The sequence below is a fragment of the Ostrinia nubilalis genome, chromosome 22, assembly GCF_963855985.1.
Source record: "Ostrinia nubilalis chromosome 22, ilOstNubi1.1, whole genome shotgun sequence".
Classification (NCBI taxonomy): Eukaryota; Metazoa; Arthropoda; class Insecta; order Lepidoptera; family Crambidae; genus Ostrinia; species Ostrinia nubilalis.
Genome location: NC_087109.1, coordinates 8,973,765 through 9,045,853, shown reverse-complemented (window position 1 = coordinate 9,045,853; position 72,089 = coordinate 8,973,765). Strand labels below are relative to the sequence as shown.

Sequence of the window (72,089 nt, the reverse complement as noted above, 5' to 3'; positions counted from 1 at the left end):
ATCAGCAAATAAAAGATACTTCATTACATGACATAATCTGCATGAAACTTAACATTGAAATTGACTATATTAAATATGACGAGGAATTTATTAAAAACTTGACTAGAACGCGAAAACGTTACTGTCAAATGGGACAAAATAATAACGCTACGATAAAGCAAACTGATACTAATACAGGAAAGGTCCGTAGGTACAGAATAACAGACTTTTTTCCTAAAAAAAAACAAATTAAAGTCTTAAATACAAGTCCAACTGTAGAAATAAACACTAGTCTTTCGAAAACCAATATGATTTCACCTCTCCAATCAAATAATAAGCAGTTTTTTCGGTCATAAAAATGATAAATTAATCCTACTACATCAAAACATAGCTGGAATACTAGGCAAACGTGATCTCTTTCTAGTGACTTTAGAAGAATTAGAAAAAAGTTATAATAAAGTTGATATTATATGCCTCTCTGAAACTTTCATGAGACTGGGTCATGAAAGTAACTTACATTTGCCAAACTATGAACTCGCTGAAACATATTGTAGGAAAAATCAAAAGCGTGGTGGAGTTTGCATTCTCTGTAGAAATGGATTAGAATATAAAAAACTATCTTATGTGAAAGACATGTCTGAAGAAAAACATTTTGAATGTTGTGGAATAGAAATCCCAATACACAAATGCATAGTCATTTGTTTGTATAGAGTTCCTGATAACACTAAGGCGATCTTGGATGAATTTCTTTACAATCTGAATAGACTTCTTAGCAAACTCAAAACAAAAGTTAAAAAAAAAGTTATACTAACAGGGGATTTCAATATTAACATGATAAAGGACAGCCAAATCTGTAGGGATTTCATGAGTCTGCTGCAAAACTATGGCTATATATCACACGTAACTGAACCAACTAGGCAACTTTCTTGTATAGATTTGATAATTAGCAACATACCTGATGCTTACTGTAAAATACACCATCTTGGGTTATCAGATCATAACACAGCCCAATCGTTAGAGGTTCCAATAAATGGCAAATTCAATCAAATTAGTCATTACTTTATCTATAAACGAGACCTCAGTCCTGAAAATATCACTAAACTTAATGAATGCCTACAAAGTCTATCCTGGTCCGAGATCTATACAGAAATGGATATAAATAAGGCATTTGATAGTTTCCATGACCTCCTTACTTTGTTTTATAATTTATGCATTCCAATTAGAAGGATAAGAGTAAACTTAGGGCAGAGAAAGAGTCGCTGGATAACTAAAGGTATACGTTTATCGTGTAAAACGAAGCGACTACTTAGATTCTCCTACTATAAAAAGCGAACTATTAACCTCAAATTTCGATACCAAAATTATGCGTCCGTTTTGAAAAAATGCATAAATAGGGCACAGAAAAATAATAACACTAAACATATTAGAAACAGTACCAACACTTGTAAAGCATCTTGGGCCTTAATAAAAAATACGAAGAACTCAAAATTGAACCACATAAAACAGGTAAAACACGACGGCAAAATGATCTCTAACCCAAAAGACATAGCAAACTGTTTCAATGATTACTTTGTGAAATTGGGTGAAAATATTAATAATATGACAAAGGTGTTAAGGAAGACTAACGACTATATCCAGCATGTAAATGACACTTTTTTTCTATATCCAACTGACACTGACGAAATAAAGACTATAATTGGCAAACTAAAAAATAGAAATTCGGTAGGATTTGATGAAATCCCTACAAACATAATTAAAGATACCAAAACCACTATCTCGCCTGTGTTAAGTTATCTAATTAACTTATCCTTCTCACAGGGAATTTTTCCGGAAAAATTAAAAACAACAATTATTAAACCTATCCATAAAACTGACGAAACTGATATCATAGACAACTATAGACCGATTGCCTTAGTTTCTGTCTTATCTAAAATAATAGAAAAAGCCATGTCTTCTAGATTGACTAACTTTATCCATAAACAAAAAATTCTGAGTACAAATCAAAACGGCTTTCAAAAAGGTAAGTCTACAGTGCTGGCTACTTTCAATCTTTTAACCACAATTATGGATCATGTGGATAAATCTAAGGAAGTAACGACAATCTTTTTCGATATGAGTAAAGCATTCGATTATGTATCTCATGAGCTACTTCTATCAAAATGTGAGGAATATGGTTTTAGAGGAAACATGCACAATTGGCTAAAAACATACCTGAGTGCAAGATTGCAATATGTAGAAATTAAAAAACTCGACAAATACCTCAACGAAACGACGTATAGGTCAAATTTACAAGCAAGGAACTCCGGAGTCCCACAAGGTAGTATATTGGGACCGCTGTTGTTTATTTTGTATATAAACGACCTCCCAAAAGCTACTCGACACTTCTGCACATTGTATGCGGACGATGTATCAGTGGTGGTGCCAAATGCATATGACTCTTTGACTGAATACAATAATGAAATCAATAAAACAATTGACGATATTATCCACTTTCTAAATGACAATAATCTAAAGGTCAATGTAAAAAAGACAAAATATATTCAATTTCACAATCAAAGAAATAGTAGAAGTTGTAATTTGTCAGTTCAGCATGAAGGTCATACTATAAATGAAAGTAATGAAATTATCTTTTTAGGCATAACCTTAGATAGCATATGTACATGGAAGCCACACATACAAAGTGTATGTAACAAAGTTAATAAATTCTCATACGCATTATGGCGACTAGTAAATATCTCAGATGAAAAAACGGCCCTATTAGCTTACCATGGATATGTGGCTTCCATCCTAAGGTACGGGATCATACTGTGGGGCAATGCAGTAGACATGGACAGAGCTTTCATAGCCCAAAAACAATGCATACGCGCTATTTGTAAAATAGATATAAGAACAAGTTGTAAACCATACTTTGAAAGGCTACGGTTATTGACATTACCATGTATATATATCTACGAGATGTGCAACTTTGTGAGAGATCACTCTTACCTTTTTAAAAGTAACAGTGATGTAGTTACAAACTACCGTGGTCGTTATCCTAGGAGGTTAGTACTGCCAAGTATGTCTACAACTCTGCAAAGTAAAAGCTGTTATCCCATGGCAGTCCGAATTTTTAATAAGCTGCCAAATGACATCAAGAACCTCCCAATTAATATATTTAAGAACCGTGTATTAAATCTTTTACTTTGCAAATGCTACTACACCGTACAGGAATATTTGACGGACAAAACTTTATAACCGAATTGACATTTTATCTTGCTGAATTTTGTATGGCCTGACTTATTATGTGAATTTATTCTCTTAGACATGGTAAATAATTGTAATTTAATTTCTCTTTGACATATACTAACTATAATTTTATATGACATCTAATACTTAATATTTAATTGATTCTTGTTAACTCTCAATTCTATGAAATTTGTTTCTGAATTGTATTTAAATTTGCATGTCTGAAAGGACTAAAAGTGCGATTATAATATTGTTCATGTTTTCATCCTTTGTTACCACTTTTTAAGCAAATAAATTATTTCTATTCTATTCTATTCTATTCTACGGATGTAAAGAAAAATATAATTTTCTTTAACTATTTCAAGTTTCTTGCGGGCAAACATCTTTAAGCCAGACCGTGACATTTAAAAAATGAATTTGTAATCTATGGTAGGAAAAGTCTATGGCCATAACCTAAAAGCGTCTCGTACCTCTGAAAAAACAATATTTAATTTTATAGAATTGAAATACCAATTACCATTGGATATTCTAATTGTGGTTTTGGAACCGACATTGTAATTGATAACATTAAATGTAGTTTCTTTCTTACAGGTACGTAAGAATTAAAATTCTGTTACTAAAGATATTATTATCCATTTCATGTGTAATTTGTAAACTAAAGAATCAATTCTTTCTTACAGAGAAACTCAATTGTGTTATTTTGACTGTGTCGTCCAAATCACAAAGTATATTGGAAATCATCTTATAAAACGACATTTATTGTCAAAAATATGGAAAAGTTGAAATTTACATTCGAAGTGAAACCATCAACAGACGGAAAATCCAACTATATTGCTGTAACCTCAATTACGACACAAGATGACAAAGTCTTCCTTATTCCTGAAGAGTATCAAACAGTATCACTACACAAACACATCCAAACTTCGAAAACCTTCACTACAGTGAAAAATACGTTGAAAAAAAGATATCAATCCAGAGGTGTTTGGATAAAAATGACAGAGGGTATATTACAAACCTACATGGATGAGGATGATAACATGATTTTTCAAGACCAGCTTCTAGAGGAAACTACCCAAGAACAATTGGCTATTGCTAGTAAAAAGTGTTCAGAAGATCCTATTGTGAAAATTCTGGAAAAATTAGTGGAAGGTCAACAAAACAGAGAAAAGCAAAGTATAAAAAAGTTAGCAGACAGGTTTGTAATAGAAAAGTTTGACGGGAAAAACTCAAGTGCATATCAGTGGATGTCCGTATTTGAAAAAGAATGTGAAAGATTCAATATTACACAAGATGAAGAAAAAATTGAAATCTTCAGATTATTTCTAGAGAAATCATGCAATGATTGGTATTCTTCTATGATGATCAAGCTTGGTTTACAGTCCGAATGGTCAGAATGGAAATCGAGTTTTTTGCAAACCTACGCCATTAAAGGTTGGACTACTAGCAAGTATGCTTTATCTTTCAAGTATCAATCAGGATCTTTATTAGAATATGCAGTAAAAAAAGAGAAACTTTTACTAGAGGTAAGAAAGACAATAGATGAAGGGACCCTTATCGATATAATTGCTGCCGGCTTACCAGATTTTATCACAGATAGAATTAACAAAGAAGAAATTGAACACACAAAACACTTGTTTAATGCACTGGGCAGATTGGAACATTTGGTTACAAGGAAAAAAATTATTAAAAAAAGAGAAGATACGAAACCGATTAAAGAAAAATGTGGTATTTGTGAAAAATTAAAGAAAGGCATACGCTATCTTTCAGAAGATTCCTGCTGGTTTAAAACCAAAATGAATACTGAAAAGGATAAAAAGCAAATAAAGCTCATTATTCCCGAAGAAATTTTCTATAGGGTCTTGGTTAAAGTGCCGCGTCAACATACAGTCAAAACTATATTTTTTTAATAAAATATTCCATACGACTCCAAAGCCCTCAATAGTTTTGACAAAGTTATTGGTACTTGGTACTGTGGTTTCTACTAATCGAACTTTATCACCAGTTTTTTTCTTTGCTATGAATTTAACTGATTTAAGAAGCTGTTTAGCTTTAATCCAGAGCCGATGATGGGGTGATGATTTTCTTACGCATCCTTTATACATTTTACCATTGGGTATATGAAATGTGTTACTATTTAATGAATCAAATAGTTTATCTATTGTTAAAACAAAATTAATCAAATTGCGACACTCTTCGTTTATTATACCTCTAGCTGTCAAATGTTCCGCCACAACCGCAACACTATGGCTGAATATTTGAGCTGCTGTCTTAACACGCATTTTTTTAATTTTGTCAATATTTATATGTTCCTCGGTTATTTTATTCAATAAACGAAGTTCCCCAAATGTTTTGTCGGCTTCGTAAATTTCTTGAAAATATTTCCATTTAACAATTTTTTCTTTATTCCCATCGTCCATATCAAAATAAATCATGTCTTTAGTTAATAAATTATTTCTAAGCCCTTTCAACAAGTGGGGAACATAAAATATAAAGGTACGATCTTTTTACAATTTATTTCATAGAAATCGTGTCGCCATTCTTTTCCTTTCTTTAACATCTTATTTTTTGTTTCTTGTATAAGTAGTGAAATAGCTCCTAAATTAATAGTACTTTGATCGCATACTGAGCATAAAATAATTAAACCAGTGGCTTGTACTTATTTATTACTTATTTTGACCTAGAGTTATTACAATTTAGCTGGGCTTCCTCAAACCAAAGGCTCTTGTCGAAATGGACACATTATTTTGACAGGTGGGATTATCTCCGGTCCTCGTCAATTGTTGTCACATTAAATAGTGCACTTATATTTACGCGCATGTTCGAGCACTCTTATTTTAACCTACGCAGTAGGCTAATTGTTAAGATTGGCCGCTGGGTTTTAAATTTTTATCTGACAACATGGACCTTTAATAGGTCCATGTCTGACAATGCTACTCTCAAATTAGAAATAGTAACCTGTATAAACAAAGATAATAGTAAAAGTTAAAGTAAAACCTGTAAATTTTAATGCAAAGATAACTTACCACTTGAGCATCCTAAATAGCAGCCGGGAGGCATTTTAAAACACGTAAAACTAAAAAGCGTCCAAATCGCAACAACCAACATCACAATCAAAAGAGTCCTGTCTCTGATTTGAGATTACGGAGGAACTCGAGTTCAACTCAAAGTAACTCGTCGCACTTTTCACAATGAAGAATGTTCACTAATTTTGTTTTTTAGCTTTCTGTATTCTCTGTTAAAAATAAAAAATACACGTGAAAGAATTATTTCGATACGTCAATTAGTTTCCAAGATATTGAATTTTAAAAGTGCGGGCGGCGGCCAGCCCGCCATTTTATGCGCGTGACGTCATATTACAGTGACTGGCTCATATTTGTATGGGTGGAATCTTGCAAGCTGAATTAAGACCCACTTCCAGGCAACCGATTAAGCTGAAATTTCGCAAACACATGTGATTTGGATGACCATGCAATATTATGATGACATGGAGCTGATCTGATGATGGAGCTGGAAGGTGGCCATAGGAACTCTATAATAAAACGACTTAAATCCATCGAGTTTGGGCTCGTTCGTTTTGTATTGATGAGTACTTTAATTCTATTCGCTGGGTGCGAAGTACTAGGTGGGGGGGACATAATCTATCGCAGCGCTCATGGTGGTCAAAAGTAGAAATAATGTAAGCTCTGTCATCAGATGTATCTGTCAATGACAAAGCGATTCTACATAATACATTTTAATATCATTAATTAATCGCATGAAAAGGGTCCTACTGGGAACTTAAATAAAAGAGTGGACTGTATTTCGATAGGGCTGTTTTAATAGCCGTTTACAATTTGGAAATAACTAAACTATACAACGTGGTAGTACAAAAATGAGTCACAGTAGTTGTTGTGCACAGATGTTTGCCTTATGATGAGAGCGTGAATTATTGAACTCTGCCCTTGTTTTGTTCTTAATTCTTCTACATCTCGGACTTGTCCAGCCAATACCAACAACTTTCCTTTAAATACGGTTTGTGGTTGGAATTTGATATTGTAACTCTCACAAACCCGGTCTTCAAAACGATACTCATTTCGATCTGAAAACGATATTTAATTTATTACTAGCGATACAGAAACATTAAAATATATTTACTGTTATATAATGAAACCGTTAAAGTAGCTTTTTCTTTTTGTTTTACTGTAAAACTACAACTATAAAAGAAGTAAACAAACCCTGACACAATCAAAATTAAACACACTTTTTGGACTTACCTCATTTGATTTGAATGACCAAAATGATTTCAAAACCTTTTTTCCACCCAAATCGTGGTATCACAACAATTTATTAGTTGAAAATATTTGTTATTTTTTCATTTCGATATTTTTTCACAAATATACGACCTAAATGTCAATGTGACAGAACCCACAAAGTTGTGGACGCTAGTTGGCGCTGTAATCGTGCACGGAGCCAATATAGTAATCAGGGTCTAATGATGGAGCTGGAAGGTAATTCGCAATAAAACGACACAATCGCAACAAGTTTGGGTTTGGTTCAATTTTAATTTCTGTGATGTGTCTGGGTGTTAATATGTATAATAAGTTTGTATTTACAAAAAAAATGTATTTAAGTATGTTTATATCCGTTTTCTAGTGAGCGGACACTGTGAATGTACGTCACGCGGGGTCACGTGACCGTCGGCGGGACTCAATATTTAAGCGAACTTTGAATGCCTATAAAATCATAACTACTGGGTATTTTTGAATGAAATAAAAACTAATGTATTTTTAAATGTAAAAGCTTCACTGTAACATAGGTTTCAAGTGATTTTGCATACCTAGTAACATTCTCAATTGTAGATTACAGATGTAAATCACAAATGGAAAGCAAGATAAACAGAACGAAGGAACGCAAGCGCACACGCTACGAATCCAATAATCCGCCATTTTCATTTTCAAATCAAATCGTACATTTGTGACATTTGCGTTTCGTTTTCGATAATGACACAACATAAAATTATTAATTTATAACAATTATTCATCGAAATCACTTGTTTATGAAGTAGTTTAATTCATTATATATTTTTTTTTGTAATAATCGTTACCATGTAAACTTTATATGTATGTATTTTTTAGTAATTAGTAGAAAGTCATAAATAATTTTAGAACTGCTATTTTGTGCCATCTAGTGAGAGTTATTGACACTTTTGAAACAACTTACTTTTTTGTACATAATAATAGGTGGCGCTACGTGCGCTCAAAAGTACCCATAATCTAAGCGTAATCCCCCTGAGAAATTCATAATTATACGTTATTAAAACATAGTTAAATATTTATTATAATGATTTAAGTAAACTCAAATCAATCTTTATTCAATGAGACAATTTACACAACATTTTGATTCATCAAATAGAAGGTAAGTACAATATCAAACTAAAATACAATAATTTTAATGATTGGGGGCTATTTAATTCTATGATAAATAGAGAAAATCTGTTACTACAGAATAATGCATTTTTGGCGGCAATTTTTATTGATCCCAGACGGAAGATGATTTTATCAGAACAAGAAATAGAGATTGCAAGAAACTAGATTAAGGATGTCCATAGACCAGTCTTTCCCAAAGTGGGCGATAACGCCCCCTTGTGGGCGCTGCAGGCTTAAAGGGGGGCGGTAAGAGACCCAGAAAAAAAATCGGGACGTTGTGTAGAGGCTTGGGAGGCGTCATCTACTAGGAGGACTCTTAGACATCGACTGAGCTCGACTCTTCGACTACAAAAATGGGGGGCGCTAAAAATAATTTATTCTCAAAGTGGGCAGTAGACTAAATAAGTTTGGGAACCACTGCCATAGACAGATGTGTCTCATACATCAAGAGCGGGAAAAAATAGCCCAGAAATCCAAGAGAGTTCTAGTATTTGTCTAAATCAAGCAAGTACTTCTCGGGATCTCATAAGCGGACAAAATTCAGTACCCGGTAATAATTTTCAAACTGACCTCTTTGGAATCAATTTTATATGAAACACAATGAGTGACGTCATTCAGCCGACTCCGTAAGATTGAATTTTGACTATTACTGGCTGAATATGCGACAACTCCAAGACTTGCCATTACGGAAGACGTGATGTTTTGGTTTGGTTCAAGTTCATTCAACTCTTCATTTTCATCTGCGTAGTTTCATTCACCTCATTCAAATGCAGACGTAGAGCGTGTATTTAGTCAAGTCAATTTGGTAAAAACTAAACTAAGGAACAGTTTAGTAACTTCAACCTTAAATGCTTTTTCTATTTATTTATATTAACCGGCAGACAGTAATTACATACGTCAAGCAAGCCAATTATGCTTATGCAGAATTTCATCATTTCGGCTGCTTAGCGATGACCTCAAATCACGCGCCTGCACACGCCACCGAGTCAGCATATTTCGCCCTACGTGACGTCAAGCCGCCAGCGCCGTTTCCTTGAGCTGCCCTTTCATTCACTTGCGTTCACACTTCGAACCTAGGCACTACTTCTAGTTTTAGTACTTTATATTGTGTCTACTCACGGACATTGCCCGCGGGCGGCGTGACCGGAGGGAGCGGCGAGCGTTCGGCGAACGAACGAGCAATGTTCGGTTCGCGAGCGAACATCGAAGAAGACGATCCTGACGCACTCTCTTCAACGACTTTGCACAAAACGGTCTCGATAATCTTGTAAATCTATACCGAATAGACAATTATTTTAATACAGTCCACTCTTTTCATTTATAACTTCCACTACACTCACTATCGAAGTAACATATTGTAATTTTTATTTTATTAATTAAATTAGTTTGAAATTAAAATAGTTTTTTTTAGATCCTACGGCTGTAGCTTACGTAATTGGCGCAGTCGGTATGATACTCGCGGCCGATTCGCGGGAAGGTTTCTAAAATCGAAATTCGGTATCGCGGGTCGCCCGGGCGGCTATCAAGCTCCACGTCGAGTATCCTGAATCTACGAGCGCTGCAGCCACGGGAACACCAGTATCCGGCCATCGGTACGACCACTACTAACCAGAGACATGAGATTGTAAGTACACAGAATCTTTCTACTGTTGCTTTCCTTGTGTCCCTTTATCTTTAGTACTTCCTTTTATCTTTAATCATTTTCCGTCCCAGCACCTCGGGTCCCAGCGAGTTTGCGCTATTGCAGTCTCGTCGGCAACTTAATATAGATCGTACTAGAAATATTAATTTGTTAGATTCTTTTAGTGACCTAGATATAGATAACCTATTTAGTAACACGATGCCGTACGATCCTGACACCATTTACAAGGCCTTACGCCCGGTGCCCGATTTCGATGGCAATCCAAATGTATTGACCAGATTTATTAGCATCTGCGATCAAATAGTAGCAACTAAAGGGCTTATTACACTACGCGGTATTCAGACAGTCTTACTAAGATTTAGCATAATGTAATAAGAGTTAGCAAGTTAGCCTGTCTAATTAGACCGACCGAATGGGTTCGACCATGCTTACTTGCTTGCTTGCTGAATACCGCGTAGTGTAATAAGACTTAGCACGCTTAGACCGTTCAGTCAGCGCGCGGCAGCCGCTGAGCAAAGTCGCTCGTATGCAGTGGCGGCCCTAGGGCGGTGCGAGCGGTGCGACTGCACCGGGCGCCGGTTATGGGGGGCGCCGAAATCAATCGAAACGCGCCCGCTTTCGCCACACGTCACCGAAACGATTATTAAAAAAAATCGTTATTGACCGACGATCCATCTGGAGCGCAAACGGGCGGCGGCAGCGTGCAGGGCGGCTTTCTTTGATAACAGAAGCAGGCAGGCGACGTGCGAGGGAGAGAGGTGAAATTTCTTTCGTCCGTCGGTCGTCCGTCTCGTCACTTCAGTTGTGTGCGCCGCAGTGTTGTTCTTGATACGGCAATTGCCGTAATATACGGCATTCAGGCATCTTAGGCACCATAAATACGGTATACGGCAGCACTTTGATTACCGTATCAAAATATACGGCAATTGAGTAAAGTAGAGTTTTATGAGTTTTTCATGAGTTTTTAGTAAACAAAAAATAAATATTTCGTCTAATGGAACGAAAAAACTTGTAAACCATAGATGAAGTAGAAGCGCCACGAAAAGAAACGCCAAAAATGCAACCTTATCTCTGAGATTTTAATGTCTAAAATCGTTATTTTCTCATTTTGGTAGATTCTTCACTTTTGTTCGGGTAGGTTCTTGGACTAAATTATTCAAAACCTTAAAAAGTGAAGAATAAAAAAAGTAAGTTTAAAAGTAGTATACGCATAGTACATAATACATCACTTGTATTTTTTTTTAAATTTAAACTTTCCAAATAAAGATTTTATACAATACGGCAATTTTCTTAGTTTTCCTTAAAAATCCGGCAATTTTAGAATTAGAATACGGCAACCCTAAATTTGTCAGGAACAACACTGGTGCGCCGCGCCAGTGTCAGTCAACTGTTAGTTGCTGATGCTTCGCCAGCCTGTTGTCATTGTTTATTCTCGCGCAAGTGTATTTATTGTGTATTTAGCGCAAAGTTACTTGTATTATTGCTATTCTATAGATTAAACTCAAGGTAAGTACTGTTGCAGCAGGTCGTGTTCGTGTTCATGTAAGTATAATGAATGTATAGTCTTTTTCACGTAAGATGATCCGTATGACACTTCAAGGTTATCCATATTACGCATACTACATATGCAGAATATTTTTGAAAAAATATTTGTATTTTATTAGCAATATAATAAAAAAAAATTAACTACTTGTCTTGAAATATATAGTAAAATCTGAGTCTATTGATTATATTTTAATTAAATACGATGTAAAAATATTTTTTATTTAATGTACGCAATGTGTGAAACGGAATAGATTTAGTGCTGGGGTATTTCTTGTATAATAAAATCGATTATTTCCGCGGTTCATTAATCGATTGCAGTGAATACTTAGTTATTAAAAACATCACAAAAATCAACTATATTTTTCGATTGTTGACTTTAATAAACGCATTGAAAATAAATCAATAGTTTTTAATTTAAAGAAACAGAATCAGTACTTTTTAGGAATCGTTTTTTTGAACACGAACCATGAAATTTGAATATTATCAATAAAAAATTGTTACAATAATATTTGTAATTAAAAATACATGTTTTTTGTTAAATAACACCTATACAAAATATTTCTCTAAAAGTAGGTTTTACTAACTCTTCGAAAAAAATCGATAGATAAATCGCTATGGTTTAGTTATGTGACATCTCTAAATCTGTCAAACTCGAAACGTCATACGGATCATCTTAGGTGAAAAAGACTATAGGTACATAAGTCTACGTCATTTAGCGATATTAGATCTTGGATGTATGTAGGTACTTAATTATTTGTTTTTATATATTACCCGACTGCGATGAACCCTAAAGGAGTGTTATGTTTTCAGCTCGTATCTTAAGGGTATTGCAATTTGCAATGCATTCTAACAGTAGTAAGCGATTGTTAGGGCAGGGTGGCATACGACCACGGCTTTCCTCTGAACATCATTACATATATATCTGTGTATAAAAATAAAAATTGTATGTAAGTTGTCTACTTAATAGATGATAAATATTAAATAGTTTGTTGAGAAGAATGTCTGTCAAGAATATTTTCTTTTTCTATACTTTTTAGAGCGCGACGCGAGCTTTCCATAGTCGGGGTGTTTTTTTTTTGTTTTAGTTATTAATATTTTTTTCTTTTTGTAAAGCGAACCTAACTCTGTGATTTGTTACCGTGGAAGAAATGGACTTTATGTAATCGCAGCATATAATAGGTGTATTGTATTACATTTAATAAATTTATCTTTTACAGAAAAAAATCATGTCACTGCCTCCAAAAAAATTATCTGGTGCTCAAAACTTAAAAAGAAAACGGAAAAAGCAAGAAGAATCTGAGAAGGCAGCTAAATTATTATCGAAATTTTTGAGACCTGAGAAATCATCTGAATCGTTATCATCAGAACTAGTTCAACTCCACCACGCAACGGAAGAAGACCTACTTAATAAAAGTTCTTCAGGCGAAGCTCATGAAGATGAAAAACAACACATTCAAGAAGATTTACCTGGTTCTCTATATTTTCGTTGTTGCTAAATTTTCATTCACTTTCCAAAAAAATACCTATTGGTGTTATTAGACTAGCAGCTTCAAGCGTAATTTCATTTTCCAACTAGTTCAGTGGCCAAAATCATAAACATGCTTAATTTAATTTGGCGTATATTCATTTGTCACTGCTAGATATAGGTCTCCCCCAAAGCATCCGACAACGTCCCGTCTTGCGCTACCGCGACCTTCACCAGGTCATCGGTTGACCCTGAGGAGAACCTGCCCGCGCTGCGTCTTCCGGTAGGGACATGGGCCGCCCATGGATGGCCGAGAATGGAATTGGAATTCTTGAGTGGCGCCCATGATGGGCGCCACTCAAGAATTCCAATTCCATTCTATCCTATCCTGAAGCTTAAAGACGTCCTCCAATTCGGTCTACAAACGCCAAGCACAGTAGCAAGTGAACTATGTAGTTGGAATATGAAATTACGCTTGAAGCTTTTAATACAAATTATTCCCTCACCTCGTTCGTTTCAGTTAGCGAAATGTTCATAATTCATAATTTTTTCGTCTGGACTTACTTTTTCTGTATTTATTTAGGTATTCCAGGAACCTCTTCTGGATTTCAAAATATTTCGGAAGAAATTATATCCGATGTACAATCATCATCATCTCCTTTTAGAAAAAAAAAATATGATGATATTTCAGAATGGCCATTCATTGACTCTGCGACAAGAGATGAAATAATTACTGAAGGCCCTGTAAGTAATCAAATGAGTAACGAAAACTACCCAAGGAAACTTGACGGTCGTCATTTTTCAAATATGCATTTTGAAAGAGTAATGCCAAATGGGGAAACTTTCAAAAGAAGATGGCTCGTGTACTCTAAATCTGCAGATAAAGTACATTGTTTTTGCTGCCGTTTATTTAATACAAATCCCCAGTCTAGATTGGGAAAAGAAGGATTTGACGACTGGAGGCACTTATCAACGCGTCTCAAAATTCACGAAACATCCTCAGATCATCGACGTGCTGTGAACAATTGGATAGAAGCGTCAATTAGATTAAAGAACTTCAGTGGAATAGACAAGCACTTGCAAAAGCAGATTGAGAGTGAGAAAACACGATGGGTTGCTATCCTCGAACGAATGATGTCAATAGTATTTTTCTTAGCAAGCAATAATTTATCGTTTAGAGGGAGTTCTGGAGCGGAAACTTTATACACTCCTAATAATGGTAATTTCCTGGGTTTAGTGCAGTTACTGGGAAAATTTGATATTGTAATGATGGAGCACCTTCGTCGTGTTGTAAATAAGGAGACTAATGTCCATTATTTTGGCAAACGTATTCAAAACGAGTTAATTGGCTTACTTGCAAGTGAAGTCCGAAATAATATTTTGTCTATGGTAAAATCAGCTAAATACTTCTCTATCATACTGGACTGTACTCCTGATGTAAGCCACGTTGAACAATTATCAGTAACATTCCGTTTTGTCGATACTAATGAAGAAGTCGAAGTACGTGAGTGTTTTGTTGCTTACAAGCCGGTAAGTGACTCTTCGGGAGCAGGACTTACTGGAATCTTTCTAGATACAATTGTGCAAGAGTTTGACTTGGACATGAACGATTGTCGCGGCCAAGGGTATGATAATGGAGCGAATATGGTAGGAATAAATAAAGGTGTCCAAACCAGAATTTTGAATCAATATCCTCGAGCATTTTTCAATCCATGTGGTTGTCACAGTTTGAATTTAGTGATAGCTGATGCAGCGAAAACTTCCGTTAAATCAGTTTCTTTATTTGGATTTCTCCAAAGACTGTTTGTTTTATTTTCCGGATCAACAAAGCGATGGGAAGTGGTATCCAAGCACATTGAAGGGTTATCCCTGAAAAAAGTTTGCGAAACTCGCTGGGAGAGTAGAATTTCTAGCCTTGCTGCTGTTCGCTATCACTACTCTTCAGTTCGTGATGCCCTTCTGAATCTTCATGAAGAAACAAATGACTCAGTCGCTGCATCAGAGGCCTTGTCTCTAATTCAATACATGGAGCAATTTGAGTTCATAGTTACAATGGTGGCTTGGTATGATATATTGTTTCAAGTAAACATTGTAAGTAAGGCTATGCAGTCTGAATCTATGGATTTACCAAATGCGTCGCAATTGCTGAAAAACTGCTCAGAATTTGTGAAACAGTACCGAGACTCTTCATCTGCTCTAATAACAGCTAAGGAAATAGCATCTCAGGCTGAGATAGACCCAATTTTTAAGGCTGCCCGATCCCGAAGAAAGAAACGATTATTTGAGTATGAAGCCGTAGATGAGACACCATCTGATCCTGAAGAATTGTTTAAAATGAACGTTTTCTACCCTATGATTGATACAATTGAGAATGCCTTAGTCACTCGATTTAAACAACTATCAATATTCAATGATACATGGTCATTTTTATACAACATGAAAATAATTCCTGAAAGATCCATATTGGAAAAAGCCTGTAGTGATTTGCAAATCAGTTTAACAGATGGGGAAAAATGTGACGTGTCTGGTTGTGAATTGGTTGAGGAACTTATGAGCTTGAACCCATTAATAAAAGATCTTCAATCAGCAGAGCCACTTAAAGTTCTCCAACTTATTAAAAAGAATGATTGGCAGGATATTTTCCCAAATGTGTGGACAGCACTTCGCATCTTGCTGACTATACCTGTAACTGTCGCTAAAGGGGAACGAAGCTTCAGTAAATTGAAACTTATAAAAACTTACCTACGTTCTACTATGTGTCAGGAAAGACTGTCAGATCTTGGAATCTTGTCCATAGAAAATGCTATTGCTCAGAAGCTAAATTATTCCGAATTAATAAAAAAATTTGCAAGCGCAAAAGCCAGAAAGGTAGCCATTTAAGTTTTTCATTAAAGTGGTTGTTGGAAGTTTTTTTTTTTAAGACTGTATGTAGCCTATCAGTTTGAATAAAAGTTGTGAAACAAAATTATTACTTAACTGTTTTTATTTCTCATCTGTACAATTTGCCTCAGCAGAGCATGAGGGTAATACAAGCGGGATTGACGTCATTTTTTTTATTGCGAATGAGCAGAACAACTGCTATGACAAGCACGATAGTCATCATTGTACTTGCCTCATATATCTATAGTAATTTGGCAGATCTAATACTAGTAGGTAATCACGGATAAAGTAACTACATAGTATAGGAACAACTCGGGGCGCCATTTTGAGATTTTGCACCACCTAAAACTTTTGCTAGGGCCGCCACTGCTCGTATGTTTGTTTGCTGTGGCCGCGTGCACCATGGCTTGTTCGAAAGAGAAAGAAGTGCTTTTTAATGTACTCGATTTGTACCGAGACATGCCATATTTATGGCAGAAAAGTCATAAAGATTATTCTAATCAACCACTACGTACTGAAGGATTCCGGGTGTTGTTGGAAATTTATAAAAACTTTGATGAAAAAGCTACAGTCAAAACAATAAAAAAGAAGTTGATGAATATGCGCACCAATTACAATAAAGAATTGGCTAAGGTATGTACCTACTTAATTCCTTTGTTATGTCTTTTGTTCGTCCCAATAAATACGTAGGTACCTCCATATACCTACGACAAAGCGCACCTGCGGGGCTATTACACTATTTTGCCGAAATGAAATTTGACCGTTATTTCAAAAACTTTGACGTACATTGCCTAATTCGATTTTCTTTGTATGGCGTCATCTGTCAAACGATTTCGATTCACGCAATGTACATCGACTGTGTGTCCTGTCAAAATAGTGTAATAACCCCCTTTATAACTTTTGATTTGAATTGAACTGGGCCTAAATCGTTTCAAGCTTCGAAATGCGGTGTTTTTACAGGTAAATGCTTCCAAACAAACTGGTGCAGGGACAGATGACGCGTATGTACCAACTTTATGGTATTACGACGCCTTAAACTTTCTTGGGTCAAGGAGTAAACCGTGTCGCATAACACCAGAGAGTATCGAAGATGAGGAGGTAAATTGTATTCAATTCATTATACCAACTTCGAAATCACGAATAAAAAACAGGTTTCATAGAAATATTCAAAATTCAAGACCAATCACCCGATATGTATGGAACAGCTGTTTTTTTTCGTGATTTCGAAGTTGGATGGTAAAAGTTGTTCGTAGGTACATAAGTGCAGTACATTGACCCCTTTCATTTTTTAGGATATTATGAAACAACCTGTATTTTATTTTTTACTAAGCATTATTTAATCAGATAAAATGGTAGGTACAACAAATATTATGGTGGTACAACATCAATCATTCGGTCTTGGAAACTAACACGTCCAACAGAATTGAAATAGTCCATGAATTTATTGCGAACAATGTTGCCATCTTCATTACGCTGCCTATTTGATGAACGCTGTAATGAAACTAAGGGTGCAGAGGTTTGTCTCCAATCTCCTTCGCGAAACGTACCCAGTCTTATATTTTCTGAGTCAATATTAGAATGAGATATATAAGTTGGTACTCGTTTCCTCAGAAAGTTATGCAGAGCGCAACATGCCAACACTACAGCATCCACATTGTCCAGATCTAGATCAAGTGGTCTACGCAGTATTCTGAAACGGGAACTTAATATGCCAAAGGCATTTTCAACCACTCTTCTGGCTCGCGATAATCGATAATTAAAAATCCTTTGTGAACGATTAATATTTTTAAAAGGAAACGGTTTCATTAAATTTTTATTTAATGCGAATGCACTATCCCCCAGAAACACGTATGGTACAATTTCGTTTGTGCCTGGTAGTGGAGATGGAGATGGCAAATTTAAAGAATTGTTCATCATTTTCTTATAAAATTTTGTACATTTTAAAATTGCTCCATCTGCAACGGATCCATTGGTGCCTGTGTGTATATACATGAATTCGTAGTTAGCGTTTACAACAGCAAACAGCACTATACTGAAGAATCCCTTATAATTATAGAACAAAGAGCCACTTCCGGGGGGTTTTTCGATGGCGATATGCTTCCCATCACATGATCCAATACAGTGACTGAAATTCCATTTTGTTTCGAATTCCTCAGCAATTTCTGTCCATTCTGTCTCATTTTCAGGTATCTGGAACAAAAAAATTAATTTGATTGTATTTTTAGGGCTCAAACTCATCTGACGAAGACATTTCAAGCCAGCAAATTCAAGGATCAATTCCTTCAACGTCTAGAGGACATAGCGTTAAAAAAAAGAAAGAAACACTTCTACAAAAACAAGAAAAAATTATCAAATCTGCTGAAGTAATGTTATCAAATAAAGAAGAAGAAGACTGGGAAGTATTTGGAAAGTCTGTAGGCTTGCAGTTAAAGGATATAAATGGAACACAACTGATATTTACTCAAAAAATTATATCCGATGTAATTTTTAATGCTAAACTTGGACGACTTTCTGAAGATTCTTGTCTACTCGTCACGCCATCGGAAATAAGACATACATTGAACAGATACAACTATCAGATACCCTTCATCCAATCACCAGCATCAAGTTATTCATCCCCGTCACCATACAACCGACAGTCCCCTAAGTTGCCTCACAAACGTCCATCATCACGCAATTATTTATCACCCACACCGAGTCCTCCATCGTCATCTACTACACAGTATCATCCGCCTCATCCAATTCAGTTTCCACAACAAGCATTCCAGTCGTCACAACAAGCAATCCAATCGCCACAACAGACAATTCAGTTACCAAAACACACAATCCAGTCGTCACAACACATAATTCAATCACCACAACCAGCAATCCAGTCACCACAACATTCATTTCCCTCGAGAATCACTGTCAACAATCCTGACGATTTTTCAGAATACATTGGAAATGAATCAGTGTCTACTATTTCCCCTAAGTTGCCACACAAACGTCCATCATCACGCAATTATTCATCACCCACACCGAGTCCTCCATCATCATCTACTACACAGTATCATCCGCCTCATCCAATTCAGTTTCCACAACCATTCCAGTCTTCACAGCAAGCAATCCAATCGCCACAACAAACAATTCAGTTACCACAACACACAATCCAGTCGTCACAACACACAATCCAGTCGTCACAACACATAATTCAATCACCACAACCAGCAATCCAGTCACCACAACATTCATTTCCCTCGAGAATCACTGTCAACAATCCTGAAGATTTTTTAGAATACATTGAAAATGAATCAGGGTCAACTGTTTCCCCGTCTATAGTAGAAGGGAGTGCCAATGTAATGAAAGATTTTTTGATTTTCAAGCCGAAAAAAGAATAATTTTCTGTTTAATTTACTGATTGTTTTTGTTATTGATTTGATTTGAAAAATAAATGTTAAATTGAACTTTGAATTTTGATTTGAAAAATAAATGTTAAATTGAAAAATAATATACAGTGGTTTTACTCACCTTGATCAAATGTTTTAAGCATTTGTAGATAGCCCGGCATGTTTCTGGTATAATTGACGATAAAAGAGGTTGCGATATCAAAGAGCTGAACCTTAGGTCTTGATAGGAGTTGCCCGTTGCCAGGAATCTTAAAGTAACTACCAATCTTTGTTTAGCACTGACACTTTGTCTAAGAATCGTATCTTCTTTTTGAATATACGGAGTAACTAATTTCAAAAGACATTCAAACTCGGCAACTCCTACTCTAAGGTAGTTTCTTAAGTCACATGGTTCCAGAACACTCAGTATTTGCATATTTGATAATTTTTCTCGTAAAAGTAAATACTCTTTCACCCATATTTTTCTTTTCTTTTTTGTATTTAAATTAATAGATGCGGCAAGAGCTATGGCGATTTTCTGGTGCTTTGAAAGTTTTCCCATCGCGCGACAACCGTCACCGACTACGTACGCCTTGCAAATGAGTTAGCATGCGATATTCAGCACAGTGTAATAGCGAGCTTGTCTAGTTAGATTTTAAGACAGTCTTAGTAAGACTGTCTGAATACCGCGTAGTGTAATAAGCACTTTATGTGAGCGCAGAGCCAGGCAGCGAACTACCTAACTTATGCCTGCTTAATGGAATATTAAATAAAATCACAGGTTCAGCCGCAACTATAATAAACTCAAATGGCATACCTGATAATTGGCTATCAATGACTGAATTAATTTTACTTTTTAAAGTAAGTAAATACAACATTAACACTTTAGCTAAAAACCTTTAACTTGCGCCCAGATCAATTATATTGCGTTATACTTATACTGGCAATGATACGGTGGCAAGCGGATGACAGTATGTCCCTGTTCTTTAGCCATCTCATCTATAACATAAATAGGGAAGATGTACTATTTTTATTTTTGTGTTTATTTTAAAGAACTCCATGTAGAATAGACCAGAAGTATATTAAAAAATGAAAAGACTGTAATTTACTGCAAAAAATGCGGTTTAAAATTGTCAATTTAAATTTTCGCGCCAAAAGGGTCCTATAAATAGTTCGTATGACGTCACTCCTATCTGTCACCAAGTAATCTGTGCTGTCACCTGTCACTGACCCACATCAGTGGGTCAGTGAAAGGCAGACAGACAGTGCAGACAGTCACAATCAAATAAACAGCAATCATGCTGTTTATTTGATTGCCTTGAAATAAAAATTGAAATTCCCAGTAATGCAGTGCACCAATCTCTGACCTGTTCCTCTTACAAGAAATGCAACACTCTAAAATATTTGATATCTTCAACACCTGACGGAGTTATAAATTTTGTCTCAGAAGGTTTTGGTGGCCGAACTTCGGACTTAAAAATTTTTGAAGAATCTGGATTTATGGACATTTTACCATCTGGAGCTTGTATCATGGCAGATAGATTCTCTTCAAGCACATCGAAGGAGTGTTGGCAAAAAAACAGTTTCAGTTGATTAGACCACCTAGCGTTAGCAACACCAAGAAAAGTTCAAGGGATGATGTACTAAGTTCAAAGAAAATTGCAAGCCTTCGAATTCATATTGAAAGAGTGATCAGAAGACTACGCGAATTTGCTTTTCTGAAGCCACATGCCGGTGTTGCTCACTTTCTAATTCCCAATTTAGACTATAGCATAATCATTTGCTGTGCGCTTGTCAATTTATTGCTTGCTAATCACCTTTAATTAAAATTGAATAAAAAACTGTATTTACAAAACATAGTTTTATTTACTAAAAGTTTTACAAAAAAATGTGCTTAAAAGTTATAATTATATCTTTTTTAATTTTGGAAATACAGCATCTATCCAGAATTTCTTTGCATCATTCATAACAGATAAAATTTTTCATCAAACGGCACATTATAAATATTTACTTTTTTAGATTTTTCGAAATCTGGATGTGCTATACAGAAAAGTGCCATTTTTCTATTGCTGAAAAACATTTGAAGTTGTACTTGTGCCCAAAATTTAGGTGTTGTTTTATTTTCTTTCACAGGAAGGTATGGTAACTTCTGTAAAAGGGCATTTCACCTCAGCCCGTCAGGTGTTGCACCAAAAATAGGATACTCAGCATTAAGAAGAACTCCAGCTTCTTCAATTTTAATCTGAAATGCAGAAACAATGATTATAAATTACTACACAAGTCTTGAACGTAACATTATAAATTCATGAAGAGTTGAACCAGTGTGATCCTTCCGTACCTACAAAAATGAAAACATTACAGTAAAATATGCCATTCAAGTGCTATATGTATATGAAAGTGAGTTTGATTGTCCAATATTTTACTGTGTTTCTGTAAATGATTCTGAAGATTTATGAAATTTTGTAATAAAATACATAAGTAAACTAAACTAGAAGTCTGACTACTTACCTCAACTCAAACCACAATGGTGAATCACTTTGTTGTTTGGTGGTGGAAAAAATCATGTTAATTTTATCAGGGGTCATTTGCTTTGATATAATATTTCAAGAAATTATTGTGGAGAGTCCAATTTTCCAATCAAGCTTGAACACAATTTATGAATGCTACCATGTCAACACTAACTTTTGGTAGATTCCTGGAGTCAGCTTTGACAATCCCAACTTCCATTTTTATTCGAAACGCAATTAATTTTCCTTTAAAATGTTAACTTCTACAACTACACTCGACATCAAATAAATCGCACCTCCCGCGACAAGCACTTTCAAACGTATGCATGCCCCACTTCCCACCAATATTGGCACCATTTAAAAGCCTGGTTCTACACTTGATTTCATTAGAGGAAAGGTTTTTACCCCAAAAATGTGTCTTTAGAAGGATACAGAGTCACTTCTTCAAAAAATAGGTAGTTACGCTTGAGCCAACTTTTATGGCTATAAAACTGTTAAGTTGGGATTAATCGCTATCCATCTGTTAAAGAGGATACGTGAGATCATTATTTGGTTTTATAACCATAAAAATTGGTCTAATTGATCCCAGAGGTGAGCCCAAAGTGAGGTCTTTTTTCAAGTCACATTTATGGTATACGTTAATCCATTATTAAGAAATTAAATGTGTTTTTCTTAAAGGATATTTATTGGACTTTCAAATAACACCAATATTGTTAGGGCACCATGATTGTGTCAGAAAAAAAACTTTAAAGTTCGCGTCGCGGAAGGTGCGGTTTATTTGATGTTGAGTATATAACCTCAGTTATAACCACTGTCATAACAGGACTGACGTCACTAAACGCTGATTGGTGTTTCAAATCCGTTACTTTAAATTGGTAATTATTGTTAAAAACAACATTATATTAAATATAAACCTTGCAGTGACCCTTCTTTTTTATATTTTTTTAACATTTTAATAACAAAATTTTCATAAATATAGTATTTGCATGTTCCCTATTGGAGTTCGGGGTTTGTGCAATGACCCTAATCGCAACAGTTCTCTTTTTAACATGGACTCGTCGGCTTGTACGCCAATGGAATGCAACCAAGTAATTATCTCGTCCTTTCGGTTATTCGTTGTTGGAGGTTTATTTACTTGAGTGATATGGCGCATTGTCCATCAGTATTACATGGGATTCATTTAAGTTACTTAGAAGAGTTATAAACAATTCCATGAATTTATCGAAATTCATCTCCTCGTGGTTATTCTGTGGTTTTCACAGATTTAAATGCTAGGAGAAAATTTGGCACAAAGCCAGATTCATTTAAGTTACTTAGAAGAGTTATAAACAATTCCATGAATTTATCGAAATTCATCTCCTCGTGGTTATTCTGTGGTTTTCACAGATTTAAATGCTAGGAGAAAATTTGGCACAAAGCCAGACGAGGTACCTGCATGGCAAATTATTAATCTCTGACCTTTTCCTTCGGGTACCTTAGTAGATGATTCGGGTTTGTCATAGTTATGTCCATCTTTTAGAAACGGTGTGGTTGGCATTGAGCCATGTTTCGTCGAGAAACACCACTTTTTCCCAGTCATCAATGTCTCACTTTTCGTAAAAAATCGATACGGGCCAGAGCAATGTCAGTACGTTCCATTATAATTTTTCTCTTATTACATTTTTTATAACAGAACCCAATATTTTTTAAAATAGTTGGCAAAGATGATCCGCCTCCATTGTACAGGATTGCGTCTTTCAACGAAACTGCTAATTTTGATAAAGTTGGCAGCTCGTTTCGTGTGTAGTATGCGTAAACATGATTGCGAATTGCTGCCGCGTGAAAATCGTCTATGTCCGTCACAGTGCAACAACTGCTTCCTCCTCTTTTTATTTGGAGTAGATAACTTTTTATCTTCCATTAATATCTCTCCATATTTTTTTTGCTGATTCTAGTTACAGTAGCTCTTCCAACACCTAGAGCGTCAGCAACTCTGTCACATATTTCCGACACTGGCAACAGTGGTCCGCCATTTTGGTATTCGCGTTCGAAATATTTACGTAAACGAACCACGAACTCACGGGATTCACTATTCAAAACAGTGTTTCTGGCCCTTTTTGGCATTATTGTAACAAAAGTTCAATAATAACATAAATACTAACAAAATATCAATAACAAAACAACGAAAAAACAATAATAAAGCTTATAACTTATAACTGGCCGCGTGAAAGTTTTTGCGTCGTCTAACTGCAGCCTTAAACAAAAACGAGGATATAAGGGTAAGAAACAAACTACCATTCATAATACTCTGTATTTATTGATCACCAGAAGTTCCCCATCTGGCAAAAATTTTTCCTATCAATTTTTGGATTATCAAAGCACAGGGTGTCTTATGTATTGTATAGATTGTGTAGATATCTCTGAAATATGCAGATAAAAGAAATTTCATACATAGCTTCATACAAAAGTTGAATTGCGTAGAATCGCAGTATTGCAAAAAGACAAAATCCGCTGAAAGAAAATATCTACCCTCAGAACTGAACATAAAAAAGCTATACGATATGTATGTAAAAAGTGAATATTTTTATCCTGGCACAAAACAATCCCAACTAATATTATAAATGCGAAAGTAACTCTGTCTGTCTGTCTGTCTGTCTGTCTGTCTGTCTGTCTGTCTGTCTGTCTGTCTGTTACGCTTTCCCGCTTAAACCTCGCAACCGATTTTGATGAAATTTGGCATAGAGATAGTTTGAGTCCCGGGAAAGAACATAGGATAGTTTTTATCCCGGTTTTTGAAACAGGGACGCGCGCGATAAAGTTTTTCTGTGACAGACAAAATTCCACGCGGGCGAAGCCGCGGGCGGAAAGCTAGTCTTTAATAACTGTTACAATATTGGATTCGACACTCCAAAAACTAGATTAAAGCTGAAACAGACACAGGAAAAAAGAATCAACTTATGACCGAAAAGAGAGTCCATTGCTTAAGAGAAAAAGCATTTTTAGAAAAACTTCGTGAAGAATGTGAGGGTCTTATAACAATCTCGTTTGACTGTCAAAAAAAATTTGCCGCTCCCTAAACTACCGAATCAAATCAGTTATTACAGTCGTCAGTTATACGTGGTTATACTTCATTAACCTCACAATGGTTGTGGGATAGTCAATTACTTCACTGGAGGCGAAAATTTTGAATGTCTTACATTTGATTTAGAAAAGACACTGCCACAGCCTCGTATCTCCACCAGCATAGTTTTTATAAACGCCAACTCTGGCTTTATAATTGTGGCATACATGCGGGTTCAGACGATAGTGCACACTGTTATGTATGGATTGAGGGTGAAGCAGGCCGAGGGGCACAAGAAGTTGGGTCGTGCTTGATAAAATATATAAAAAATAAACTTAATAAGGTGAATCGTCTGCCAAACAAATATTGGTGATGTTTAGTCACCCTGAAAAGAATCGCTAGAACTTCTTTGTCCAGTTGGCTGTAATTACGTTCAGATGCGTTGAGGGTACGCGATGAACACCTTACGGGGCGCTCGCTTCCATCCTCATACCGGTGTGCGAGCACAGCCCCTAGACCGTACGAATTGCTGTCAACTGATAAAATCAACTCACGTCCCTCTTCGTAGTGCGCCAGTACTCGATCGCTCATCAACGTGCTCAAGTTAGGTATGAAACGCCCATAATAATTAAGCATTCCTAGAAAGCTTTTGAGTTAAGATGCATCACGTGGTTTAAGTAAATTAGCTATTACGTCTAATTTAGTTTGGTCCGGTCGCACCCCGTCTTCATTGATTACAAACCCCAAGTATGAGACACTCTCCTGCAAGAATTTACACTTTCTGACTTTGATAGTAAGCCCCATTTTACGCAGCCTTCCCAGCACTGCTCTCAAGTTACTCACGTGAGTGGGCGTGTTAACCCCTGTGACGCAAATATCGTCGCAAAACACTACACAGCCCGGCACACCCCGCAGATAGGAATGTGAAGCAATAATCGATTATGGAAATAATCGATTAAAAATCGATAGTTATAAAGTAGAAATCGATTTTAAAATGTATTTTTTTTTTTATTTATAATCGATTTTTTATAATCATGCAATAAACGCACCCCGATATTACGTTTGGTCTTCTGGCTCGGAGCCCGGAACGCGAACTGCCAAAGAATACTATCATAGCTCTCTACTTGGCGTGTAAGCATCTATTGGCTTCTTCGGCTCCAGCAGAGAGATTGTTCTCGAAAGCTGGCGCCATATTAACAAAGACCAGGAGGCGAATATTATCCAAACGCTTACCTAAGCAGTTCTTTCTGAACTCGTTGCCTACGGATTTCTAGTTTTTTTTATTTGAATAATTTGATTTTGTTGATTTATTTTAATTTGATTATTCTAAATTTTTAATTTGTATTGATTTTATAAGAAGAGAGTGAGTTGCAAAAGATTACAACAAATTCATGGGCGGAGTAGATTTAAAGGATCAAAAACTTTCAATGTACCTCTTAGAAAGAAAGCGCGGTATGAAGTGGTACATTAAAGTATTTAAAAGATTATTAAATGTATCGATACTAAACTCTTATACATATAATATATTGCGCCAACATTGGCCAACGGAACAAAATGACTCACCGGCAGTTTAGACTCGCACTGGCATCAGGACTTGTAGAAAAAAATAATTTACCCGACATCCAACCACGCACACACAATATGAAATAGTACTACCAGTCAACGATTAGACAGATCTCTTGACCATTCCCCGGAGCAAACGACCTGTGAAGGTGATAGGACAAATAATAAACAAAATATTGAAGAACAATTGAAGAAATGCAAAAGTATAAAGTAGATCTGGCTCGAAAATACGAGCGAGATTTAAGCGCCGTTGAATTATGCTAGGAATTTTACGTTTACGCTGCTTTACGTTTTTAAAGAGCAAGCTCCGCTTTTATTTGGTGATGTAAAAAAGGCTAACGCTTTCTATATCATGCAACAGATCTATGCGCATGATTTGCAATATTAGTGAAATGGCTCTTACTGTAAGTGAATATCCTGTACGAAAACCATTAAGCAGCCAAGTGAAAGAAATTCTATGCAAATTGAATACTTATTTTAAAGGTATGAACGAAAAGGATGTGTCAAGTGTCGTTACATCGGCCCAATTGGTAGCAACATCGACGGGAATTCCGCTGTCAACTGAACACAGAGTTCTAGCAGAAGGTAAACGTGTTTTGGAACATGGAAGAAAATTTAAATCTTCGAAAAAAACAACATGTAGACAAAATACAGCAGCAGTAAGCAGTAATACGGAGAACAATCCACAACTTTCACGTCACTTAAAAACAGGTTCCCACCATGAAAATATTGCACGAAAAGTAAAAAACAGAAATTAATTATCCGGGTGGAATTATGACGCTGAGAAAAGAAGTGGCTCTGTTGGGATTTAAATGGAAAATGACAGAAGACAATTGCAGAATCCTTATGGAGAAGCACCAAATAAGATATCTGCGAATATTGTTCGTGATTAAAATAGCTGAATATCGTGCCCAGGGCCGTCCAATCGTGTATAATGACGAAACTTATATCGACACGTGTCACACTTCGTCGAAGTCTTATTCAGATGGAAGCACCTCTGGCTTAAAGAAACCAATTTCCAAGGGAAATTGGTTAATAATAGTTCATGCCGGCGGAAAGGACGGTTATATATCTAATGCCCTACTCATGTTCAAGGCAAACCAAAAAACTGGCGACTATCATCATAACATGAACACCGAGAATTACACCAAATGTTTGCAAACGCAGCTGATTCCAAATTTAGAACCGAATAGTGTTGTGGTGGTTAACAACGCTGCATAACATAATCCCGCCCCCAATTCAAACCATCGTAAACAAATTATGATTGATTGGCTAAAATATAGAAATATCGACCACTCTGCAGAGATGCTCAAACTGCAACTTTATCAGTTGATTCTACAAAACAAAGCAGATATAACATATAAAACAAATTGTCATGTGCTGAATCTTCTTCATCAATCATCATCCTCTGTTAACGAAATATGCCAGTTTTCTATATCGACTTTTTCATGATACCACCGGGGATATTTTAAATCTGTTTGTAGTTTTGGCCTGTTTGATCCGTCTTTGTTTTCTATTCCCCTCAAGCGATCTCCGGCGGCAGCCGCCGTACTACGTCACGAAGTTCTAAACTTTAGAATCACTTAAGAATCTAAAGTGCCGCAGAACACTTTAGAATCTGAAGTGATCTGCGCCGCCGATCGTCTTTTTAGTTTTGGTATACATTTTAATACCATTCAGAGAAATATAGTGTTTTTAACATCAGGAAACTTCTCCATTGAAATGCTGCAAGAGCAATTTATTTACAATAAAGATAAAGATAAAGATATTTTTATTTATCAGACCATGTGTGAGACAATACAGAAATATATTTTTGGTGTTAGTAGATTTTGTTAGTATCAACATGTCTTACCGATATTCGGCGTGTAAAAATTATAATTACTTAGTCTGTTTTTATCATTATAAGTCAATACATCGAAGTCAAATACAAATTAATTTAAAAATATATAATGTCAAAATTTATCATTAAGAAAGTCATTTATACAATAATAGCATTTTTCAATTAATAGTTTCTTAAATTTATTCTTGAAGAGATTATTATTAAGCGATTTATAGGCCTGGGGAATCTTATTATAAATTTTGGGAGCCATGCATACTACACTATTCAGCATCAGAGTTGTCTTTGCATTATGCAAGCATAATTTGCTACCATCGCGACGATTGCGGACAACTTTGTCAGCAAGCCGCGGAAACAGGTGACAGTTTGCTCTTACAAATAGTGCTATTTCCAATAAATATAATGACGGAAGTGTAAGAATTTTATGCTTTCTAAAGTATGGAATACAACTATCGGCTGTCTGAAGGCCAAACATAGTTCGGATACATCGTTTTTGACTTTTAAATGCTATTTCTTTATCCGTTGAGTTTCCCCAAAAAATGATACCATATCTAAGGACTGATTCCACCAGTCCATAATAAGCTGTGAGCAGAGCATCAGTACTTAATATAATTTAATACTCTTTAGAACAAGAAATGCGAGTGGAGTTCTTAGAATCGTTTTCTAGTTCTGAATGAAGTGATAAGTTAAAAATACGATGCATAATAAAATTAGTTACCTACTTAAAGTAATATACGATTTATTTATTTTTCAATACATTTTCCGATGTATAACAACATTCTTCATACACATACCTACCTAAAATGTACCTATATTCGTACTTCATGTTCATTAATATTAAAGTCATAAAAGTAAAAAATTAAACAGTATCAAGATCGTTTATTCGAATTTCCCCAGTATTGCTCTGGGAAGTTTATTTTCCCTATTTGCCATGAGATTCTGGTACACCTATAATTGGTATGCAAGGCATACTTAAAATAAATACTCGTAATAAAACTTCTTCACATTTAAATGATCGAAATATTGATTGTCCGTAAATATTTCTCTCTGCTGTCTAGTTAGTCTGTTTCGTCTAGTTTTAAATCCTCTTGCAAAATTGAATGCCTATCACAGTCAAGATCTTGGTCTCGGATTGATGAGGTCTGGTCTTCTTGGGTTGAATCCGTAACTTTTATAAATTGTTTTAATTTATTTTTCGCAGTCTCGCATCGTGATTCAGGGGAATCATATTTATTAAGACACAATATTATCATATCTCCAATTATGTCTTTAGTTTTCTCGTAATCAGTACAAGATTTTATTTGGAGTAAGCATGGGCAAAAAAAAAGTTTTATTCGAGTGTCAGAATTTTTAAAACAAGTTATATAGAATTTTGATGTAGTGGCTGGTGTCAATTCTAATGTAACATTCATCTGGTGTGTGATCTGCCTTTCTTCTAACTTTTTAAAGGATTCCTTCACATAATCATTTGTGTTATCAAACGCCGTAAATGCTCTCACAGATGCATTGATAATTGCAGCTGAATCATCGACTATAATTTCATTGGAAATTTGTTTTTTTTTTTGTATCCAAGCACATAGCCTTTGTATACTGTGTTTGTTGAATGGCTCTCGGAGAGCATTTGACAAGTTGGGACTAGTGACGTACAGGACTCGAGGCGTCGAGTCCTATTTTTGAAGCCTCGAGGCGGAATGGCAAGGCTCAGTGAGCTCGGTAGGCTCGGTGCCCCGAGCTTAGCCGAGCTGCGAGCTCTCTGAGCCATGCCTCGAGGCTTTAAAAGAGCTCTCTGAGCCATGCCTCGAGACTTTAAAAAAAACATCACCTACATTGATTTTTATTATAAGATTTTTAAAATGTATCGTATATTTTATTATGAAAAGTTATAATTCTCATTGTATGTAGTCATTATTTGATTTGTTTCCTTTGGTGAAAAACGTTTTTCAAATATGTATTTTATTGTAGGTATCAGAATTCCTGCAGTTTTATTTAATAGACCGATCTTAACACAAAAGTTAACTGGGCTTTCAAAAAGGCGCGAGCTCTGCGAAAGACTCCAAGCTTCATACAAACGAGGCCAGCCCCGAAAAGGCTCAAACTCTAAAAAAGACTTACGAGTCGTTGAGCTTCATACAAACGAGGTGAGCCCTGACTCTGAGCTCTCGGCAAAAGGACTCGGAAGCCTCGAGCCTTGTACATCACTAGTTGGACGCTACTTTCACTTGTCTCGGTTCATCGGTTGCTATAACACATTGATATAGGAATATATATTTTGTATAACTAACTCCAGGAGTCGGTCCGATACCCTTGACGATTGCTCGGGACTGCTATGACATCTTCTACATGTATCAGAAATATTTGGTTTCTTAAGATTGTATTTTTGATAGTTCTTAGTGTCAATCACTTGATCCTGAATGGCGATCATGAAAGCCTCTGTTTCAGGGAACAACTGTCCACTCTGCAACCATGCGTTCGACGCTGCCTTGTCGACATGAAGTTGGACATTATTATTATTAAAACGATATGACAACAGATACACCAATTAAAAAAGAAATTGAAGAAAAAGCACGATTAAAAGAAGAGAAAAAACTTATGAAGAAGGAGAAAGAAATTAAGAAAATAATTAAAAAAAAAGAAAAGAAAACTAAGCAAGAGAAACCAGAATCAAGTATGAAAGTAAAAAAAGTTACTAAAATACTTTTTTCGGATTCTAGCGATTCTGATGCATCTCTGTCTTCTGCTAATTTAGATGACATTCCGTTAACCTCCTATAATATAGCAAAGAAAAACGACTTTGTCATACCTAGTTCGGTTTCCGGGAAAACAACTAAAGCATTTTATTTGTTAACAGACTTAGACTGTGAAAGTAATGAATATGACATTAGTTACCTGAGAAAGAGTGTTAAATCGGAAGGATTTTGCTTTCCATTAGATCCAGATATGGCTGTGGTTTCCAAAGATGATATAGAAATTGTGGTGAAACCTTTGGACAAAAAATTGAATACAAAACGCCAGTCAGGTATCCATGAAGATATCCATCTTCAATCTTGAAGTGTTGTGCCTGATGGACATTTTAGGTTTATTAGTTTCCTTCTCAAGTGCAGTTTATTTATAACACTTTTTCTCTCTAGTAGATTTTGTAATGCTGTTAACATTTCCAAAGCGGTTTCACAGTTCTTAACAGTTTCTAAATAGTTGTTGCTTAGACATTGCACGACAATGGCGCATTTCGCCCTCGTGTCCTTCTGTGCGAAATCTTTAATCATCTTCCTTTCGGTATTTCACACTTATGGTGTTATGTATGTATCTTTCTTTGAGGATCATTTCCAGTCTGAATCTCCAATTTGAGAACGATTCTCCTTTCCACAGGATAGGTATTAGGTACATTATGCAGTTTCTCTATGTGGCGTCACTTGTAGAAACGTGTTGTTGGGATTTATACTTGCGAAGGACGAGTATTTTACTTAGTGTTTTGAACGTTTTCAGGAGCACAATGAAACAATACTTTTGACCGCAGCCATCTTCTTTATTAATGTTCATAGACAACAGAGTAACACCAAAATCTACACTTTGGCCATAGACAAAAACGTTCAGAAATAATTATACTTTAAATATTCAACAGACGAAATAAAATAAAATAGGTTAAAATATTTAAACTACATATTTAAACAGCAGAAAAATGAAAAAACGTCGAAGACAGTACTTATTTCAAATTAATCTTATTATAAAAACTGAAGGCTTAACAGAATATCAATGTCATTGCGTTTTCCTTCCTGCTGGGAAGCGCGGCCAGCAGCTTTTAAGTACCATTTGGTGGTGATAACAGTGATAATAACGATGAAGAAACTTAATATTAATAAATTAATATTAATGAAAAATTCCATAATAAAGGTTTTATACCTTTATGTATGTACATATATGGAAAAAAAATATTAATCAAAACCACTTTTGTGTTGAATAACAGAACGGTAATAAACCTAGCTAAATATTTATCAGGTCTGTCCTTTGAGCAATTGTCTTCAGGCCACCTTTCCACAATAATGTCCTCAGCTGGCACCTTTCTGAAGGAACTTCTTCAATTCTCATAATTCTGCAGATAGAGTTAGGCTTATTGACTGGGAAACGACGTTCCCAAACTTCAACTCTGAAATTAGAAAAACTCTAATAAGTAGTTATCAAAGCACATAGTACCTACATGGTTCGTATCAACCAAATGATGTCAACTGCTGGACAATTGCCTCCCCCAACGATTCCCCCGGTCCTGCGTTGCCCGCATCTAGGCACTTCCCGCGACCTTCACCAGATCGGCGGTCCACATAATGGGGTGCTTGCTTGCTCACACTACGTCCTTCCGGCCCGTGGTCACCGCTTGAAAACTTTTCTGCCACAGCGGCCATCAATTCTGCGAGCTATGTGCCTCGCCTACTGCCACTTGATTTTAGGAATTCTATGGGCTGTATGTATATGCCTGCGGATCTAATTATTAATTTTACGGAAGATCAAATATGGGAATCGGGCGTACAATAAAGATAAGGTCAGGTGGGGTAAGAGGGACGCTGGGGTAAGGGAAACAGTAACTAGTAAAAAGAAAACTATAATGCCCAGCTATATGGTCATTACGTCGGTAAAACAGTATTAGACGTAGTTCAAATATTCTTGGATAGATGGCGCTGCGACACGGTAACTAAGCCAGTAAAAGAGAAAAAAAAAACAGTTGTCAAACTAAAAAAAACCACGACCTACCGGCGCTCCTCATTTGTGTTCTTTTTAATATCAAAAACATCAGTGTTGTGATTGATTGTTATGGTAAGTGTAATTAATACATTGAATCTTTATTTTTCACGTATTATATTGTTTGTAGCGTGTGTTTCTAGTCCTTTTTCGATGTCATCAAAAACATAACCTTAAAAGTGTCAAGACGGGAAAGAGGAACGGCCATACCAGGTTAAGAGAAACATATGTTCCTCTTTTCCGATTTCAGCGGTTACAAACATTTTTTAAATCCGCCAAAATATAATACGTTCCGTAAATAACCGTGGTTTGCAAATCTATTTATTTGTTACAGACAAAGCAAAATGCCTCGAGCTTACGTAAGAAAGACCGATAGAAGTTCTTACCCGAAAGAAAAACTATTAGAAGCGGTTAGGACCGTTAAAAGTGGCGCCTTGTCAGGTTATGAAGCCTCAAAACATTATGGCATACCAAGAGCGACCATAATCAATCGGGTTTATGAGCGTAAAGGTATGAAATCAAATACTTTGGGGAGGGCCACGGTTTTGTCGAAAGATGTAGAAGAAAACCTTGTTAAAAATTTGCATGCGATGGAAAAATATGGCTTTGGCTTGACGAGAAAGGAATTGATGGAGACTGTGGGACATTATGTGACAGCGATAGCTGTGAATAATCCATTCAAAAACGGAGTTCCTGGAGAGGACTGTTTCCTTTTGTTTAAAAAACGGCATAATAAGTATCTGTAAAAGAACCGCAGCCGGTGGAGTACGCTCGAAAAACTGCGTGCAGGCCTAATGTCATATACCCTTATTTTGATTTGCTCGAAGAAACAGTCAACCAACTAGATCTTCACGACAAACCATCCCATGTTTGGAATGTTGATGAGACTAGCTTCAGCAAAGACCCCTCAAAGGCAAAGGTGGTTGGACTGAAAGGATTTACTTCCACACGAACAATATCATCTCCGGGAAAAGACAACACTACCGTCTTGTTGGGGTGTTATGCTCTTGGCGAAAAAACTCCACCGTTAATTATTTACAAGGGTAAAAACGTATGGGACGAGTGGACGTCACAAGAAGGGTACCCAGGTAACATTTACAGCACACAACACTTTTAAAATATTTGTATGTGCAATAAATAATATTTTTATTGTATTGTACCCAGGAACAGCGTATGCCGCAACAGCTAATGGGTGGATGGAAACAGCTGTTTTTGAGGCGTGGTTTGAGAAAGTTTTTCTGCCGACAGTAGGACAAAAGCGGCCCATACTTTTAATATATGACGGGCACTCCACCCATGTGGGAATAAATATTATTGAGAAGGCCCGAGCAGCACAAATAACGATTTTGAAGATTCCTCCTCATACCAGCGACGTGTTGCAACCATTAGATTTGGCTGTGAATAAACCTTTTAAGGATAGATGTTATGTAGCTTTGGTCAAATGGCAACGATCAAACATTGGTAAGACTCTGCCAAAAAAAGAGTTCACGAAAATTCTAGGCCAAATTTGGTCTGCGATAGATCCCAATGTGTGTGCAGCTGGGTTTAAAAAGGCGGGCATCTACCCATTGTTGAGATTGTTCCAGAATGTAAATTTAATCAATTGCTTTTGAAAGAGTGGAAACAAACAAAATTGTCACTCGTTAACAATTTTGTTGACGACAGAACAAAGTCTTTAGACATATGTCATTTAAAACAAGATCAAGATAATAGTCAGCCAATTAGAAGTTTAAGTCCAGACTTGTAATTTAACATAGCTTTGGCAAGGATTAATTCCTGTATACATCAGGCACACAGTAATTACAGCAAAGGCAGCAAAATAGGAATGATTTAGCAGGATCTCCAAAAAGTTTACCTAATACAGAAAATCCAAAGCCTAAGATACATATTGAGGACCGGGCGATCACGTTCGAAGATTTATTGCTCATGAACATAAAAGCAGGCACAAGTAATAAGATAAAAAGAAAAATAATTGCCCCTGGCGCTGAAGTAATTACGCACGACGATGTTTACAAAAGATGTAAGCAAATGGAATTAGAAAAAGCTGTAAAATTGAAGCAAAAACAAGAAAAGAAATCCAAAGTAAATATAAAACAAGAAATAAAGCAAAAATCTAAATCACAGTCTAAATCGACGTGTACTAAAAAAGAGAATAATAAGAAATTTTCGAAAAATAAAAAGTCAAGAATGCGAGTTGAATCATCCAGCGAAAATGAAATAGAAATGGATTTTAGGGATGAAAGTGAAGATGACGAAGACTTTGAACAGTATTGCAAAAACCTTTATATGCAAGATGATGTAGAAGAAGGAGAAGAAGAGATCAATGAAATAAATATGCAAACGGATGAAAAGAAAAACACATCAATTAGCTGATATGCGCAGTTTTCAGCTTTTCCTGGTTGGCACACAATACTGTATTTAATTTTATAATATTCTTTCATCTTGTCGTCGTATAATGTTGCCTCTAAATTGGATAGTTCTTCGATATTTCGTATAGGTTTTAAACAAATCGGCTATTATCAGTTGTTTCCTTTAATTTAGCAACTTGTGGTTCATATTTTCCAGTTATAAAGTATCCAATTTCACCGAAATATAAGCAATTGCCATCAATATGCTTTGCTTGTTTTCCATTACTTCTTTATAATTGTCTTTAAGTAATGTCATATCATTCAAAATTTCTTCTTGCTTTTTGTAGATCTCAAATTGGTTGTTTGTAATTCTCTCCACATCTGAAGGGTCAATAGCTATAACGGGAACAGAAGTAGTTTCCACTAGTTTCATTGTTAACAGTAACTACAGATGTATGTTCATTTAAAGTAATAGTATATAAAGCTGGGTACAGATAGGTGCAATGCAACAATAATACAACATGTAATGCAACATGCAATGCAAGAATTTGACGTCCACATTGCTGCAATATATCATGCAAGGTAACATACCCTGTAACAAATGCTCAAGTTTGGACGTCTCGCGCGCAGGAACTGCGCCTGGGTCGCGCACGCTCCGAGCAAATATGTATGTTGCCAAATGTTTACATTGCGAGTTTAGTTCATATTATTTCCTTTTGTTGGTAATGTTTGCACTTAAACGTTTTTCTAGCCCTGGGTCATGGGTAAAAAGCTTTTATTTTTACTATTCCAGTGTTTTCTTTGAAGAATGAAACCTGCAGATATGGAAGCATATGTAGGGGTTCACATTCATTCACATTCGTTCTCATTCATTCATGTCATTCTGTTGTATGTACAATAAACAGTCGCATTTAGAACGCACTCGAAAACGGTTGTTTCATTCCCCCTCCTCACACTGGCTAATCACACACACACGCCCGCTCCTATACGTGGTGACCCGCGACACAGAGTACGCGATACAGTGCAGTGTGCTCAGAATTTGCGTGCAAAAAAACATTTACGCGACGATGCCGCCGTCAGCAAGTTCAGCTCAGGAACCACCTGAACACAAAACCGAAATCGCGACAGTATCGGTAACCCACGCCTGTGGTTTGTGCAAGTGGAGGCCATCCTGACACCCCAAAAAATGTCAGATATGAACAAATACTACATGGTCGTAGCAAAACTAAACAAGGAGGCGATACAGCAAGTGGCAGATATATTGACGAAACCACCGGAGCAAGACAAACTCGAAACATTAAAAAATAGACTATTGCAAATTTATGAGGAGTCAAAAGCTAGACAAATACAGAAGTTGATTTCAGAAGTGGAATTAGGAGACCAAAAGCCTAGTCAGCTATTGAGAAGAATGAAAGAATTGGCTAGAGGAAAAATAGAAGATGATACCCTGAATATACTCTGGCAAGGCCACTTACCTTCCTCGGTGAGAGCTGTCCTCACAGTAACATCGTCCCAGGACCTGCAGAATAAGATGCGCGCCGTGATAAACTGCTATCGCGGCGTTTTATCGATTTTGACGTCACTATATCGTTTTATCTACCGGCGCTAACATGGCACCCCGAAAATTATCATGTCATCTGTCAAAATGTGATAGTGATAGATTTGTTTTTTTTTTGTGATAAACCTGGCAAGCCCTAACATGAAGCGCTAACTATATCATATTTTGACATCACGATAGGATAGGATGTGGTGTTTTTATCGTCCTCGATCCTTGCCCACGATAGCAAGACGATAGGAGATTAACTTTTTTGCAAGCTACTTTAACTCTATTTATTTATCATTTACAATGGTAAATTACATTTTACGATTAATTTGAGGCTAGAAAAATTCAAAGAAAGGAATCTAGCACCTTTGTGATACTTTTACTTCTAGGTGGAGATTGAGTTTTAGTTCAAGAGTGTATCAGAAGCAGCATTTTGTAATTATTGCAATGGATGTGAGGTGAATCTTGTGACAGTTTATAATCATTAACTGCAAAATCTAAGTGCTCCCACAGTCCCACCCACATTTAATTATTACATTACCTACCTTGTAAAATAACCATTACTTACTTACCTACTTAGGTAGGCAGTCAACAACAGTACATCAGACAAATATTAAGTTGCAAATGACGTGAGATACCCCACAGTGTTTAGCTTGATTTAAGTACCTACTGTCATCTGTACATAATCTTGTAAAAATTATTGAAAATGGGGCGGAATGTGGTGACCGAGCTTCTTATGTCTACATTATTTTCAAACAATGGCAAGGTCATTGTCAGAAATTAGCATTGGGTGGGATATGTAATCAATAAAAAAATGCTATAATAACAATGAGAATAAATGAATTTTACTAATTTTATAACTTGACGGTGATACCATACATACATTCCACATTACTATAAATCTAATTCCTCCGTTTGGACTTTTTTAAGGGCTTTAATGTGACAGGATGATAATCTTGTACAATTTATTCCATTATAATAAATTCATTCATCATCATCTCAGCCATAGGACGTCCACTGCTGTAATGCTTTCCATGTTGCCCGATGGGGCAGCAAGGTTCTGGAGTGGAGGCCGGGTACTGGAATACGCAGCGTGGGACGTCCACCCACAAGGTGGACCGACAACATCACGCAGGCCGCTACCACAAAATATAACAGAAGGTAAACTCATGTATGTACTTCGCTTCGCTAGCCTGCGCTCGGCCGTCGCGCTAGGGTTGTCTTGTCATGTGTTGCGTTTATTTCGTTATGATAGAAAAATGTAACTCTTAATACTATGGAAGAAAGACAATAACAGATATCCACATATATTTATATTATTATTAGTTATGTTTAGTACGTTATTATTATAGTAATAGTTTGCAAACAAATACACGAGAAGGAAGTAGTATCACGTAGTATGTAGTTGGGTGGTTGACACTATTATCCAATAATTCCTAAAACTTCTTTAAACACTTCGATATTCCTAATAATTGAGTTGGATTTCAATTTGTCAACGTTAAACGAACTATTGAAATACAAATAAATACCTTACTTACCTCCCGGAATCAACTGGTAGTTTAAAAAACGAAAATTTAGTTTTTAATGTTGAGTGTTAGCAACCATCTACTTAACAAATGTTATAATACCTACCCCTTTTTTGTTGTTCACTCATTTTCGCACAAACAAAATAATTTCACAAACGCGTGAGCAGCGTCACTCAAGCAAACGCAGTCGCGCCTCGCATTCGTCCAAGACAGTCTTAATAACGCGTACGTGAGCGATGTCTATGTGTGCGTGGCTCGAGCGCGCTTAGTATGGAGTTTACCTTGTGTTATATTTTGTGCCGCTACCAACCAGGCAATAAATTCATTATTGCAGTGTAATTTCAAAATAATTCAACCATTATTTACAAAATCTTTATTTGGAAAACTTTTGTTTTACAATAGCTATTGATAATTTCAAACACTAACAGAATTCCATGAATTGGTTAGCCTAGCCAGTATCCTTGAAGTTTTTTGCTGATTGTTATTGTGAATTTTCATGACAGTGAGCAAGACTTGCTTATGTCTGCTTTAGAATGAAATAATCACTCATAATCCCACACTTCTTCATCCGCTGTCTGAAAAAAGAAAGAATATTATTTAAACACAATTATTACAATTACATAAACAGTTCATAAATAGAAACATTTACTTAATCCTATTTGTATTTTAAGTTTACATACAAAATGTTGATCATCAATATTATTACACAGTAAAAGAACTATGTGAAATAAATATAGGAAAGAAGGTGAAAGCTTATTTGTAGGAATAAAGGTATTTTTCCTTTTATCAGGTGCTATTACTTATGAAAATTAAGATGTGCGGATTCGTTCTATCGCTAATATTTTAGACTTTAGGTACCTACTTACTTTGCTACTTATGAGTGTAACTTTATTTCTCAAATCTCAATAAACTTTCTGACTGCTTCGTTAATTTTCTTGAATAATTACTGTAAACCTCGCATTATGGGATAGGTAGTGGAGTTCGGTTATTCTGTTAATTTTGAAGACTTCATTCTTTAATACTATCGGTATGATTAGGAATTCTTCATTGTTTTTCTTTAACTTGGTTATCTCTTCGTTTGATATTTTCCGTACTTTAGAAATATTAAAAATAGACTGGAAACATAAAAATACAATTTTAAAAACACAAACAAATACAATCAAGCAGTCATGTAATGTCAACAAAATTGACATAACTTTTTTTTAATGACGTTCTCACTGCTTTAAGATATGTGTTTTAGCCGAATTAATAGCAGAAATGAACGAGATTGAACGAATGAGCTAAAATATTTCAAGGTTGGCCAACATAATAACGCAAATTTTTCTTAATATGGCAACAATTGGGTTATCACGCGATAGCGGGTCGATAGACTTATCTATCGATGGTCCCATGTTAGGGAAAATGATAAAATTATCTACGTGATCGAATATTGTCTTATCATATCATGTCATTGTCGATGCGCGCATCTTAGGCCTACTGGACAGTTTAGCAAGTGTAGCAGACAAAATAATGAAGAAACTTACCAGCCGGCACGCATCAGCGAGGTTTCCCGTAGTCGACAAGAACCGGTAACAGCATTCGATGTGGCAGCAATCATGGCGGAAATATCTAAAATAAACATGAAAATGGAAGAGATGAATCAGGACAAGGAAATGTATAGAGGCAGGAGTAGGAGCAGAGGCAGAAACTGGAATTTTTCTCAGTCAGCTACCAGGAGCGGCAGAACGCCTGACAGTCCCAATTGGTTGTGTTCGTACCACTACAGATTTAGAGCGCGAGCCAGGAAGTGTGTACCGCCGTGCAACTGGAGGAAACCAGCAACACCATCGCAGGCCCCGCCATCAACGTCATCGGGAAACTAGATGAGGTGCAGCAGACGGCGGGAGGCTGCACGGTGAAGGACTACCGCCTGATAGTAAGTGACAGAATTTCTCGCATAAAATTTTTAATTGATTCAGGTGCGCATGTATCCGTTTTGCCCAAATCAGTAATTAAAAATAAACAGGAACTGTGTCTTAACTCTAACTTTAAATTGTTCGCAGCAAACGGCACTAAAATAAAAACCTACGGAACCAAAACACTCACGCTTGACCTAAATTTGAGGAGACCTTTCAAGTGGACTTTCATAATATGTGACGTCAAACAACCTATTTTAGGGGTAGATTTCCTTAACTATCATAGCGTAATCATTGATATTAATGGCCGTTGTTTATTAGATAAATTAACTAATTTTGCAGTGTATGGATCGATCGTAAACAATTCTGAGTTGGCTATTTCGACCTTGCGAAGCGACCACCCGGTATATGAGATATTAAAACGACATCCAGAGGTTCTCAAACCCAGTACCGGCGTTAGGGTAGGGCGCGGTTGGGCGACCGCCCAGGGGCGCCGGACTTTGAGGGGCGCCGTTAAGCGGCGCCCCTTTATATTCCCATCTCTGTAAGCGAAAAAAAAAAACGATGTGTTGGCAACACTAGAATGGAACGCAGTGCTCAATCCGTTCGGTCGTAGCACTACATACATACAGTTTATTTTACTGGGAATCCCCGACCACAGAGAAACACATTATCTATCTCTTTTTAACATTTTAGTTCAAAAGAGTTGGCGTTATTTTTGATGGAGCGGAACACAGCTCATTCTTATTCATTCAATCGGTGCACGCACTTAAAAACAGTTATCGCAATTACATATTTTAAAACAAACAGACGCAGTAATCTGGCGGTCCACGCTAAGTTACGAAGTGCATGTTTTTTTCTTTTTGTCGCCGACTACAGAGTGACATAGGTTTTATCCAAAAAGTTGAAATACAAATAGTGTTTAAGTAGGTATTTGCTTTATGACGGATTATTTCACTAATTAGGTAAGTACAATTTTATTTTAACTATCTTTACTTATTATACTAAAGAGGTAACATTTGTTTGTTTGTTTATGTTATGTTTGGAGTGGGGTAATCTATTTAAAGTAAATAAAATATCTCTGGAACTGACTATATAATGTTGATGAAATTTTAACACGGAGATAATAAATGAATGTCGAGGAGGTACGGTCAAGTGTAAAAGTGGATGAACACTGTTCATTCGTAAGCCTTTGTGTTAAAGGTGAAAAGTGTCCACCGACTTTTGCATCTGACTGTACATAGAAGTCATTTTTTCGGGAACGAGTGGATGATCGTGATTTTTTTCATACAAATCTAAGCACTATCACGTAACACAAGCTTTTAAATATAACATTTCACAATTATTCCGCTGCCATGACAATATTACCTTACCTAGATTTTTCGATCGTAGTTCACGTGTATGCTAACGCTTTCCTGAATATAAAGCGTTTTTGGTCGTCCTCACTCAATAGCGTTATATTTAATTAATTTATAGAAATGATCGGACTTACGCAGATTTAATTTGTTGCAGATTTGATTAGTACAAAATGTCTGAACACGTTGATCCTTTCAAAAGCAAACCATCTGGGTCAAAATATAGAAAACGAAAAGCAGAAAAAGAAAAGGAATTTGAAAAAACAAAAAAGTTTATGAATATAGGCAAATATATTATCACAACAAAAAATCAAGACCTTAATGTGGCATCTACATCTGAAATACAAGCGAATGCATCGGTAGTGGAGTCTCTGTCTGACAAGTCAGATCAGTTAGCTGTTGAAGAGATTGTGGACGAAGTTTCCCGAAGTGAGGAGACAAGTTGTGTTACAATTACAGATGCTGCTCAGGATGACACTATTGGTGATGTACAGTCGCAGAATGAAAAGGTTCGTCACCTTAGTGTCGGTTTTCGCTTGCATTAGGTACTGTAAGAGTCAAACCTGCCAACATAACAGTGCAAAAAACAGTGCTGCTAACATTTAAATAAATATGACGTTTGCAAACGAATAAGGTTTTGCTTGTTTATTTTTCTATTCCATCAGTGCAATGCAATGATGACATCACCAATTGACAATAGTTTTTTTTTATTTAATAGAAATAATAATGGCAGGTTGAACCAACAAGAAGGTTTTAGTATATCAATCATAATAATCTTCTTGACAAGATAAATGGTCAAACAACGTTGATCTGAATAATTTTGAACTTTACTGACGAACAGTTAAAGATTATTTTCTCTAACTCGAGATTATTCTGTAACATAGTTTCAAAAGGTAATATGTGCTCGCGATTCGTTGAAGGAATCAATTTGAAAACTGACGAACCTTTTCATTCCGTGACTGTACAACAAATACAAATTCTAGATGACGTTAGTTCTCTTGTTCCAAATATATCGGATCCAGCCACTTGGCCACTCACTCGAAATAGCAAAATTATTGATCATATAATAACTAATGGCCCAGTGCAAACTCACATTGATAATTATCCAAAGAATGATACAGGGCGACATTTCTCAAATTCTCATTTTACCAAAAAACTTGCAAACAATGAAATAATTCAGCGTCGTTGGTTAATATACTCAGTTTCTAAAAATCGAGTTTACTGTTTTTGTTGCCGGCTATTTGATAGCAGCTCAACGTCGAATTTAGTATCTGAAGGATATAACGACTGGAAACACTTATCAGAAATGTTAAAAGTTCATGAAAGTAGCACTTTTCATAAGAAGTTTTACCTCTCATGGATTGAGGCTGAACTAAGATTAAAAACGGGAAAAACAATAGATTGTCAAGAGCAACATTTGATTAGAAAGGAAACTACAAGGTGGAATAATATTTTGTCTAGATTAATGCATATTACACTGTATTTAGCTGAAAACAATATGGCGTTTAGAGGTACTTCCGACAAACTATATACGCCAAATAATGGAAAGTTCTTGGGTTTAGTACAACTACTAGCCAAATTTGATCCAGTTATGAAGGAGCACTTGCGATTAGCTGTAAAGGGTGATTTTTCTGACCACTACTGCGGAAAAGACATTCAAAATGAATTAATAGAGCTGATGGGTGAAAAAGTGAAGTCAGAAATCATATCACGTGCAAAGAAATCGAAATATTATTCTATTATAGCTGACTGTACTCCGGACATTAGTCATATAGAACAGCTTTCACTGACAATACGATTTGTTGATTTATCATCAGATGTCGATAAAATATCAGTAAAAGAGCATTTCATAGAATTTATACCTGTTAATGAGTCGACTGGTGAAAGGCTGACTGAAGTTATTATTGATATTTTAAATAAATACGGACTGGAATTGAACGATTGTAGAGGTCAGGGCTATGACAACGGAGCAAATATGAAAGGAAAAAATATTGGAGTTCAAAGGAGAATTCTGGACATAAATCCTTTAGCTGTATATGTACCGTGTGGCTGTCATAGCTACAATCTCGTACTATGCGATGCCGCTAAGTCATCTGTAAAATCTGTCACTTTGTTTGGAGTACTTCAGAGGTTGTTTACGTTGTTTTCAGCTTCTGTTCATCAATGGAAAATTCTGACCGATCACTTGGGATTGTACACTATAAAAAAACTCAGTGACACGCGTTGGGAAGCAAGAATTGGCAGTGTTAAAGCAGTCCGTTATCAAATTAGCGCCGTCCATGACGCTTTAATCACTTTGGCTATTGAAACTCAGAAAACTGATGTTCAAGTCTCTCATGAGGCTACTACTCTAGCCGAACAGCTAAAAGATTTCGGCTTCATAGTTTCATTAGTTGTCTGGTATGACATACTTTTTCAAATTAATGTCGTTAGTAAATCTCTACAATCAACAGACATGGATCTCGGTAAATGCACAGACATGTTGAAAAAATGCTGCAATTTCTTGGAAGAATATAGAAATACAGGCTTTAAAAGCGCCATTTCAACTGCGAAGGAATTGGCTGAAGAGTTAGAAATAGAACCTGTGTTTAGAGCGACAACAAGAATTCGACGTGTTAAGCGCCAAGCTGGTGAAACTGCCCAAGATGAGCCTATAACTTCTCCAGAAAAAAAATTTGAGGTTGAATTTTTCAACTGTCTTTTGGACACGACGTTAACTTCACTCAACGAAAGATTTGAACAGTTATGTGAGTACTCGGAATCTTGGTCTTTTTTGTACAATTTAAAACAGATTCCAGAAAAACACGACCTTATCAAACTCTGTAGTGATCTTCAATTGAAATTAAATGTAAATTCCAAATCAGATATAGATGGATGTATGTTGTGCGATGAACTCGTAAGTCTGAAATCGTTTTTGCCTGATCAGAAAGTGGTTACTCCTGTTTTTGTTTTAAATTTTATCAAAGACCGCAACTTACAAGAACTACACTCGCGAGCAAAAGTATGGAATCACTCACATGAAGTTGTTTCCACGCGATCTTGTGTACTAACGCATTTGTTAGTAACAAAAAAAGTAGCACCATTTTAAAGATTAAACTTTTAACTTTAAATTGATACCAAATTCATTTAAATCACACCAGTATTCAAAAAGATATCCCGGCTGATGTGAAGAAGTAAGGAAAAAGACATGTATCAACTGTTTGATACGTCGCGAGTTGCGGCCTATTTACCCCCTATAAATGCACGTGTTTTCGGATTTTTGCGTTCACACGTTGATCCATACACATCTCGGCTTCTTTTGACACTTTACTTGGGATTCTACACCTACAGAAGCAGCACAAATCGTTGCACTGTTGCAAGAAGGGCTCAGCCAGCGGGCTGTCGCACGTCAGCTCCACATAAGCCAGTCCTGGGTTTCGAAAGTTTTAAGACGCTTTTGGGAGACTGGTGGCTTTATCCCGAGACCAAGTTCTGAACAGCGCCGGTGCACATCGCAGAGCGATGACCGTTTTTTCATGTCAACCTCTCTATGAAATCGTCATTTGACTGGTATCGACGTCCAGCAAGAGCTCAGAAATGTTCGTAGGATAGCTGTTAGCGAGTGGACAGTTCGTCTAAGATATGAGCAATAAAATTTGACTCCAAAAAGGCCTACCACAGGCTGGAAACTGACGGCAGGTCACCGACAAGCACCCTTTCAATTAGCTCGCACTCGGAAGGCGAGTAATGGAGGCGAGTTTTGTTTTCCGATGAATGCATACTGTTTTTTCAGTGCAGCAGTCGAAGAGGTCGGGTCTATAGACGGCCTGGGCAGCGATTTGTGCAGTGCTGGTTCGCTAAAACATTTGCTTATGGGGGTGGCTTGCTCGACTTCCCATCGAGATGTGTAGGAGCAAATTGAAAGCGTGCTTATCGGTGACCTGCCGTCAGTTTCAAGCCTGTGGCAGGCCTTTTTGGAGTCAAATTCTATTGTTTATATCTTAGACGAACTGTCCACTTGCTAACAGCTATCCTACGAACATTTCTGAGCTCTTGCTGGACGTCGATACCAGTCAAATGACGATTTCGTAGAGAAGTTGACATGAAAAAACGGTTTTCCCTCTGCGATGTGCACCGGCAATGTTCAGAACTTGGTCTCGGGATAAAGCCACCAGTCTCCCGAAAGCGTCTTAAAACTTTCGAAACCCAGGACTGGCTTATGTGGAGCTGATGTGCGACAGCCCGCTGGCTGAGCCCTTCTTGCAATAGTGCAACGATTTGTGCTGCTTCTGAAGGTGTAAAATCCCAGGTAAAGTATCAAAAGAAGCGGAGATGTGTATGGATCAACGTGTGAAAGCAAAAATCCGAAAACACTTGCTTTTATGGGGGGTAAATAGGCCGCAACTCGCGACGTATCAAACAGTTGATACATGTCTTTTTCCTTACTTCTTCACATTAGGCGGGATATCTTTTTAAATACTGGTGTGATTGAAATGAATTTGGTATCTATTTAAAGTTAAAAGTTTAATCTTTATAATGGTGCTACTTTTTTTGTTACTAACAAATTGGTTAGTACACAAGATCGCGTGGAAACAACTTCATGTAAGTGATTCCATACTTTTGCTCGCAAGTGTATATCCAAATGTTTGGATAGCATTACGAATATTATTAACTATTCCCGTAACGGTTGCTAGTGGAGAGAGGAGTTTTTCTAAGCTCAAGCTGATAAAAACCTATCTGCGATCGAAAATATCTCAATCTAGATTGACAAACTTGGCAACTTTGTCAATCGAAAATGAAATTGCTGAAAACATCGACTTTGATAACTTAATAAAAGAGTTCGCCGATAGAAAGGCTAGAAAAGTAAAATTTTATTAGTTTTTTTAATAAATGTTTATTTCTTTTCATAAATGGTTATTTCATTATTATCCTTCGCCTTTTTTCGTATGGGTTTGAATTGCAGTTAGGGGGCGCCGTAGAAATCTCGCCCAGGGCGCTGGTAGTACTAAAACCGGCACTGCTCAAACCTTTGTCGTTTAAGGAGGCACCCAAGCATTCTGTTTATCACTATATAGAAACTACAGGTCCACCTGTATTTTGCAAACCTAGACCATTACCGCCGAATCGTTATGAATTAGCTAGAGAAGAATTCGAGAATATGTTAGAAGCAGGTATATGTAAACCCTCAAAATCGGCATGGGCCAGTCCCTTACATTTAGTTACCAAAAAAGATGGTCAAGTTCGCCCTTGTGGTGACTATAGAGCTTTGAATGCCATTACTAAGCCTGATAGGTATCCTATCCCGAGAGTTCAAGATTTTACATATTTACTTAATGGAAAAACAATCTTTTCTAAAATCGATATAAAAAAAGCATACCACAATATTTTAATTAATCCGGACGATGTACCCAAAACAGCCATTACGACACCGTTCTCGGACTTTACGAATTTGAACGCATGACCTTTGGTTTGAGAAACGCTTCCCAAACGTTCCAACGTTTTATGACTATAACAACGTTTTTTAACTCAGTATTATCAGGTTTAGACTTCGTGTACTGTTACTGCATATTTACTTACATATTTTGATTTTGGCTGCATTAGAAGCGGGTGAAATACCGAGGATGAGGAAGATATTGGAGATGAGAATGAAATAGAATATTACCCAAGCGCTCAAGAATTTTGAGGATGAAGATAGGAGAAGTTTAGACGAATTAGAAGAAGAAGAAGACAGTCATGATCCACCTTTGGTCGAGGAAGAATCTGATCCGCCGGTGATAATTGTAAGGGTTTTACACGTGTCGAGTGCACAAAGTGTAATGTGGCTCTATGCCACACTAAAATCAGGAACTGCTTAAGGGCTTATTACACTACGCGGTATTCAGACAGTCTTACTAAGATTTAGCATAATGTAATAAGAGTTAGCAAGTTAGCCTGTCTAATTAGACCGACCGAATGGGTTCGACCATGCTTACTTGCTTGCTTGCTGAATACCGCGTAGTGTAATAAGACTTAGCACGCTTAGACCGTTCAGTCAGCGCGCGGCAGCCGCTGAGCAAAGTCGCTCGTATGTTTGTTTGCTGTGGCCGCGTGCACCATGGCTTGTTCGAAAGAGAAAGAAGTGCTTTTTAATGTACTCGATTTGTACCGAGACATGCCATATTTATGGCAGAAAAGTCATAAAGATTATTCTAATCAACCACTACGTACTGAAGGATTCCGGGTGTTGTTGGAAATTTGTAAAAACTTTGATGAAAAAGCTACAGTCAAAACAATAAAAAAGAAGTTGATGAATATGCGCACCAATTACAATAAAGAATTGGCTAAGGTATGTACCTACTTAATTCCTTTGTTATGTCTTTTGTTCGTCCCAATAAATACGTAGGTACCTCCATATACCTACGACAAAGCGCACCTGCGGGGCTATTACACTATTTTGCCGAAATGAAATTTGACCGTTATTTCAAAAACTTTGACGTACATTGCCTAATTCGATTTTCTTTGTATGGCGTCATCTGTCAAACGATTTCGATTCACGCAATGTACATCGACTGTGTGTCCTGTCAAAATAGTGTAATAACCCCCTTTATAACTTTTGATTTGAATTGAACTGGGCCTAAATCGTTTCAAGCTTCGAAATGCGGTGTTTTTACAGGTAAATGCTTCCAAACAAACTGGTGCAGGGACAGATGACGCGTATGTACCAACTTTATGGTATTACGACGCCTTAAACTTTCTTGGGTCAAGGAGTAAACCGTGTCGCATAACACCAGAGAGTATCGAAGATGAGGAGGTAAATTGTATTCAATTCATTATACCAACTTCGAAATCACGAATAAAAAACAGGTTTCATAGAAATATTCAAAATTCAAGACCAATCACCCGATATGTATGGAACAGCTGTTTTTTTTCGTGATTTCGAAGTTGGATGGTAAAAGTTGTTCGTAGGTACATAAGTGCAGTACATTGACCCCTTTCATTTTTTAGGATATTATGAAACAACCTGTATTTTATTTTTTACTAAGCATTATTTAATCAGATAAAATGGTAGGTACAACAAATATTATGGTGGTACAACATCAATCATTCGGTCTTGGAAACTAACACGTCCAACAGAATTGAAATAGTCCATGAATTTATTGCGAACAATGTTGCCATCTTCATTACGCTGCCTATTTGATGAACGCTGTAATGAAACTAAGGGTGCAGAGGTTTGTCTCCAATCTCCTTCGCGAAACGTACCCAGTCTTATATTTTCTGAGTCAATATTAGAATGAGATATATAAGTTGGTACTCGTTTCCTCAGAAAGTTATGCAGAGCGCAACATGCCAACACTACAGCATCCACATTGTCCAGATCTAGATCAAGTGGTCTACGCAGTATTCTGAAACGGGAACTTAATATGCCAAAGGCATTTTCAACCACTCTTCTGGCTCGCGATAATCGATAATTAAAAATCCTTTGTGAACGATTAATATTTTTAAAAGGAAACGGTTTCATTAAATTTTTATTTAATGCGAATGCACTATCCCCCAGAAACACGTATGGTACAATTTCGTTTGTGCCTGGTAGTGGAGATGGAGATGGCAAATTTAAAGAATTGTTCATCATTTTCTTATAAAATTTTGTACATTTTAAAATTGCTCCATCTGCAACGGATCCATTGGTGCCTGTGTGTATGTATATACATGAATTCGTAGTTAGCGTTTACAACAGCAAACAGCACTATACTGAAGAATCCCTTATAATTATAGAACAAAGAGCCACTTCCGGGGGATTTTTCGATGGCGATATGCTTCCCATCACATGATCCAATACAGTGACTGAAATTCCATTTTGTTTCGAATTCCTCAGCAATTTCTGTCCATTCTGTCTCATTTTCAGGTATCTGGAACAAAAAAAATAATTTGATTGTATTTTTAGGGCTCAAACTCATCTGACGAAGACATTTCAAGCCAGCAAATTCAAGGATCAATTCCTTCAACGTCTAGAGGACATAGCGTTAAAAAAAAGAAAGAAACACTTCTACAAAAACAAGAAAAAATTATCAAATCTGCTGAAGTAATGTTATCAAATAAAGAAGAAGAAGACTGGGAAGTATTTGGAAAGTCTGTAGGCTTGCAGTTAAAGGATATAAATGGAACACAACTGATATTTACTCAAAAAATTATATCCGATGTAATTTTTAATGCTAAACTTGGACGACTTTCTGAAGATTCTTGTCTACTCGTCACGCCATCGGAAATAAGACATACATTGAACAGATACAACTATCAGATACCCTTCATCCAATCACCAGCATCAAGTTATTCATCCCCGTCACCATACAACCGACAGTCCCCTAAGTTGCCTCACAAACGTCCATCATCACGCAATTATTTATCACCCACACCGAGTCCTCCATCGTCATCTACTACACAGTATCATCCGCCTCATCCAATTCAGTTTCCACAACAAGCATTCCAGTCGTCACAACAAGCAATCCAATCGCCACAACAGACAATTCAGTTACCAAAACACACAATCCAGTCGTCACAACACATAATTCAATCACCACAACCAGCAATCCAGTCACCACAACATTCATTTCCCTCGAGAATCACTGTCAACAATCCTGACGATTTTTCAGAATACATTGGAAATGAATCAGTGTCTACTATTTCCCCTAAGTTGCCACACAAACGTCCATCATCACGCAATTATTCATCACCCACACCGAGTCCTCCATCATCATCTACTACACAGTATCATCCGCCTCATCCAATTCAGTTTCCACAACCATTCCAGTCTTCACAGCAAGCAATCCAATCGCCACAACAAACAATTCAGTTACCACAACACACAATCCAGTCGTCACAACACACAATCCAGTCGTCACAACACATAATTCAATCACCACAACCAGCAATCCAGTCACCACAACATTCATTTCCCTCGAGAATCACTGTCAACAATCCTGAAGATTTTTTAGAATACATTGAAAATGAATCAGGGTCAACTGTTTCCCCGTCTATAGTAGAAGGGAGTGCCAATGTAATGAAAGATTTTTTGATTTTCAAGCCGAAAAAAGAATAATTTTCTGTTTAATTTACTGATTGTTTTTGTTATTGATTTGATTTGAAAAATAAATGTTAAATTGAACTTTGAATTTTGATTTGAAAAATAAATGTTAAATTGAAAAATAATATACAGTGGTTTTACTCACCTTGATCAAATGTTTTAAGCATTTGTAGATAGCCCGGCATGTTTCTGGTATAATTGACGATAAAAGAGGTTGCGATATCAAAGAGCTGAACCTTAGGTCTTGATAGGAGTTGCCCGTTGCCAGGAATCTTAAAGTAACTACCAATCTTTGTTTAGCACTGACACTTTGTCTAAGAATCGTATCTTCTTTTTGAATATACGGAGTAACTAATTTCAAAAGACATTCAAACTCGGCAACTCCTACTCTAAGGTAGTTTCTTAAGTCACATGGTTCCAGAACACTCAGTATTTGCATATTTGATAATTTTTCTCGTAAAAGTAAATACTCTTTCACCCATATTTTTCTTTTCTTTTTTGTATTTAAATTAATAGATGCGGCAAGAGCTATGGCGATTTTCTGGTGCTTTGAAAGTTTTCCCATCGCGCGACAACCGTCACCGACTACGTACGCCTTGCAAATGAGTTAGCATGCGATATTCAGCACAGTGTAATAGCGAGCTTGTCTAGTTAGATTTTAAGACAGTCTTAGTAAGACCGCGTAGTGTAATAAGCACTTTAGGTGAATTTCATGGTTTGTAATTCATAATTACAAAAAACCTAATATATCATAACTTACTTTATATGCAGCTGTAGTAGGCTGGAACGCGCACTGTAGCCATTTGGCAACATACAGTTTTTTTAGATTTAATATATGAAATAATTATCAAATATTTTTTCATTATTTTTCCCTTAATATATGGCCCCAAATACACACGTAGTACTTTTTTCGTGTAACATTAAAAAGTCGCGCTAAAGGAAATGCTTTTATAATTTTAATCATCTATTACTATTTCTACTAGTGTAAATATTTGGTTATTATAGGAAATATTGCGTCAACTAATTGGTCAATCTGCGCATTTAAAATAAAAGACAAATCTACAAAAACTTCAGTAAATTTTCAAAAGATAAAGGAGTGGAAGAACATTTCAAATAAGTAAGTTAAGAATAATGTTTTGATACAATGATAGGTAGTATGAATTTTTAAAAAAACATTAACTTATTATTTTATTTTAGATTCAATGAAATAACTGGCAAGTTAAGGTCATGTGCAGAAATTAAATTAGCTTGGAAGAGGATGAAATTGTCTGCCAAATTAAATTTATCTTCGCACAGAAGGGAACAAACTAAAACCGGAGGTGGTCCAAAACCATCATCACCCTCTCCAGAGGACTTAGCAATAATGGCTATTGCTCCTCACTACTTCGTCATTGAATTAAACGACTATGATAGTGATGCAAATATTATCATCAAGATCAAAAATACTCTGATCTTGATGATAATATCATGCAAAAAACAAAACATGTAATTTTGATGATTTAGATTCCAGTTACCAAACCTACTGCTACCGCAACTACTGCAGAGATATTAATTGACACTCAATCTGGTTCTGGTATTGAAAGGAATGAAAACAGCATAATATTCATAAATGAGTATAATTCAGAACACACCATTGAAGAGGTTCAAGGTACAAAAATATGAATTAACTACAGGGTATTAATAAAATTGATAATCTTAATTTTGCTAAATGTTTTTAACTTTTTGAATTAATTTCAGTTAATAAACCTAAAAAACTTGCTCAGAAGACAGAAATTGATATTACTAATGACAACATGACAACATTTTTTGTAATACCTAGGTATTTATTATACATTTTTTTACTTAACTTACAGATATGATGGAATGCGCCAGTCTATTGTAGACAGCAATGTACATTTTAAAGAAAGACACTTGAAAATGATTGAAGTTGAACATGAATATAATATTAAAATAGAAAAGATGAAAATAAAAAAAACTTTAATTGGAAATAGAAAAAAACTGTGTATTTACACTGATTAACATCGATTACAATACTCCTTAACTGTGCGAAACCCCTACGACCGCCCTTCTTAGAGCGCGGTACCACTGTGCGCGGACGCTTTACGCCGAAAGGCATGGGCGCGATGTCCACATTCGCACCATACTTGGCGCAATTCAGCGCTTCAAGGAAAGCGGCAGACTGGCAGCTTCCGCCCACATCCCGAAGCGGGGAGGCCTCGACTCCCAGCGCGCTTCGAGGATGAAGTGTTAAACTTCGTCCACCAGCATCCATTAGCGAGCACCGCAGACGCAGCCCGTATGTTTAGCGTAAGACGATACGTGTGGCGGCTTCTACGCAGCGAAGGGCTCCATCCTTACCATTTCACGCGGGTGCAGTTGTTACCGCTGGACTTCGCGCCAAGGATGGAGTTCTGCCGCCGGCTGCTTCGAAACGCCACAAACAATATTATGTGGACGGACGAGTGCACGTTCGCGCGTGAGGGACTATTTAACATGCATAATGCACATTATTGGTGCGAGAACAACCCGCGCGTAATTCGACCGGACCACTTCCAACACAGATTTAAAATAGTCTAAATGTGTGGGGAGGTGTGTTGAACGGTCACTTGCTGGGACCCGTTTTTTTGGAACGCCTAAATGCGGACACATACCTGCAGTTTCTTCAGCGTGACCTTCCTGAGCTGCTGCTAGACGTGCCTGTCTGGAGCCGCCATTATCTGTACTTCCAGCAAGACGGTGCTCTCGCACACTTCAGTCTGCGTGTTCGCACCTATTTAAACGAGGCGTTTCAGGGACGGTGGATCGGTCGCGGTAGCGTTATTCGCTGGCCCTAATGGCTAGATAAAAGACCACACAGCTCGACAACAAAGGAAAATAAGAAAATGTTAGAGAGAAAATTTTAAGAAGTATTAAGTTGTGTTGTGACTTGCGATACTTTTTAGGGTTCCGCACCCAAAGGGTAAGCGGGACCAAACCCTTAACTCTGTAAGTTACAGTTTCTTCAAAAAATGTTTAAGGCAACTTTAACATCAAAGTTAAAATACTTAGCAAAGATACCTGCAATCTATGTGATAAATTCCGAATTGAATTACTAAATGCTGAAAAAAGGGAGATGACGTCAATTCTATAAAATAAACAAACAACAATCATCTTCAGCAGGCCGAAAGAGCAGGAACTCAATTAAAAATAGATATGGATTTAGCTAAAAATCAAGATGACGTCGAATGCATTGCGTTTGATATGCAAAAGACACTGCCATTACCCCGGATTCAGACAAATATATTTTTTTATAAAAGACAGATCTGGCTATACAACTTGGGTGTCCACAGTTCTAAAAACAGCCAAAGTTACTTTTATACATGGATCGGGTCAGGCTGGACGTGGCGCACAGGAAGTAGGATCATCTCTTCTGAAACACATTAATAATAATGTCTCTGATACTATAAAACAGTGTTTTTCAACCTGTGGGTGGGTCGCGACCCACTGGGGGGTCGCGAGAGGTCGTAAAAACGACTTCAGTTTTTTTCTCTTATATCCGTGGTCCCAGCGGCAATCTGTAGGGAACTACAATAATACACAGTAAAGGCATATCTTTTGGATTCTAGCTTTCTAATAATGTAACGATGCATGTAAATTGATATGTTGTTGGTAAATCTTCAACAATAAATAAATAAATAAATAAATAAATCCACTCCTGTGTCCGTTTGTACTGTAATGTTATACAACTGTTGTATGGATTGAAGTATTCGGTCGCTACAAACATCTTTTAAACATTATAAAATGCATGAAAAAAAAAAAGCGAACAGTCGGGGGGTCAACAAAAATTTTTGAAAGACTGAAGGTGGTCTTCCACCAAATGTGGAATGGACCGACACTTCAGTAGTTCAGTCTGTCTTTGTGTCACAGGTCGAGAGTAAGGCATTATTGGACGAAAGGGATCCTGAAATGCGAGTATTGCGAAAAATCATCTCGAGAAATCGATTTATGGCTATTACGCGATACTAGCATTTCGTGGATAATGAAAACGTGCAGAATGTATAGGCTTATGAAAAAAAAATTGGCAAAATCGTACCTATTCTCAAACATTGCAACAAAAAATTTGGGGAACTGTATGTTCCGAACAAACACCTTAGCCTGGATGAGTCACTGCTTCTCTGGAGGGGTCGCCTTAGCTGGGTACAGTGTATCCGCACTAAGGCGGCCCGGTTCGGGATAAAGTCCTACGAACTGTGTGAAGCAGTGACTGGATACCAGTTAAGGTGTTTGATATATGCAGGCAAAAACTCCTCCATGTCCGAAGAATCCATCCATGGGTTCCAGAACTGCACAGCGAAGGTAGTTCTGGAACTCATGGATGGGTATTTGGACGTAGGGCATACGCTGGTCATGGATTCTGAAAAGAAGGCGCACTGATGTCATCGGGACCATGAACCGTCGCCGGGTGCATGTTCCCGATGTCATCAAAAATGTCAATGAAAAGCGGATGACGAGGAGCCAGCAGGTGGCTCGGCATTGCGGTGACATCAGTTTGATCGCCTGGAAAGACGTCAAACTGGTCACCGCAATATCGACCTACCACTCGGACGAACAGGTGCCTGCGGCCCCTGCTGAGATGAATATCATAGCTTACCACAATTGTAATTTTTTAAATATTTATTTCTTGAACAGAGTTGAAACGTATCTTAACCCTTTCAGGACGACCTAACACGATCGTGCACGCTATTTCAAATAATTCCCGCGCCTTTTCTAATCAACTTTTCGGGCCCAAGACGCTCGGGCCAACGATCGTGCAATGTTTATGAATTAAACAGCAAATGTGGAATGGACCGACACAACATTCTCGAGAAATGTATCGGTATTTTGCCATGCTTATCTGGATGTCAATGTGTAAAGGCCCCAGTACACAATGGCCCATGCGTGCCCACTACAGGCCATCGCCATTGTGTACAGGGGGTAATGGTATATGATGGCGGACAATTGTCCATCGTGGCGCGCAATCGGGGAGTTGTCGGTTTTTTTGGGCACACTTCAAAGGAATCGTGGCGTAGCGTGGCCTGTGGTGTTTACACAATCGGCCATTGTTTAGTTCGTCACCGGCCGCTGACCGGGATAGTACACTTTTGTGTTGCGTGCTATTGGCGTGGCGTGCGATCGTCCAAAATGTCAACAGCGTGGAGCAATGAAGAAACTTTCAAGTTTATTGATTTATATCAATCTGAGCCCGCAATTTGGGACTCAAATAATGCACTGCACAAGGAGAAAAACAAGGTATGTTTATACTAATTTTATTTTGATAGATCCTACATTATCCCTGATGAAAATAGACGATAAAAGAGCCTCATCTGAAAATAATAAATGTAGTATTGTGGTGTTTTCAGGTGAATGATGCATGGAATCGCATTGCAGACTCCCTGCAAATTCCTGTTTCGGAACTTAAAAAAAAAGAAAGAGACATTGATGTCCGCATTTCGGATGCATTTCAAGAAAAAACAAGATTCGATCCGATCTGGTATGGGAGAAGATGAAATTTACAAGCCAATTTGGATTTTTTATGATGCCATGGAGGCATTTTTAAAAGGCAAATACACTGCTAAAAGTGTAATTTCAACAGATGAGCAAAGGGTAAGTAAAACAATTAATTAGTTTCAAAATTTTTTATTAATAAGTAACTAAGTATTTACTCATTTTGATTTCCACAAATTATAAACTAATTAAATTATGCATCATAGGCCCTACCATTGCATAGTCTTCTTTGATGGATGTAATTCATAAAATTTGATCTTATTTGCGTAGCATTAATAGGAGCCCGACGAGGTACAGATTGTAATGGTAATAGATTTTCTTCATGGTTTACTCTCATACCTACATGGATTAATTCACCATTCCTATCATAGCTGTCAGTACTGCCTGGTGGAGTATAAATATTGCGAGATGATTTGCTCTTTCTTAAAAAATTGTGTAGTAATAAACAGCTGTGGGTTATAATAAAAGTTTTAACGACATCTAATGGAATAGGTCTTTTAAATACTCTAAAAACTGACGATAATATCCCGAAAGTATTCTCTACGACCGCACGAGAACGTGATAGTTGTTGATTGAACATTCTTTCTGGGGTACCCAACTGATGATGTCCAGGAAAGGGCTTCATAATATGAGTACTAAGAGCAAAAGCGCCATCACCCAGAAAAACATAAGGCATATTAGTATTACTTCCAGGAAGTGAGCAACTAGGTGGTAAATTAAGGGTCCCATCGCATATTTTTTTCCACAAATTGCTTTGATTTAAAACACCTCCATCACTAATTCTCCCTTGGCTTCCTATGTCAGCAAACAAAAAACAGTAATCACTATCTACTAGGGCTAATAAAACGATGCTGAAACTTCCTTTGTAATTAAAGTATTCAGATCCGGTATGAGCTGGTGCTAATATGGTAATATGCTTCCCATCTATCGCGCCAAGACAATGTGGAAAGCTGAATCCTTCCGTTTTGGTCAGCCATTCTTCAGGACTTGTGGGAATCTGAAAAAATAAATATATTTTTTTCAGGCAGTCATTGGAGAACAGACAGAAGAAGAAACGGAAAATCCAAGTGATGCTAGAAACAACACAGAACCAAAGGACATGAATATAAAGATACCTGTACAGAGGAGACGTTCAGTTAAGCCACCTGAGTTAGAAAAAGCAGATAAGGAAATGTCAAAGGCTTTTAATACGTTAAACCAGGCTATTCTCAATAAAGACCAACAAAATAAAAAAGAGGACGACTGCGACTTGTATGGGAGGCTTCTTGCTAGCAAACTCAGAAAATATTCAGACAATGAGAGACAAGAAATAATGTACGAAATTGATGGATTACTATTAAAACGCCGTCGCAATTGTAGTCCTCAGTACGTGTCTTCACCTTCTCAAATCATTATAAGTAAACGTCCGTCTTCTTCAGCCACCAGCTATTCTTGTCCATCACCCGTCGTCATCTTGGATCAATCGCCCCTCATCGTCTTCAAATCATTATATTACTTCTCCTATACAAAGCCCATCACCTATTCCACCTGCGCAAACTCCATCCCCTTTTCCACTTACTGAACTCCCTAATGCCTCATACACACAAGAAGTAGTTTATCAATCCCCCAACATAATCCATACACCTGTCCCTACGATCCATATACCTGAGGGATCCATGCAAACAATTTGTAACGAATTGTATTCTCAGACACAGAGTCAGTCTCAAAACATTTTGGCTGATGCTTATGCAAAAGCTTTGAATGACGATTGTTAAAATAACCAATTAAAAAAATGTAATAGGGCAATAATTATTGATTAAAAAATTTAAAGTATATACAAATGTTTTACTAACTCACCTTAATCATGTCCTTTAGCACTTGGTTCAGAGCCAAACATACTTCAGGAATAATTCTAGATATGAGTGTACTTGATATTTTAAAATGGTAGTGCAGGCTCCTATAACTGTCTCCAGTCGCAAGAAATCGCAATGTCAATGCCAATCTTATTTTTGGAGGTATTGCTTCTCGCCAATATGTATCCTTTTTTGCAATAATTGGCGATATTTTTTGCAATATATACTCGAAATCACTAGATGACATACGAACAAAGTTATCGAATTCCCCTGATGGTTCTGCAACAAGGTCGCTTAACAGATTGTCCATGAATTGCCTGAAAATGGTAAAAAAAAAATCTTAGTCATGTTCTTTACGTTAACATTCTAAATATTAATATCATAACCTAAGTACCACATTAAAAAATCTACGTACCTTGTCCTGTTTCGATGAATGGTCAGCATCCACCATCGCCTTTTTCGCCATTTCTTTTTAATAACTTTGTGACGGTACACACTTCTGTAATACTTGTAAACAGTATACAAATAAATAGCTGCAGCCGTAATTACTTCGACGTCCATCGCAAGTGGTTTGCCAGGCAGCAATGAGCCATGCGCCATTGTGTGAACACCAAGTGATCGTGGCCTACCATTGTGCATTGCAAAGCGTGGCCCATCACAGGCCATTGTGTACTGGGGGCTTAACAGGTCGAGAGTCTCAACAGCGCCCATCTTATGAGAAGATTTTTTTTAATTCTTCCGATTCTCAACCATTGCAACAGAAAATTTAGTAAATATCTTATTTACCGCTATAAAAGTTTGTTATAAAATCCCGCGTTAAAAGTCTTAACACCACAAAGGGTTTATACAAATAAGAAGAGGATTTGGCTATTTGGCTGAAACGAACAAATCATTAAAACGTCAAATAATTAAAAACAAAAGTTTAAAGAATAAAAAGGTAATTGATTTATCAAAACATACTTTTAAGAGCGAATCCAGTAAATTACTAACCAACTTACAACTGAGATCAAAACAAAAACAATTTACGCAAGAGGAAAATAAATTCTGCATGTCTTTATAATATAAGGTCGCCCGCTGCTTACAAATTTATGGTTAAATCAGGCATAGTTTTATACTATACAACGATGGTTACAAGAAACCAATTGCTTGCCATTGCCAGGACTAAACAATTAAATAAGGTGAAGGTGACAAAGTGCGCCTACTGAGCAAGTGCGCCTACCACAAATATCTCGAAAACTACCGACTGGATACTAGTAGTGACACCTTACATCGATGCTACAAACTAAATTATAGTTCTTGGTGATAGTCACAGATGGCTCTAGTCATGTGAGTTTGAGACACGCGCTATTTTATTTTCACTGTCATTCAAAGTGTTTAGGAGAGATGACCATGTGGTGATCATCGTCCTAAATCTCAAGAAATTGAGTGTTTACCAACATACGAGTGAGGTAAGTGCACAATTTAAATATTTTGCTTTAAGATTCTGACTTTATACAGGGTGTTAGGTAAATGGGTATATGAGCCGACACTAGCCCATGTTAACATGGGCATATAAATGGTATGGTGAAGTCAGAAATTTGATATCATCATTTTAATTTTTTTCATTTTCATACAAAATAAATTTCATAAAATCTGATTTGTATGAAAATTAAAATCATTTAAACATGAGACAGAAAAAAAGATGGCAAAATGTTTGCATATAATGGAAAGGAATGGCTTCGGCCTGACTCGTACAGAATTTCTAGAGGTTGTTAAGGATTATGTCAAACAGAACGATCTAAAAACACCTTTCAATGATGATACTCCCGGCAAAGATTGGTTTTTAAGCTTTAAAAAGCGTTATGAGCTGTCAATTAAAAAACCGCAGGCTGTAGAGGTTGCTCGTAAGAAAGCCGCAGACCCATTTATTATCCAAGAATTTTATGATATGCTAGAAAGAGTGATTGACGAACTCGTTAGGGCTCGAGTACCGAAAAAAAAAGTGTCAAGGAAACATTATGTGCAAAAATACAGACAGGACTGGGAAAAAGATGAACTGTATAAAGAATGGATAGCACCAGTTCCGGCTAATGTTTATAAAGCTGCATGTAAGTTGTGTGACGTCAAACTGTCGTGTGAATTGACTAGGGGAGACCTAGGAGAGTTGTGACAGAGGTGAGTTGTGACAAGGACGATTTCTCCTTACTTAATATAGTTAGGAAGCTGGAAAAAACGCTTGTTTGTCGCTTTTAAGACGCTCTTCTTGACTAAGTACCTGCGGGCGGTGCTAGAGGCACGGTTACGTAAATATGAAGTATGTGTATATCATGTTTTAGTATATGTGCACTGTTGTATTATTTTTTCTCAAGTTGCATGGTTAGTCAGGTCTCAAAATGTAGCACTGATATTTTGTGTGCGCATCGTGTTTAGAAAATAAAAAATATTATTCGAACCAAGTCGTCATTTTAAACACCTAGGAGAGTTGTGACAGCCTGTCACAACTCTCCTAGCTTACTTAATTTTTCTGATGGGCCATTTCCACGATGTTTTTAGATGTTTTTTTTTGTGTGTTAGTAGGTTCATAATTTGTGTAATTGCCTGCTGCTACTTTTTTGATTCTGAATGCCTAATAACTATACATACATGAATGCCATATAGAGGAACTGCTTGCTGGAGTCGAAATATAGAACCTGGCTTATGAAGTGATGAGGTTAAAAAGGGTTAAAGTTTAAGATATGCTGCGACCTCTTACAATCTAAACTTGTCAAGATATATTAAGAAGAAAGAGGCATATCAAGTAGTACCCAGAAGGCGAAGCTCCGTCTATGGATTATACCACCGCGACTATTTTATTTTTACAGAAAAAGAAGAAAATAAAAGTGACTATAATTAGCTAAAAAATATTATTGAAAAAATCCAGTGTTGTGGGAGAAAAATAAAAGCTGGAGAAATGTGGCTCAATCTGTGTAACGACATCCTATAACTATTTGATTTATAATAATAATAATAATAATAAATACTCTTTATTGTACACCACATAAAAAGAAATAGAAAGAAAAGGAACACATAAGGTACAATTAGGCGGTCTTATCGCTATGAAGCGATCTCTTCCAGACAACCTATAGAGAGGACAGTTACTTAAAACAAATGAATGATTTAATTGTTACTAAAGGATGATTAAAGTACTTTTTTGCCAAAAAATCATATTTGATTGAGTATTATGGTATTTTTATATCTAATAGATGAAATACAGTTTGTCTATAAAGTCGTGACATAAAATGAGGGCGCTTTTTTTCTTCATGTAGCAACCCTATACAATTTGACCAAATGAGTTTGATACTAGGGCAATTTAGTTAAGGGTAGATTTTTCTATCCTTAGATATCTTTTGACTGATGAATAAACTTGTCATTTTGACATATTTTCCACACTGAAACTGTCTATGTGCCAATCTTATTCTTCAGTTAAAAGTTATCCGACGATTGAAAAATCAGCCCTTAACCAATTTAGACGACGATATTTTGTTTTTGTTTTTATACAGTAGGTACCTATGCTTATGAGAGGTTTTACCAAGCATTTTTGTTGAATCAGCATAATAAAAAACGCATTATACATAGTTAATAAGGACGTTTATTAATCACTTTCATCATCGGATTCCAAATTTTCGATGTTAAGAAAAGTTTCGTTGCCACTTTCATAAGCAGCGCTGTCATCATTCACATCATCATCTTCGCTGCTGTTATTATCGCCTAAGCAAAATAACCAATTGTCTTGGTACAGGTCCATAAATATAATGGAAGGCTCATGAAGATTTGGTATTAGTTTTTCTTTAATCCACTTCGTGAAGTTATGCGCATTCATTTCTGAATGGTAGTCTTCCAAATTATTTCTGCCAGTGAATATGAGGAGGCAGTTTGGCACAAACCCCTTTTCGCTTCCAGCATGGACTATGATGTAACGCTTTCCTTTGAAAATGTCTTTTGTGATGCCTTTGATGTTTAGAGATTGCGAACATTTTGTGACCTGGTGAAAAAATAAATAGATTCTTGTTAGTGAAAATTTTATAAAATTATACATCTATACTCATATTATTAAGAAGAAAGATTTCATTGTTGGTTTGTTTGGATGGGGGTTTGAGGGTGTATAAGAGGGAGGGGGAAGGTGCAATTAAAATTATTTCATCATTACAATCTAAAAAAAACTGCTTTACATAGGCTATAATATTATATTATAGGTTACCTTGTATGAAGAATGAATATAGCTCACATCAAACAAAAAACATGCAAAAGATGAAAAATGTTATTTACCTACCTCTTTTTGTACCGTGTAAAAAATTATATTTTTTGGCGCAGAGCACAAATATTAAAATTATCCATTTCTTTCTTTGGTCGGCCTTGCCTGTGTTTCCCAGGAGTTCTAAATTTTCCATTATTCTGAAAACCTTCATTGACTATGCGCTTAACCGTACTCTCTGATTTTCCTGAAAAAAAAAAGTTCAAAGTTTAAAGGGATGGAAAGAATAACTACAATACCTAACTAATATTATTTATTGTTAAAGATTTACCAAAAAGATATCATTTCACATGCATTTAAATAATAAGAGCTAAATCATAATCATAAAAAAATATTTCAACAAATTATTATTTTTGTAGACGGACAACTTGATGTGAAAGTGATGTCATACAGTTATCAATGGCCAAAGCGAACGGGTAATATAGATATGAAGCAATTAATTCAAATTCAAAATTCGTAGAAAACTTGACTGAATTAATATATCAAAAGAAATGGTCGTACTACAATATTACGTACTTACAATGAAAATTTAACCTAAAAATGTCCTATGTAAACAATGCCTGTTTTGGTCACCAAATCGCAAAATGCAGTAAATTTGTTACTTTAGGTAGATTATAAACAAGCAGTAATACGATTACGTACCCGTCAAAGATGCTGTTCGCCCATAAAAAACATCAAAATCCCACAAAATTTGACCAGCTTGGTACTCCGCGGAACATTGCTGGAAAACTTTAAAAATCACTTTCCGCGTGGCACTCCAATTTACTTTACTCATTGTTTATACTTTTCTTCGTAGCTGAGTAATAATTTACAGGAGATTAGTCAAACAATAAAAACCACAAAATGAAAATCGTTCCACAACTTGTTCTCGATGACAGCTGATGTACATATGTTTGGTGATCTTTGGTGTTGCCAGACACATGAATAATGTTAGTTCCTCAAACATTCATGTCACGACTTTATAGACAGACTGTACAATGCTGTCACAACTCACCTCGGTACCTGTCACAACTTACCTCGGTGCTAGGAGAGTTGTGACAGAGGGAGTTGTCTTAGATTTTGTTGATTTTCTCAGAAACCCTAACACTTTAGTTGAATTTGGTTATTGTTTTGAAAACAGAAGGAACGGCGCTACATTAATTTGTATGATTCATAGCTGTGGAATGATTTTTGAGCGAGATATGGCCCCTAAAGTAAAAATTGTCACAACTCTCCTAGGTCTCCCCTACTTTACGCCGTTATATTACAAGTACTCAGCACAAGAAGGGGAAGAACGTTAAGTCGACTGTCGAAGATTTGAAGCGATTTTTTTCAAAACCTTCTACCTACATCAAGCGAAAGAAATGTAGTTGCGGCTGAGTTTAAATTGTGTGCATTTGTCGCGGAACATAATATATCTTTTTTAGCTAAGGATCATTTAACCTTCTCGCTCGGGAAACGCGCAAATGTGCGCGCGACAATGCTACTATCCGTTGGCTCGGGGCGCGCACAATTATTGTTGATTTTTATCCTTTCAGTTACCAGCCCAATTAAATGAGTGTATAGAACAACAATTTGTTTCTCATATAACACTGGATGACAAGCCTCTCTGCAGCACTTCTACATAATATATAAAGATGTAAGTGTACTATTTTATTTATAATTATGTTTTTATGGATATTTTGGGCAACATATTATTATCTGGTAATTTAAAATAATTTTCGTCATAAAAACCTATACTCTAATTAAACGTTTTTTTTTTTAATTTCAGAATAAAGCTGTTCAAATGATTACGATGAAGCGAGAAGGCAGAGCAAGAAAATATTGCCGGTTTTATGTCTAGAAAGTTAGCTCGCTCTGTAAAATGCAATATTTGCGCTGTTATTTGGAGATACCAAAGCCTACCAAAAAAGTTTTATTACTGTGAAAAATAGGGGTGGGTTGGTTTACACGTCAATAGACGTGACAAGCAAAAGTACTGGCACTAAAGAAAATACTTTTTTTTTTTATATGACATTTTCTGTCATTTTGTTGTTGAAAATTGTGTAGTGAACAAATGTAAAATACACTGAAAATAAACATGGACCTTTTTACTCCCCAAGAACGTGGAATAATTGTGTCAATGTTCTTACGGAATAATTCATCAGTGATAAGAACACAACGTGAATTTCGTCGACGATTTCCCCACCGTCCGGCACCGATTGGTCGCACAATTCGACGCTTTGCCACACGCCTTGAAGCAACTGGCTCAACATTGGATAGACCTAAGTCTGGGAGACCAAGAACAGGCCGTTCAGCTGAAAATATCGATGCTGTGCGCGAAGATGTGGAAGAGTGTCCAGAAACATCAACGAGGCGACGTGCCACGCAATTGGGCATTTCCAGACGGACCCTGCAGCGTATTTTGGTGAAAGACTTAAAGATGTTCCCGTATAAAACTCAAATGACTCATCAGCTGCTGCCTGCTGACCACCGAGCTCGTCTAGATTACTGCCAGCGAGTCATAAACCTCAACCTTGAAGAGGATGATTTTCCTTCAAAATTGGTTATGAGTGACGAAGCGCATTTCCATCTCTCAGGGCATGTCAATAAGCAGAATACTCGGTTCTGGGGCACTGAAAATCCGCGCATTATTCAAGAAACACCTCTACACCCACTAAAAGTTACTGTATGGTGTGGCATCTGTGTTGACAGAGTGATCGGACCCTATTTTTTCGAAGACGCTGGAGGCAATGCGATAACTGTCACTGGAGAACGCTACAGAACCATGTTACGTGAGTTTTTGATACCCAGTTTGGACGAATTGGGGCTGGAGCACATCTGGTTTCAACAAGACGGCGCTACGGCACACACAGCGCGCGACACTATGGACTTAGTGAGGGACGCTTTTCCAGGCCGAGTTATCTCTCGTTTTGGCGATTTGCCTTGGCCTGCAAGATCACCCGATCTGACCAGTCCAGACTTCTTTCTTTGGGGTTTTTTGAAATCTCGGGTGTATGTGAACAAGCCACAGACTCTCGCAGCTCTAAAAGAAAACATTCGTCAAGAAATAACGAACATATCGCAGGAAGTGTTACGGCAAGTTATGCAAAATGTCATAAATAGGGCTCAAATGTGTATCAACTCTGGAGGTCACCATTTAAAAGACATCATCTTTAAATCCTAATGGTACGAAATTTAATGGCACAAATATACATTTAAAAAAACCTAAAATCTAGTTTTCTAATTTAGAAAAAATGTTATAGCTGAACCAAATAGGGTCTTTACTTTTGCGCCACCCAGTACATGCATTTCGATTTTTCTTAGAACATTTTGAGGAAACCAATTTGTTAAAATCGAACTGCGAACATGACACGACACACAGACACGCTTATTAAACCTATAGTACAAACGCATTTATGGACCTGAGGTTTAAATACTATGAAAAGAAGACAGCAGAAAAGATTTCGTTTCGAAATTACTTTAACAAAATCATTATTCCGTAACGAGTAAATGACTAGCAATTTTACTAAAGTTTGACATGTTTATTTGATTATTGTGCACCCATAATTTTATAAAGTTTGTATTAAACCACTTGACCGTTATTAGAAGCTTAAATTATAATGAGATAGGCATATTCGTTTCCGTTGTATTTGCGTCTCTTTCTACCCTATATCGCTATCCCTTTCGCACCTCCCTACCTTTTCACCAGCCGAGGTGGGGCAGCGCAGGCAACGGACCGCGCGCCCCTGCTCGCCATTGGCGTGACTTTTTCCGTTGAGTTAACTTGTGCTCCAAAAGTGCTGTTACTTTCCTAGGTAATACATACCTAGCCTACCTTAGTGCTATTTTCAACACACGTAAGTTGCACAAATATTTTATATTTCTATGTAACGGTGTTACCGTTCTTTAATTTCATAGTGTTTAAATGTCTTTCTACCCTCATTAAAATATTTTATTTTTATAAATATTTCTTGAAGTGATTTTACGCTATCAATTGTTTTACGTGTAATATTGACCTTTAGCAAACGTAATCGTTCGTTCTTTTTAGGACAGTGAAGTGATATTGTGAAACTGTAGCTCAGGTCATAATGGATAAGGATAGCGGTGTTCCTACGGAACCCACTGCGGGTACCTCTGGTATAAAATCGCAACGCAATAAATCGAGTGGACGTGATCAACGTGCTATGTCGACGGGTAGCAGTAGCGATTCTAATTCGAGCTCCTCGTCCAGTTCTTCCGAATCTTCGCGAGATTCGAGGAAAAAGAAACGTAAATCGCATCGTTATCGGTCCAAAAAGCAAAAGCGTGAGCGTCGCCTATTAGAGAAATTGTCGAAAGAAGTTAGTGAATTGCGGAAAAATATAGTTTTTAATGACAATACTTGTCGTGCTAATGATAATGAATCAATTATTTCCGACGTTAGTCGAGAACTTTACGATGATTGCTGTGCCTCGCAGGCATTTTCAGTCGCGACGGATCCAAATCCTGACCATGTACCTAGCCTAACGTTCGATTTTGAAACTAAAACGAAAGATCCCGCGGTACCCTCAACTCCTGAAGAATTTTTAAAAATTCTCAATGAGGTTCAACGTTTTGGAAGCAAAACGTGGTCCGATGTACGTTATTTTGAAACTCAAAAATTGTATAATCATTCGCCAGGATTTACTGATCTTGAATCAAACGAAGAGGTAAAAGCGTATGACAAAATACGCCACTTAGCATACTCAGATAAATCCTATGCCGCGATTACTTTTTGTATTCTAAAGCAAAAAGAAGTTTTCCTGAATAGTTGTCGTAAATTACTAGCTTGGTCGAAATCTACAGATGCCTCACTAAGTAGTCTCGATCAAAAAATTGAGGAACTTTTTCTAAAAGGAGACTTCCATAAGGTTTCCTCGGATCTATTGCAAATGGCTTGCGGTCACCGGGCTGAAACAATAGAAATGAGAAGGGATGGCATTCTTAAGTGCGTTCGCGACCCACTAGTTAAATGCAAATTGGGAAAAATCCCTCCATCTAATACCCACCTTTTTGACAATGACGCCCTCTCGGCTGCGATTGAGAGTGCTGGCGGAATAAGAAAAACTTTTTGGCCGACAAACCAGTCTAGTGGAAATGCTTCGCGAGCAAAGTCCACTAACTCTGCACGGCTCCCCTCGCAGGGGCAAGCCCGCTCTATTGCACCATCGCATGGTATCTCAGAGCACTTCTGTAATGTAGTGCACAGTGCACCTAACAGCTGTCATTATAGTCAGCCCTCGCAGGGCGTTTGGCAATCTCAGTGCCCCTCGAAGGGACATAATAATACAAATCGTGAGCAGCGTTACCACAATCCAAATAATACGACCTTTCGATCTCGCAGATCAGGTCAGAGACAGCCGGCACAAAGAGGCCAGAAACGTTCCTATTCGCCCTCTGGCAATAGGGGCGGAAAAAGACAGAGACAATGACTCGAACCTTTTTCAAGCCGGACGGTTAGCACAGGTTGTCGATCACTGGGAGAAAATGAGAGCTCCAGATTTCATTTTGAGAATCATAACAGGGTATCGCATACCCTTTCAAAGGAGACCACCTCTAAGGACACCAGATATAAAAAGTCATCGTCGTTGCACTTTAGTCTCGAACGAAATGACATTGGCTGTTCAACAAATGAAACGGCAAGGTGTTCTGGAACGGGTCATTCTCTCTCCGAGCTTCATTTCACCTCTGTTTTTGGTTCCAAAGAGCGACGGCTCGAATCGACCAGTTTTCAACCTGAAACTGCTAAACCGATACGTTCTTGCAGACCGTTTTCGGCTAATAAACATGCATCGTGTCCCGGACTTTCTTCAGAAAGAAGACTGGATGTGCAAGGTGGATTTGTCCCAGGCTTATTTCAACCTTCCAATAGCACAGTCCCACAGACGTTATCTACGTCTTATTTACAAGGAAGAATTACTCGAAATGACCTGCCTTCCGTTCGGTCTGAGTACGGCACCGAAGGTTTTCGCCTGTCTAACCAACTGGATAGCGCAAACACTTCGGGAAAAAGGTGTCAGGGTTATTGTCTACCTCGACGATTACCTCCTTGCACACCAAGATCAAAACATTTTGTCCAGCCATGTAAGCATGCTGTTGAAAACTCTGGAATACCTCGGATTCCAGGTAAACTACGAAAAATCTGTTCTTGTTCCACAAAGAAGCATCACCTATCTCGGAATAGTCTGGAACCCTTGGATAAATCACAAGTACCTACCACCAGTAAAAACTGCCAACCTTGTCAAAAAACTGACACAGGTTCTAAAAAGCGGCATGATAACGGTAAAGGAACTTCAAAGTCTGGTGGGCTTATTGAATTTTGCCAGCTTTGCGGTTCCTCGGGGAAGACTAAACCATCGAGCTTCCCTCAAGTTTCTAAATTCATTGCCCGAGCAGGCTACTCGGACAAAATACAACCTGCCGAGTCAGGTGATAGACGAAATACATTGGTGGCTTCAAAACTGCTATCTCGCTTCACGGATACACATGCCTCCAGTAACACATTTTCTGGCCACCGATGCTTCAGATATAGCTTGGGGGGCTCAGATCGACAATATCAGATTAACAGGCGAGTGGACCCAAGAGGAAAGACACCTGCATTGCAATCAGAAAGAATTGCTGGCGATATACAAAGTTCTCGAGTTTCATGCGCCGAAAATGGCTCAGAGTTCAGTGTTAATCCAGTCCGACAATCGCACTGCAGTGGCGTATCTGCGCAACGAAGGCGGAACAAAATCCCAAGTGCTTATGGACTTGACACACAAAATTTTTCGGGTCCTGGACATTTTTCAGATTTATCTGAAAATTCATTACATTCCCGGCAAGTTCAACAATCACGCGGATTGTCTATCTCGACACCGACGACCTCCGGAATGGCATTTACTGCCGATTTGTACCGAAATGATATTTACAAAGATGGGCATACCGGTGATCGACTTGTTTGCGTCCAAGACGGCTCGAGTAGTAGCCAATTATGCAACCCTGGATCTCAACGATCACGAAGCGATGTTTCACGATGCATTCAGCGTGACATGGAACTTCCCACTCGCATGGGTCTTTCCGCCACCTTTTCTCATCCCCAAAGTATTGATGCATCTCAACCAGGCCACAGGAATGTATCTGATTGTAGTCCCTCGGTGGGAGAAGGTGTTTTGGAGAGCAGATCTCAAGTCACGGGCGATAGCAGCCCCGTTCATCTTGAGGAATCTGAGCCGGTTTCTGGTCGACATGACAACAGGGTTACCACCTCCCCAAGTTCAAGACATAACTCTCGAAATCTGGAAATGTGGGGGTGGGAAGAGAAAATAAAGTCGTGGAATCCAAATCAAATAGATTTACTTAAATCTTCCTGGCGACCTTCTACGTGGCGGACATATAAAGTTGCCTGGAATCGTTGGAAAGTATGGGCTAATCAACATAATATAAGTCCAACACACCCTGAAGGGTCAGACTTGGCCCAGTTTCTATCAGATCTATTTTTAAAAGATAACTTTTCATATAACACTATTCTTCTACATAAGTCAGTGGTTTCCACGCTCTGTAATGCAGAGTTGTCTGGTAAATTAAGTGACGATATTTTGGTCAAACACATTCTAAAATCTATATCTTTAAAGAAGCCAAAAGTTTCAAAACCACCCATTTGGGACATAAACGTTCTGGCAGCATACCTGAACGATTACCCCGTAAATGATACAAATATTTTCCAAACTGTTCGACATACAGCGGCACTGTTAGCTCTGTGCTCAGGTCGCAGAATTCATGACCTTACACTTCTGAGTGTAGACGCAGAACATTGTATTTTACAAGATGATTTTATTATATTTTGGCCTCAGTTTGGTTCAAAAACAGACTGTAGTGAATTTAGGCAATCAGGGTGGAGACTGGTGAACAACCCACAAAATCAAAAGTTAAATCCTGTGTATTGGATCAATAAATGTATAGCGATCTTAAATGAAAGGCGCTGTAAATCTGGTACATCCAATTTGTTCATAACCCTACGTGGGTCACCTTCTCCGGCTTCCCGTACGGTGATAGCGGGGTGGATTAAATCGCTTATGACTCAGGCTGGCATTACTGCCACCCCAGGAAGTGTACGCTCGGCCGTAGCTTCCAGTAACTGGATTAATAACTTTCCTCTCGATGATATTTTGGCTAGAGGAAATTGGAGATCGGTTAAAACCTTCCAAAATTACTATCGCCGAGAGGTGTTGGTAACCGCGTCTAATCGTTCTACCGTCACTGATCTTTTCAATCCTGTGAATTAAATCAACTTGTAGTAATTGATTCATTATTTATTTTGGCAAAATGTAAAACAAATACCTATCCAAATGTTATTTTTATTTATCATAAAATAACAGGAGTGTGAATTTATTATTGTATTTATTTTGTTTTGATGTACATGCATAATGTGTTGTTATAATAAAGTATAACTCAATCAGATGCATATTTTATTTATTTTTCGCACACTTATAAATTTGTTAATCAACTTTTCACCAGGCGATAACAAACAGGTCTCATTATAATTTAAGCTTCTAATAACGGTCAAGTGGTTTAATAGACGCGTTTTACCTGAAATAAAACGCATATTAAACTACTTACCTTATTAGAAGCTTAGTTTTTACCTCTGCCTGGTGATATTGTCGACCCAATGGCGAGCAGGGGCGCGCGGTCCGTTGCCTGCGCTGCCCCACCTCGGCTGGTGAAAAGGTAGGGAGGTGCGAAAGGGATAGCGATATAGGGTAGAAAGAGACGCAAATACAACGGAAACGAATATGCCTATCTCATTATAATTTAAGCTTCTAATAAGGTAAGTAGTTTAATATGCGTTTTATTTCAGGTAAAACGCGTCTATTTTAAGAACTTGATTATAATATTAATAAATCTATGTAAAATGGTTAATTTCGTTTTCTTTTGTTTACTACTCCGCCCAATTGGCTCTAGGGTGTGATTGGTATCATTATAGCTGATTTGTATATCTTTCGGGCCACCAGACCTAACCATTCTGGGGTGCCGTAACCCCGAGCATGGGGTGGTGATCGCCCCGGGTGCCAAGCCATGCTACGCCACCACTGGGGACGTTGATAATGATGAAATAGATTTCTTTGTAAGTGATTTGTAGGTACTTCTTAATCGACTTCAAAAAAAAGAAGCGGTTTTAAATTCAGACATTATTTTATTTCTTTCTCATATTTATGTATTTTTTTAGCCGGACATGCCTGTATTTGTTCAGGAAACCGACGGGTCATTAGTGCCTCTGCCTCCCCCTGGCCTCGAGGCGGAGGATCCACCACTGTATGTATTTAGTGTGTTGTAACAATATATAGCTGATGTTTTATAAGCAATGTAATAAGTACTTATTACTTTTTTATTTCAGTATCAGTGATTCCGAGGATAAAGCTAAATGGATAGCGGCGCGTCGTCGCATGGAAGATGCAATTTTCATTTTACTATTTTGCGAACAAGTTTCACATATTTTTACTTATGTTATATATTTTATTACAGAACAGTGGGTAACTGCTCTCCTGCTTCAGGTCAATCCTCTGCACCAATCCATCCAATCAAAAAACCATGTAAAAAGCAAATAAATATTTCTGATTTCTG

The 72,089-nt window shown here is 37.1% G+C and overlaps 2 protein-coding genes and 7 long non-coding RNA genes across 9 annotated transcripts; 4 read left to right on the top strand and 5 right to left on the bottom strand.

The window, feature by feature from the left end:
• Positions 1-3,536: 3,536 nt before the first annotated feature.
• On the top strand, positions 3,537-5,553 carry LOC135082609 (uncharacterized). Its single transcript, XR_010259420.1, has 2 exons — positions 3,537-3,795; positions 3,885-5,553. It is a non-coding gene; the product is annotated as an uncharacterized LOC135082609 (long non-coding RNA).
• Positions 5,554-10,779: 5,226 nt separating this feature from the next.
• Positions 10,780-16,232, top strand: LOC135082679 (uncharacterized). Its single transcript, XR_010259441.1, has 2 exons — positions 10,780-13,266; positions 13,845-16,232. It is a non-coding gene; the product is annotated as an uncharacterized LOC135082679 (long non-coding RNA).
• Positions 16,233-16,516: 284 nt separating this feature from the next.
• Positions 16,517-19,641, top strand: LOC135082677 (uncharacterized). The gene is made up of 3 exons (XM_063977465.1): positions 16,517-16,774; positions 17,102-17,239; positions 18,367-19,641. Exons 1-3 carry the CDS (start codon positions 16,544-16,546, stop codon positions 19,516-19,518), a joined length of 1,521 nt encoding a protein of 506 aa, XP_063833535.1. The 5' UTR covers positions 16,517-16,543; the 3' UTR covers positions 19,519-19,641.
• On the bottom strand, positions 17,455-20,211 carry LOC135082678 (uncharacterized). Its single transcript, XR_010259440.1, has 2 exons — positions 19,649-20,211; positions 17,455-18,331 (listed from the first exon to the last, which is right to left on the bottom strand). It is a non-coding gene; the product is annotated as an uncharacterized LOC135082678 (long non-coding RNA).
• Positions 20,212-38,956: 18,745 nt separating this feature from the next.
• LOC135082647 (uncharacterized) lies at positions 38,957-40,114 on the bottom strand. Its single transcript, XR_010259425.1, has 2 exons — positions 39,465-40,114; positions 38,957-39,173 (listed from the first exon to the last, which is right to left on the bottom strand). It is a non-coding gene; the product is annotated as an uncharacterized LOC135082647 (long non-coding RNA).
• A 7,569-nt stretch (positions 40,115-47,683) lies between these two features.
• Positions 47,684-51,023, top strand: LOC135082674 (uncharacterized). Its single transcript, XM_063977463.1, has 3 exons — positions 47,684-48,152; positions 48,480-48,617; positions 49,749-51,023. Exons 1-3 carry the CDS (start codon positions 47,922-47,924, stop codon positions 50,898-50,900), a joined length of 1,521 nt encoding a protein of 506 aa, XP_063833533.1. The 5' UTR covers positions 47,684-47,921; the 3' UTR covers positions 50,901-51,023.
• LOC135082675 (uncharacterized) lies at positions 48,833-51,996 on the bottom strand. Its single transcript, XR_010259438.1, has 2 exons — positions 51,031-51,996; positions 48,833-49,713 (listed from the first exon to the last, which is right to left on the bottom strand). It is a non-coding gene; the product is annotated as an uncharacterized LOC135082675 (long non-coding RNA).
• Positions 51,997-56,524: 4,528 nt separating this feature from the next.
• On the bottom strand, positions 56,525-61,364 carry LOC135082676 (uncharacterized). Its single transcript, XR_010259439.1, has 3 exons — positions 58,656-61,364; positions 58,245-58,557; positions 56,525-57,405 (listed from the first exon to the last, which is right to left on the bottom strand). It is a non-coding gene; the product is annotated as an uncharacterized LOC135082676 (long non-coding RNA).
• Positions 61,365-61,824: 460 nt separating this feature from the next.
• Positions 61,825-63,481, bottom strand: LOC135082598 (uncharacterized). Its single transcript, XR_010259416.1, has 3 exons — positions 63,153-63,481; positions 62,529-62,697; positions 61,825-62,240 (listed from the first exon to the last, which is right to left on the bottom strand). It is a non-coding gene; the product is annotated as an uncharacterized LOC135082598 (long non-coding RNA).
• Positions 63,482-72,089: the final 8,608 nt, after the last annotated feature.

Excerpts from the sequence above, each read along its gene's own strand:
- LOC135082674 (XM_063977463.1), top strand. The coding sequence starts at position 47,922 with ATGGCTTGTTCGAAAGAGAAAGAAGTGCTTTTTAATGTACTCGATTTG. Across the intron at positions 48,153-48,479 it reads ACAATAAAGAATTGGCTAAG|GTAAATGCTTCCAAACAAAC; the intron begins GTATGTACCTAC and ends GTGTTTTTACAG. Across the intron at positions 48,618-49,748 it reads AGAGTATCGAAGATGAGGAG|GGCTCAAACTCATCTGACGA; the intron begins GTAAATTGTATT and ends TTGTATTTTTAG.
- LOC135082677 (XM_063977465.1), top strand. The coding sequence starts at position 16,544 with ATGGCTTGTTCGAAAGAGAAAGAAGTGCTTTTTAATGTACTCGATTTG. Across the intron at positions 16,775-17,101 it reads ACAATAAAGAATTGGCTAAG|GTAAATGCTTCCAAACAAAC; the intron begins GTATGTACCTAC and ends GTGTTTTTACAG. Across the intron at positions 17,240-18,366 it reads AGAGTATCGAAGATGAGGAG|GGCTCAAACTCATCTGACGA; the intron begins GTAAATTGTATT and ends TTGTATTTTTAG.